Source organism: Lotus japonicus, chromosome 1 (assembly GCF_012489685.1).
Source record: "Lotus japonicus ecotype B-129 chromosome 1, LjGifu_v1.2".
Lineage (NCBI taxonomy): Eukaryota > Viridiplantae > Streptophyta > Magnoliopsida > Fabales > Fabaceae > Lotus > Lotus japonicus.
Genome location: NC_080041.1, coordinates 31,418,075 through 31,479,022, shown reverse-complemented (window position 1 = coordinate 31,479,022; position 60,948 = coordinate 31,418,075). Strand labels below are relative to the sequence as shown.

Genomic DNA, 60,948 nt, shown 5'->3' with positions numbered 1-60,948 from the left:
ATACATTCCAACTTCCAAGTATTAGAACACAGAAGTAGATGATTTGTGTTATGTATCAGTTTTATTTCTGGGAAACCTAAATGGCACCACATACCAGGTTTTCTGAACACAGTAGTTTACTCACATTTGGGTATTATAATATTTTACCGTGATAAAGTGTGGTGCCAAATTGGGTGGGTGGGATGTCAAATTTAACTCATAAAGTAAAATACTAGTCATACTAACTTATACGGAAATTATGTTTTGAATAATGATTTCAATAGGTTTTCTAGAGTGATTTTCTCCTTTCCATGCATCTATCATAGAGATCATTGTATAATATTGTTATGAGATTAGTAAATATATCTTTAACCCTAGTAATATGGTAAGTATTTTCAATTTTTGTAACAAATAAGATGATCTATAATTTGTATTTTTTAATAAAATTTTAAAGTTTTTTCTTATAGGCAAATATTAGTTGTTAGAAATGTTAGTAAATTAATCCCTCCTCCGAGTTCGAACTCGGGACCTTCACCCTTCATCTCCCCAACCCTTATGTCTCTAGCTCTTACTACTTGAGCTATCCTTCGGGGACATAAAATTTTAAAGTGATATATTATAAATATTATATTTCCTTTCAATCTGTATTTAATTATTATAATTGAAGTTACATTCACAATAATGAAAGATGGTATCTTTAGTCTTTATAAGCTTATAACTAAGCTATACATGCGAGGCTGAAGCAAAGGACATGTTGCAACGCAACATTTCGCGCTTCAATATAATAGGCAGATATGTTTAAAACAAAAAGACCAAGTTCAAGCATTGTCCAAGTTTGACACACCCTTTTTATTGTTACATACAACATGGTGTGTCACTTACAAAGCAAGTGGTATCATTCTCAACTCTCAAGTCAAGTTAAGAACCTTTCCAACAAGTTCCCAAAGAAGAAGCTTATTTTGGCCCATCCTCGTGTTTCAGCTGGTGCTTTGGCATTGGTTGGTACCCTCTTCACATTCACCATCACAGTCTGGCCAATTTCTTTACGCAGAGCTTCGATGATCTTCATGTCCACAGGGTTCCCATATGCATCTCTCACGTAGAACACATTGAGTCCCTTTTCTCCAACAGTGGACACACCAGCCCTACACACTGTCAAGCCATGCTCTCGTAGAATCCTAGTTACTTCAGACAACAAGCCAACTCTGTCCTTTGCACACAGCTCAAGGCTCACACCCTGTGTCCATCACCCAGAGGATCAATGGTAACACAACACTATGTATCATCTTCTGCATTTCTTGAAGATTAGTTAATTAATTATATGAAGAAATTAAATGTCAAATAGACAGAAGATGCTAGTTCAGGATATATATATCTGCCTGATAGTGACATTGTCACATGAACAATGAATTTGCATATGATAAACATAAATATTCCTTCTTAAGGGTAACTCTTTTCTTTTCTTTTCTTTTTTTGTTGTAGTTTTCAGGTTATAGGGATGCAGATGATATTACGTGGAGCTTATGGATTCTTAAGCTCTATTGAAGACAAAAGAGCATCACTGTCACCGATTCATAGCCCCAAGTATACCGTACCATTCGCAACAATACAAGTAGATAGCTGCAGGTGCAAAATGTATAACTCCGTTAAACTCAGAAGACTTTCTGCTGTAGAATCAATGCTCGGAAAGAAAGAGGGAAGGGAATTGAACAGAAAAGAATAGTAGATCGGTGACTTGAGAAGAAGACATGTGAGCTGGGGGGAAATCATGTCTAGAAAATTAATCATTGTTGGGAAACCATGGTTTGAAATTCCATTCCGAACTACAGTTACAGCCGCAAGATTTTTCTGAGTCCTTGAAATTGCACCGTTTCCGCAAATTATGGTCGCATTTGTCTTCAATTTCAAGGTTCACAATGCAACCGCAACTGCGGCCATAACTGCAATTTAAAACCATGTAGGAAACCATCTCAAGATATCATGTTCTATGATTGAGCATGAAAGACTTACTATGAGTTGAGAACCACAAGTTCATCCACGTCTTCTTTTAATGTGAGAGAGTTAAAGAAGCATACTGACACATTACCTCGCTTACTCTTCTTTGAATAGCAGCTTCAATGCATTTGGTGACCCTTTCTTTCTCCCCTTCAGTATCAAGTGTGCATCCATCCATGTGCCGGATGAAGTACTCCTGAAATTATCACATCAACACTTTTAGTCTAAAGTTCACAATTTGGTCATTCTAATTCAATTTTTCTCAATTAATTCCTTCTGTGAATTTTTCAGAAAGGTAATCTGTTATACCCTATATCTTCAAACACTGTGCGACAATAAAATTGAAGAAAATTTAGACATAGGATTCAATCCAGAAAATTAGCAGCAAAGAATGGATTATAGTCGATAAATCATGTGTACCTGGGATGCATAAGGCCCTTCAGACGAGATTGTAGCATGGAAAACAACATATTGCATGTCAGTGAGAGTGCAAACGATATCAAACATCAACTTGGCCCTATCTTTGCATTTCACACTAACAGCTGAGTAACCTTTTTCCCCGCATCGTTCAATTTCGATTTTCGGCCTGAAAGAGAGAGGACAATCAACATCCGGTGTTGTTGTTGTTACACTAGCCCTTTCATAGTCCCTATCAGCAAACAACATTTGATGGAGTCTCCTATCCATATGGGTGGAGCCCATGTAGAAATTGTTCTTGGCCTCTTTTTCATCCTCCTCCTCATCAGATACGCGTAGAATGTGGTTGAGCTGCTCCTCCATAATAGATAACTTTTTCTGGTCATCAATGGCTTGGTTTGTAGCATCATTGACATAAAGGACACAAGCTATTCGCCTGTTATGAGTCCAAACTTCAGCAGCAATCACATTAAATTGAAGGCTGGCAAGGACGGCGGATATCTCAGACAAGAGACCTGGGCGGTCCCTACCGATGAGCTCAACGGCTGTATGGTCACCAACCGAGTGCACGGCAACCCGTTTGCCCGGCCAACTTTTTACACCTTCTGTGCTCTTTCCCTTTGGTCCTAGAGCCTATTGTCATGTTCACAAGTAGTTATCAGTGTTTGACATGTGTAATACTCTTCTGTCAGTGCAAGGGTGCAATACTGCTGTGTGATTATGGAAATGGCAGGGAAGATCATCAACACACCAGGGATGTACATTTGTCACAATTTTTTTTTTGCAGTAATAGGTGAAATCTGGTTTTAAATATGGTGTGTGTATCTGGTGCCCACTTCATACTACCAATTCTTTTCAAATAATTTTGAGAAAGAAATGTAAACCACAAACTCTTTTGATCACACAGTATATGATTAGCCTCTATTTAAAAAGTCAATACACTTGCGTCATAAATTGATTGTCTTTTAACAAGTGTGTAGACTTCTTTAAAAAATTGGCGAATCACAGAGTGTTAAGTAAGAGAGTCTGTTAAGTAGAATATTCAAAAGACTATATTGCTAACATTGCACAATAAGAATTGGAATCATGGATGGTTTCTTTTCTAATATACAGCTAAAGCTTACTATTAAAAAACCCTCCATTTAAGGAACTCTTTAAAAGGTTAAACTATTTCATTCCGTTAAATCATAATTGAAATCCTTTTCTAGGATGGTTAGATTGCTGGCATATCCTTTATATGAGATAAATATATAGAATAGCATGTTTCGATTAGTTCTCTATTCTGGGAATAAATTCTGATGCTCAGAAGCACCTCACAGAAGCTTCGACCTATAATTGATTTTGACTCCAAAATTAATTCTAGAAGAATTTTCAAACATACATATAGAGGAGAAAGATGTTTACCTTTTCAATGACATCAATAGTTTTGCTGTCTGTTACCTTTTTTCCTTGCTGATCCGTGACATGAAATACTGTTAATAACATTAGTTAAGCATATTAGCTCCTTGTTTGAACAGTGTTTTGTTACATCTATGCATGGGAGTGTGTCAGCATATGAATAAGAGAGAGAATGTAGAAAAGGATTTGTCTATAAAGCCATCTCGCATTCATTTCTGAGACAATAATGTTTAAGTAACTATCTCCATAGGAACTACAAGTGTGCGGTTTTCTATCCAAGTGCTTTGTACAATAAACAATGACATTTCCATCTTGGTCTCAAAAGTATTTAAGTATAGCAGTTTTAGCATAGTAGCTTAGCTGATTAGAGTTAGTTAGCTTAGCATACTATTGTATTGGTTAGTTAACTATAACTACAATCAGTCATAGAATAGTAGTTAACCATGGTATATAACCGTGCAAACCAATGCTGTTAATTAGTTTCTAACATGTTATCAGAGTTTATCCTACATTTGTTTATCGGAGACTACTCACATATGGGCTACCTCCAAATGTTCATTCCTACAAATTCCACTCCAGATGTCTGGTCCTGGGTGAAAGGGTGTGTTGAGAAGTCTCACATTGACTAGAGATATGAGTATGACCAAATAAGCCTTTATATAGGGTAGAACAACCCGACTACTAAGCTAGCTTTTGGGAGAGAGTTAGACCTCTCAAATTCTAACCTCTTTCTAATATAAAGAGATACAAAGACACTTTTAAAAATACTCCAAGAGCATTCTTCCATGTATAGATTCAAATTCTTGATTGTAAGCAATGTTCTCAATGATTAACAATATTTGTTTAGGCTAATAACAAGCATGAGCAGGACATATCTGTGTGCTAACTGTCAATACACATTACAGATTACAGATTCAAGTTTGAATTTAATCTCAAACATACCATCCATAAACCATACACCATCAGAAGATACGTAAGCTTTGGTAATTATGAAGTCGAGATCTGTCAGGATTTGTACGACTTCCAGAAGAATTCCAGGTTTGTTAACACTATCAATCTGCATTATTTTTTAGCAAAAACGGAATGCATTAGTCATTGCATCAACTCATCTCCCTGTGAATGATTCCGGCAAGAACCATGGAAAAAGATGATCTCATAATGGCTACTTGGGGTAACATAACCTTTTGCATAACTTACTATGATAAAGAAATTAATTAGAAATTAACTGAATGAGGTTTTAGCAGGACTTCTACCTCTTCAACAAGGTTTCAGTTCAAATTTGCAACTTCTTTTCTCTATGAACTTTCAAGTTGGAAAATATTGCTAAAGATAAGTTTCTGCAAATGCAGATTAATCTTAGGAAATCTAGCAAAGGGTATAATGGGTTGGGTAGATTAAAAATGATCGTCTGATCAAATCAAATTTGGCTAAAGTTTTGACTTTTGGTCAGAGAATTTGGGGGCCAACTCAATCTAATTCATCGTATATAAAGTTAAATTGAATGAAGTTAGAAGAAAATAAAAGATTAAAGGTTCAATGAACTTCAAAAATTAAAATCCAGGTTTCCTAAGATATGCTAAACGGCCAAATCACACTCAACGAGACCATGAAAAGAGTTGATATCTAATTATTTTGAGAAATTATACCTTGATAACTGTACAATCATGGCAACTATCATTGTCCACAGAGACCCTGCGAAGCGGAAACAGAGTTCACCATAAACGAGTCACTTCTTATGGGTATTAGAATTTCTCATCGTAAACCCAATTCTACAAGGTGTTTAACCTCAGACTCCACTAGGGATTGAAATCATGACATCTTTCTTATAACAACAAGGACTAGCTAAGAATTAAAGAAGCATATGATCATGTTTTGATGGTTTATTTATTTATTTTATTTTCACGTTTTCACTTCTAAGACTATGTTAATGCACTTAGGCAACACTTGGGAAAATCTGAAAATGTTAAGAGATCCTTAATAAGGGCAACAAAGACATGTCTGGTGCTATAAGCTCACGCTGTGCGCGAGGTCCAAAGAGGACCAACTTTATGTATTTAATGTTGCCTAGCAGCTTCCTGTGAACATAAAGTCACGTGGCAGTAACCTTACTATAGCGCTAAGGTTCGCCCTCTCATATTCTCAATGCCAACATTAAAAAATCTGTATATTGTGATCACTTGGGAAAATATGAAAATGTTTAATGATCGTTAATACAAACACTAAAGTTCTTTATATTGTGATTTCATAATCTTTTTTTCTGCAGTGCTTTATCCTAAAGAGTATAAAATTTGAAGATAATTGAAAATTGGAAACAACAATTGCATTTGAAGGGAATATAAAAGTATACCTTGGAGGGTTGATTCTATAGCTGAAGTTCTCATACTCCGGATCAAAATATGGCCAGCAAACTTTTGCCATACAATTTAAGCCAACTTCTCCAGTCAACAGCTAGCTTTGTTTTTCCTATATCAAAGTGAAAAAGTCTAATTAGAAGGAGAAACAGAACTATTACTTTTCCTACCTCAATCTTCAGATTCCAAGCTGCATTACTGGAGTGAGATACAACAAGTACGTAGAGGAAAAAGTGCAAAAATGCAGTTTTTCAAGAGCTGGACAGGATACCATAGAGATCAATAAATTTTGGGTTTTTACCAGAATATCTCTTGGACTTAATAGTTTAACCCGACAGTTTTAAATTGCGGTTGCGGTCACAGTTGCGGTTGCAATCAAGTTGTGGCCTTTATATTGGCCGTCCGGTCGCCAATCTTGATTTAAACCCATGGTTTTACCATATGATTTAAGGTTTCGAGAGGGATTATAACCACCACAAAAGGTTATACCTATCAATATTTATTTGAGAAAGACGAAGGATACCATTTTCTCGTTCAAAGATGACCCCGGTTTATATCATAGAGACATAGACACAGTTTACCCCAATCCACCAAATCTTACTTAATGAATACACAGTGGAAAGTTGTATTTTGCACTGTATATACAGAATTATTCTAGACAAGTATTCACATAACAGAAATTGGCAAAATCCCTTGATCAATAATTTCAATTAAATACATTTCAAAAATAAAAATCAATTAAATAACTAAATGTATTGTTCACTTCCAAGGATTCCATCATGAATTGAACGAATGCTGAGTTATTGGTGATTAATTAATAGTTAATGGAGTATCTATTCCTAAGTGTGTGGATGTAAGTCATGATCATAAGTAGTGGTTCACAATTTTTTATATTTCTACACGAATTAAATGCAATTTAAAAGTTTGACATCATAGTTCAATAAAGTGCTTTAAGCACACACTTGACCATGCATTTTTCTTATGGAAAAGAATCCACATGGTTTCTCTCTTGACCTTTGATTCTTTGAACATGATTTGAAGAACAAAATTTTAGTGCTGAACGTTCCGTGACCAGTAGATTATCAAATGCCAAAAGAGAGAATAAAGAAGCTATCTGAAGAATCACGGCATTTCAGTAAAAGGAGACATTTTCGGTGCAAAACATGGATGAGTGCATAGTGCACTAAAAAGTAGCATTAAAAAATTAAAAATTCATAAAAAACTGTCATTTATGTACCATAAAAAATAAAAAATTAGGAAAATAATGGGAGTGGACACTAGGAAGCAGTTTCAAGCAACAACAAAACTCCAGGTGGACATGAAACATTCTCAGGCCATTGGAGTATCATGCCCAAAAGAATGACTTTGGAGAAGAACTTGTAAAAAATGTAAAGGTAGCAAAAAAGAATCTATAAAGCCCGACCGAAAAATAACTTGAAAGTGGCATCAATATTTGATTCCATCTGTAATGGGAATATTTAGGCCAATTTAATTACAGATTTTGAAATTAATTTTTAAAAACACTTTTAAAAATTTAAATATAAAGATTGTTTATTAATCTGATTTTTATATGAATACTTAAAAAAATTATGATCTGCTTCAAATAAATTAAAGCATGGAGTATTATTTAAGTTATATTAATGTGGTTGTTTTAGAGTTATTCAATAAATCAAATAGAATTTTAAAAAATTAGATATTTTATCTTGCTCAAGGTATCCCACATCCTGTTGCCTCCACGGTGGTGGAGGGCTGGCTAAGAAGTTCTGTACTTTTACAAAAGATGAGAGTCGAACATTCAACCATTTATTTAAGGGACGAAGTGCTGAATCGATTACTTTTTCTTCTGAAAATAAAAAACAAACCCTTCTAGAAAGATAAAATCGTTCCAATTTCTGATGGTATTGGGAGGAGACAAAGAAGCCATCGGATAAGAAACTTCACGACCACGTGGATAATATTCATTCATGTGTAAGTAACGTACATCAGAGTTGGATGCTAAACTTGGATTTAACGCGTGTATTGGAATTTATCATTCTAACCTTGGAATTAATCCAAACATCCAATTAACAACTATAATTCGGCTTTTTAATTTTATCATTCTGTGACGGTTAGTCAGTCCAATTTATGTCATGATTACTGACAACTAGGATACAAGGTTTTATGTATGATTTTTTCGACAAGATTCTTTGAAAGTGATTTGTCTTCATGGCGAACAAAAGTGCATGTTTTTGTTTTTTAACATGAAGAAACACAGCAACGCTACAATCTAAGAGTTACTAGAAGCTAAAATAAAAGGATATCTGAGATTGAAGAATCCACAGAGCAACAAACAAAATTAAGAGATTGAAGCCAGTTCTAAGGATTAAATTAGGATATGAGACTGAGAGAGAGAGATATTTCCCTTTCATGTCACTTGTCTGAATGAAGAAACCAAACACTTTCTTCAAATGGATAGTATTCATTGATTCAACGATGAATTTTTCTTAATAAATTCAACTAGTAATGAGAACTTGGTATAATTAACATAATTAATTCGAATTGATTTGCAGCATATAAGAAGTTACAGAGAAAATTAAGTACATACCTGATCTTGTACGAAAAAAGGAAGTTCCTGTAAAGATTCCAACACCAACACAAATTTAAAGCATTGTCAATTTCTCACATCCTTCACAGCGAAGTAAAGAGTGAAATTGATGCTGAGACTTAGAATAGAGAGAGATGAGAAAGAACAAAGAACATAGAGCACTTTGGGAGGAAACTGTGGCTCTGTTCTGGTGTCCACGTTGGAATAGCAAAGAGCACTATGAGCAGAGCAAGTGGAATGGAACACTAGCTAGGGGAGTGGATGGTCACGGGTGGTGGTGGCTTTGTAGGGAACCCATTAAGTATTAATAGGCACTCATTATTGCACTTGATCTATTATAGTATAGTCCTTCCCTCCCTTTTGTTGCAAGTTTTAGTAACTTCGTTTTGTTTTTTTATTGCCATTTCATAAAAATAAAAAAAGTTGCCAACTTGGGTCAGCAATGGTCATAAGTTCCGAGTTTAACTCCCACCTCGTGCCTCGTGGGTTGAGGGTTCAAATCCCCCTGCGTCCAGAAAAAATCTCACTTAGAGGGCAACCCTCCTTAAAGAGATTCGCTGACGCTCCTATCAAGGAGTAGGCCCTGCTGGTCTCCCCAACATGCCAAAAGACAGCATGGTGACGAATGTAACCACCTAGTGACATGCTCACGTGTTTTAATGAGGCTTACCTGATTTTTAAATAGTTTTGAATTTTCTCCACCTCACCAAAAAACTCATACCCCCTAAATTAACTAAACTTAATTTCAAGCCCTTATTAACTAAACCTAATATTTCCACTAAATTGACAAAACCTAATTGGCAAATTCTGTGATGCCTCCCTATTTTTAAGGGTGTGGTGCCTCCAACCCTTTTAGCAAATAATATGATGCCATGTGTATTAGTATTTTCAAATTTTCTTTTTCTGTTCAAATTTGAATTGTTTTTTAGAAAATCAAAAATGTTTTATATTTTATTTTTAGAGGGGCCTTTTAGCAATTGTTTGAAAGTTGTATATTATCTTTTAACCATCATTGAGAATTTTTACCAAGCTTATTCGTATTCTGAGTTCAACCCATTTTCTTCTTCTTCTTCCTTGAACCCTAATAGTATCAGCTTCTTCACCTTCCAGCTTCTTCATCGTTCGTTTTTCGCAGACGAGGACCATTGTCGTCATCAGCTTCTTCATTGTCGTTCGAGCTTCTTCACGTTCCAGCTTCTTCATCAAATAGCACGGTCCGTTTCTGAATCTGGGTTTAGTGTGTTTTGGTTCTAAAATCGCATTTTCCTAATCTATTATTCGTTGTTGTTGTTTGATTTCAAATTAAGGGGTTCTTATATTTGTGGGTTTTGAATCTGGGTTTATGGTTTAAATCGCATTTTGGGTATTGTGCTTTTGGGTTTAGGCTTTTGAATCGGTGGGTTTAGGGTTTAAAAAATCTGAATGAAATTTTTTTTGTTTAAGGTTTACCAAATTGATTTCGTTGTTTTCGAAAATCAGGTTTTGTTTACTTAAAATCTTTGTGTTGTACTTATTTATTGGTTTTGTTGCATAGGTTTGCTGCCATGGCAGATGTGAATGAATATTTCTCTATTGACTTGTCTAATGATGGAGGTATGAGTGAGGATGATGATTCTGTGGCAGTGGCTGATGATGGCAATGGCAATAATGAGAATTCTAATCCAGATCGTTGCAAATTAATCCCTGACTTGACAGCTGATGAGATAAGGGAGCTGGTGTTTTGTTCTGAGAAGGATGCTGTTGAATTTTACCAACACTATGCCCATTTCAAAGGTTTTGGTGCAAGGAAAGTTGATGTCCGTCGTGATCGAAAGGGTAATATTATTAGTCGTCAACTGGTGTGTAATAGGGAAGGTGAGAGACATGAGAAGCATTTGAATAAGGTTAGCCGAGTCAAAGAAGCAAAGCCTATTACCAGAGTGGCTTGCCCAGCAAAGTTCCGTGTCCGTTTTCATGCAGACTCAAGCAAGTGGAAGGTTGTGCTATTTGAACCAGAACACAATCATGGGTTGACACCTGCATCCCACGTTCATTTGATGCCCTCATTCAGGGGATTGACTGATGGTGACAAGGCTCAAGTAGACAGTCTAAAGCTGTATGGGGTGAGAAGTTGCAACATAATGGGGCTTTTGATGGGTCAGAAAGGTGGGCATGAATCGGTGGGTTTTCTGAAAAAGGACTTATATAATCATGTTGATAAGAAGAAAAGGATAAGTTTAGGTGCTGGAGATGCAGCCAGTGCATTGAGTTATTTGCAGCGTAAGGGGGAGAAGGATCCCATGTTTTTTTTCAAATTCACAAGATCAGGTGAAGAAAATCTTGAAAACTTGTTTTGGTGCGATGGAACAAGTCGCCTTGATTACCAAGCGTTTGGAGATGTCATTGTTTTTGACAGCACCTACAAGAAAAACAAGTACAACAAACCGGTTGTTATCTTTTCTGGCTACAATCATCACAAGGAGACTACAATTTTTGCATGTGCCTTGGTTTGTGATGAGACCATTGAGACTTACAAATGGGTCCTGAAAGCCTTGGATGAAGCTATGTTTGGAAAGCAACCCAAAGCTGTTGTGACTGATGGAGACAAATCTATGCGTGAAGCAGTGAAGGTTGTGTTTCCTAATGCTACTCATAGGCTTTGTGGATGGCATATTCAGCAAAACTGTCTTGAGAAAATTAAGATTCCAGATTTCTTGAATGAATTTAAGACTTTGATTTATGGGAATTTCACTCCAGAACGTTTTGAAACTAAATGGCTGCAAGTGATTGAAAAGTATGGTATTGGTGAGGAAAAATGGATTAAACAGACGTATGAAACTAGGCAGATGTGGGCAACTGCGTTTATGCGAGAGAAATTTTTTGCCGGTATCAGGACTACCTCTCTATGTGAAGGCATTAACTCATTTATTAAGAGGTATGTGCAGTGCAAAAATAGCATCCTTGATTTCATTTATAACTTTGAGAGAGCTGTGGAGGAGTATAGGCATAATGAGTTAGCCTCTGATTTCAAGTCAAGTTATGGTGAGCCTGTCTTGATTACTGCTTTGAGTCACATTGAACAAGGGGCAGCAAAGTTGTTGACATTGAATATGTTTAGGGAAGTGAGACATATGATTCAACGAGCACTTAACCTTAATCTTGTTGAACGATCAGAGATTGGTACCACAGTGATGATAAAGTTTAGCATTTGTCGTCATCCAAACACTCAGTTCTTGGTCATTTATGACAAGAATCAGAACATGTTTAATTGTGATTGTGGGTTTTCTGAATATGTTGGCATACCTTGTTCTCACATTATATGTGCAATGAGAACTGAGAACATGAATGAATTCCCTGCTAGTCTTGTTTCTAAAAGGTGGCTGAAGACTGCAAAGGCTGATTCATTACAATCTATCCCTGCTATGGAGGTTGATACTGATAGAATGAAAATGCTGCGTAGAGGTGCAATTTCTGCTGCATGCAACTTTCTGAGTGAATATGGTGCTGATGACTCTTCTGATTTCTCAAATGTTATCGAGGACATATACAAGCTTGTCATGAAATTTCAGAAACGTCGCCATCCCAATTCTGCTGCAACCAATTTATTTGTCATTGGTGACCCAGCTGTTGTCAAAACAAAGGGCGCTCCACGGAAGAAGAAGTATAAGAAGACGAAAAGGCTATGCTCTAATTGCAGAAAGGGTGGCCACACAATCAGGACATGTCCTACATTATTTGAGGGTAATGAAGTTGGAGAAAGTTTTGCAGATGCTGAAGAAGATGAAGATTCATCTGTTGAAATTGATGGTGATAACACTGCTGATACTGTAAGTTGTTTGTATAATTTTTCTATTGGATTATTTTGCAGCCAATTACCATGTGTATGACATTAATATTTTAAATTGTATACAGCCCGTGCCATCATTAGGAGGAGATAATGGAGGGCCCAGTTCAATGAGTACAGTCAAAGCCAAAAGAAAGTCATGTTATATGTCATATTTAATATGTTGTATAAATTTGAGTGGCATGTTCTGTTGTAAAATTGTTGTTTATGGTTTATATTTGGCTGTGAATTTTAGGTGGGAGATAGAAGAACCCAAAAGGATGTTAAACGCAACACTGGAAGTTCCCAAGCTATGGTGTCACCAACTATTGAGCAACCTCAAGCTGATATTGAAGCCCCTCCAATGAGTTTCCCAAGTGGGTTCAATTTGTTTCCCCAATTCCCTGCGAGCCAGATTTTACAATCTTTCCATCCTTTTGCTTCATACCAGCAATCGCCTTATGGCACTCAGTAGAAGACTGAATATTGGATGTGGCTCTGAATTTTGCTTGGAATTGCTATTGCATTGTGTTGCTTAAACCATTAATGGACCTGTTTTTTTTCATGTAATTTTTGCTGGGAACTAATATGGCTATGTTATTGAAGTCCTCGCTGATTTTGAAGTATTTTTTGTTTATGAAGTCTTGAAGTTATTATGATTGAATGTTGGACCAATGAATTTTATTGCTGAATTATTAATTCATAGTTTTTGAGTTCTTTCATCCAAATGCTTAGTTTAGAATATTTCAGGTACCATCTTTGTGCCATATTTATGCAATCCAGTACTTGTATAAAAAGAGACCAATGTTATAATCTGTACAAAATGGGTAAAAAAAAAGAAGAACATGAGATTTGAACCAGGGACATGTAGAACCAACAGGAGGATATTTACCACTGGGATACCACTCATTATTACTAACAAACAGTTAAATAATATATTTAATACGGATAAGCAAATAAAAAAATAATTAAAAACTGATTATAGGAGTATTCGAACCTAGGACATGTGGGAAATATAGGATGCTACTAACCACTAAGCTAGAAGTAACTATTGAAATGAAACTGTAAACATAAATATTTAATTGAGTTAATGCGAGTATTTAATTGAGTTAAGATTAATAAACTTAAACTTAAGGTCGTGCGAAGCTTCATATTAATAAACTTAGACTCTTTTTGCTCCGCCGCTCTCCATATTAGGTCAAACTTAAAGCTTAAGTAAGACCGAAGCTTCATATTAGGCCTTTATCCTTCTTAAGCTCTGCCGAGACTCTTGTTGCTCCGCCGCTCTCCATATTAGGTCAAACTTAAAGCTTAAGTAAGACCGAAGCTTCATATTAGGCCTTTATCCTTCTTAAGCTCTGCCGAGACTCTTGTTGCTCCGCCGTTCTCCATATTAGGCCAAACTTAAAGCTTAAGTTAGACCGAAGCTTCATATTAGGCCTTTATCCTTCTTAAGTTCTGCCGAGACTCTTGTTGCTCCGCCGCTCTCCATATTAGGTCAAACTTAAAGCTTAAGTAAGACCGAAGCTTCATATTAGGCCTTTATCCTTCTTAAGCTCTGCCGAGACTCTTGTTGCTCCGCCGCTCTCCATATTAGGCCAAACTTAAAGCTTAAGTAAGACCGAAGCTTCATATTAGGCCTTTATCCTTCTTAAGCTCTGCCGAGACTCTTGTTGCTCCGCCGCTCTCCATATTAGGTCAAACTTAAAGCTTAAGTAAGACCGAAGCTTCATATTAGGCCTTTATCCTTCTTAAGCTCTGCCGAGACTCTTGTTGCTCCGCCGCTCTCCATATTAGGTCAAACTTAAAGCTTAAGTAAGACCGAAGCTTCATATTAGGCCTTTATCCTTCTTAAGCTCTGCCGAGACTCTTGTTGCTCCGCCGCTCTCCATATTAGGCCAAACTTAAAGCTTAAGTAAGACCGAAGCTTCATATTAGGCCTTTATCCTTCTTAAGCTCTGCCGAGACTCTTGTTGCTCCGCCGCTCTCCATATTAGGTCAAACTTAAAGCTTAAGTAAGACCGAAGCTTCATATTAGGCCTTTATCCTTCTTAAGCTCTGCCGAGACTCTTGTTGCTCCGCCGTTCTCCATATTAGGCCAAACTTAAAGCTTAAGTTAGACCGAAGCTTCATATTAGGCCTTTATCCTTCTTAAGTTCTGTCGAGACTCTTGTTGCTCCGCCGCTCTCCATATTAGGTCAAACTTAAAGCTTAAGTAAGACCGAAGCTTCATATTAGGCCTTTATCCTTCTTAAGCTCTGCCGAGACTCTTGTTGCTCCGCCGCTCTCCATATTAGGCCATTAAATATTATTTATATAGTATTTATTAATAAATAATGTTAATAAATAATTTTTATACCTATTTATAAATATTATTTCTAAAATAAGTTAAATATAAAAAATTAAAAAACATTTAACTTCCAAACCATGGTGCCATAAAGCTTCGAAAATGGAAGGTGAGGAGATGGTGAAGTTAAGCACTTTCGGTGGCTCCAAAATTGGAATATGGAGAGGCCGCATGCTTGATAGGGTTATGAGAGGGGGAGTAATGAGGAAAATTGATTGCAGCTTTGTTGTTTGATCTTCCAGCCTCAAAACTCGTGAAGGGGTTTAGGGTTTCAATCAATTCCCCCTAGTACTATAAAATTGCTTCAATTATGAATGGGATTCAGAGTCTAACAAGGAGTGGAAGATTTACGGTCCAAAATCATCTGATTGATGTCTACCATGAAAACGAAAGGAGCCCCAGTTGTTCGACGAAGCCACCGGAAGCGAAATCGTCGAGAAGTGGATTGCATCTCCGTCAATTCGCCGGACTTGGATTTCACCGTCCCAAATCAGAACGCTAACCCTTCTTTGGTACTCATATCTTCGAGGTAATCAGTGTTACTCATCTAAAACTCTGTTTCTGTTCTGTCGTGTTTATGTATTAGGTTTCGTAGGTTTTTGACATTCATATCTTATTTGCAGTAATCAAGATTCTGGGCTGCAGCTGAACATGAATCTTCCATATTATGGTGATCAACAAGAAGATGACAAGAAAAAAAAGGTATGTTTTGAAGTAAAATGAATTACTTTTCACTTAAATAGCTTAAATTGCTTCAGTTGAATTTTCCGTATCTTATTCCCTTGCTTACCATAGTAGTATGCCAAATTAAACTTCATATAATGGATTCAAATTAGGAAACCTTGAATCCCTGCTTAAATTACAGCTGTGAAACCTATAGCCAAGGTTTAAATTTTTTTTTTATATTTTACAATGCAGGGAGTGGTTAATGAAGAGAAATTTAATACGTTGGAGGCAAACATGGAAGCTATTATGGCTAGTATTGGGTGGTTGACACAGACAATGATAAAGTCCAAATGTGTCCAGATTCTTCCCACAGAAGGAACACAGTTAGATCCATGTTCATCAGTTGAACCAATACCTGAAGCGATAGAGAAAATCATGCAAAAGTTTGTTGCACCAACGGTTGAACTCCCAACACCTATTGCTGACCTACCAACACCAAATACTGAAATCCAAACTGAAACCGTTGAGGTCGCACCAACATCTACAGAAAATCACAGTTCACTTGTTAGGAAGCTTTTCAGCCCACCTGTTACGTCACAGGACACAAATCCAGGAAACCAAATTACCAATGCTGACTTTCAATCCCCCAAAAACCTGAAAATAGTTACCCCTCATTATGTTCCACCGGTAAGTTTTAAAATTTTGACCCATTAATTAAGAACTTTACTTGTTAAATTGACTGTCATACATGTGTATCTTGTAGTTCCTGAACAAGATATTCAAGAATGAGAACACATTCCAACTATCTTATGCTGAGACGGCTGTGGCATCTTATATCTTTAAGAAGGCCAATAAAGATGACATGGCTTGGTAAAATGTCTGAGTTTTTATTTACGTAGTTAAATTATTTTTTGATACTCAGTAGAAGAGCTAATTTAATATGCATGTTATGTTCATGGCAGGAAAGAGGCCTTGGTGAAGCCTGAAATCCCTTTCTCGGATGGAACCCGTGGTGTGCTGCAGTGCCTGAAACCAAAAGGAGAGTTGGTGACGGATTTGCTTAACTTGCTATCTTGCTTGTTGACCAAGAAGGAGAGGTCTTTTAATCAAAATCCACCCATATGGTTTTTCCCAACAAATGTTTCGGTAATATCATCTGCTCATTCTTAATGGCAAGTTCTGTTTAATAGAAATGAAATATAAAGTTCACTGAAGCTGTTCTTTTCCACTGTAGCAAGCTATTTTGTCATGGACTACAAACCCTAATTCTATGAAGATTTTAATTAAGGCAAATTTCATGGGGAAAGTAGACCTTCTTGAAAAGGTAACTCAATAATTGTGTAACATATCATTTCATTCAAAATGTAGCTTGTTTGAGCTTTATCTACATGGTTGCTTTCTGCCAGATATTTATTCCTGTTAACGACGACTATAAGCACTGGTACCTTATAGTCCTGGACTTTAAGAATGAGCAAGTAGTGTATCTCGACAGCTATCCGGAAGAAGGCAGGATGCTTGCCAGAATTAGGCGTACCAAACTACTGGTATAACCTTATAATGAATTTACTTTTTTGATTACATGATTTGTGTTATTAATTTTGTTACTAAGAGAAAACTTGTTGCTCGTAGTGTATTTATTTGGAAGAACTTCTGCAAGACCAGTCATTTTATCTCATCGATGATAGCCCTAAGCCTATTGTGTCTGAATTCAAAATGGTTATCCCAGAAGGGCTTATGGTTCAAAAGAAAGATTCGTAAGTTACATATAACAATTTAATTCTTTTATACTTTTGAAACCATGTAACTTACTGATTGAAAATTGTTTTCTGTCATGCAGAAACGACTGTGGAGTTTTTGTTGCAACTTGGATGAACCAGATGGGGATAAATGGATACAAGATAGAGGTTGATAACTTCACAAGATTGAAACTTGCTGTGGACCTTGTTCTCCATTCACATAATTTGCTTCAAGGAGTTATGCTATCAAAATCATTGGTGTACTACAACAGGATATCAGAAGCTGGAAACAAGAAGAAAGGGGTGCCAAAGACTTGCTGATTTTGTAATCTTGGTTATTGTTAGACACAATCTATATTTTTTATTCCGTGCTTTATCTTTGTGTATGCGCAAGCGTGGACGCATTGAATCCTTTTTCAGGGCACTTGTAGTTGCCAAATTTTGTTCATCAGGTTAAGGCACTAGTTGCCAAAAAACCCTTTTATAAATTTTTATGCGTTGGTTGTCTTATATCATGTTTATTAGATCATGTTTTCTTCAAATGCAATAATAGCTATAGCTTAAACAAGAACACAAGAGCGCAACTTAGTTATATATTTGGACCATTTTCTATTGAAAATAGAAACATGATTCATAGCAATAGAAAGATCAACCTAACTTAGACAAGAGCAACCTTATTTGGACCCATTTTCACTTAAAAACAGTTGAAAACATGTTTCATAGCGATAGTAACATCTTTTGACATAGTAAATCATAGTCAAGTTTGACAAGAGCACTACTTACTCACTATTTTATTTGGACCAGTTTTCACTTAATATAGCAAATGTTCTTGGTTCTTTTGTATGCTCTTTTGTCATAGTTTTATTATAGTCATTTTTGGAGGTTTCTCATCATCTACTTACATAGTTTTATCATAGTCATCTTGGGAGGTTTCTCATCATCTACTTACACAGTTTCATTAAATTATTATGTATACTAAAAAATGTAAATTTAGATAAGTTTAAAAAGAGGACTCATGTGAGCACTTCTCATAAAAGAGTTAATAATTCAAAAAGAGTACACATACATGTGACCACTTCTCAAAAACAGTTTTACATATCCAAAGCTTGTGTAAATCACTTAAACAAAATAAGTAGCACAACAACTACCAAAGAGACAACAACAACAATGAAATACATTTGTTCCCTTCTCTTGTAGTCAGAGATCAAAGCTTCTGCCCTCTTTAATCCTTCAAAGCAATCATCAACTTGACCAGGAGTCACAGCAGCAGTCATGGGGGCTTCAACAACTTGCCCATGCACAGGGGGATCAAGCCAATCATAATACCCACAAGCCTGCGTATATTTAAGTTCATAAGTTATATATTCCTTGTTGTCAACTGAATACATAACAAAAACTCCCTGTTTACCTTCAAAGGACATTGAAAATATCTTCGTCCATAATTACTACTGGACCATGAAGTCTTTAGGGCTGGGGTAAGGCCGCAAGTACAGAGCCTTCCATCAGCAATCCCATTTCTTCTTTGTGTCGAAGAGAATGATTGAGATGCCATATATTATACACTACAGAAATATACTAATAAGTAAATAATTGAAACCTTAATAACATATAAAGTCATTGATTAACTAATATCCATAAAACACCAAGTTGCACAAAACATATCCAAAAAGGTCTAACAAGCCAGGGGCATCAAGCCAGTCCAAAAGTTGCACAAAACAAAGGCAAAACATACAAGGTCCAAACTGAAAACATTAATAGGAAATCAACAAAACATCAAACTCACTACGGCTGCCCACGGGTAATGGTAACATTAACCAAATTGTTGTGAGTGCTAACTGGCCGAAAGTGCACAACATCCCTATACTTCAACTCATGATCCTTCACATATTGATACCAATCCTTTGCAATGTGGATTGGAGTATCAATCTTCCTTGGATTCCTTCTTTTCAGCAGACAACTATAAGTTCTACCCCTAGGGGTTTGTAGAACGATATTCTCCCAGTTTGCCCTAATATGATTCACCACATACAACTTAGGCAATGCCTGAAAATAAAAAAATAAACATTGTATTAGATATCACATACAGCAAACGAAATTTTAAAAACAAGTAGCACTACAATTTAAAAACAAGTACTTACCATTGTCTGGCCTCCACCAGAATCAGAGCTGCTAATGACCTTATCAAAATTATGAATAACCCTCTCCACACCATCATCCTCCTCTCCATCACTCAATTGCATAATTCCATCATCCTCCTCCTCATCACTTAATTGCACAATTCCATCATCCTCCTCATCATCACTTGATATCATAATTACATCATTCTCTTCAATGTTATCCACATCCATAAACTGCCCACCAACATCAGCTAATGGTATCTCCCCACCAACATCAGCCACTGGAACTGGAACTTCCACACCATCTTCATCCTTATCACCAACATCAGCCACTGGAACTGAAACTTCCCCACCAACTTCAACCTTACCACCGACATCATCCACTGGAACTTCCCCACCAACTTCATCCTTATCACCAACATCAGACACAACCACCTCTTCACCATTCTTACCTGAACTCCCAACATCAGGTTGCCTTACAGAAGGGCCAGCACCATAGCTTATTTGATTCATCAGTCTATCAAATATCCTGATAGAAAACTTGTTCTTTCCACAATAGGAGAAATCTGCCCAATGATTTCTTTTCAAATCATACATTTTTACAAACTTGACCACAGCATCAATGAGCAAACCTCCATTATTACCCACAACCAACTGAAAGGTGAACTCCCCCCTACAGGATCCCTAACCACAACATGATTTCCCAGCATAGATTTGTATTGTGCAATAAACTCTACTGGAACTTCCACGTCATCCTAATGTTTTTCCAATAAAACTTATTAAAATTGATGTTTAAACCATATAACTATACCAACACAAATGGAAGGAGCTAAAAATTACCAGGTTTAACTTTATCACAGTATTGAAACCAGGTGTGTAAGGGCCATAAGCACTTGTTTGACTCATCTCTTCAAAAACACAAATAATCAGTTCAAAGCACAGATTAAGAATGTGAACCCAGACGTTTAAAATTCAATATCAACATAAAAATATGGTTCAATCCCACCAAAAAAAGAACACTCATGTGATAAACAAGGTTCCATAACAAATCTACAAACCATAAATAACATAAAAATCAAACCTTTAATGCAGACAAAGAAAGGGGAATGACATGCATGTGATATACAAGGTTGGTTTTCAAATCTACAGCCTATTCGGAATAATTGTAATTACAAGTTATGAAAAATAACCGTAAACATCAAAACATCAAAACTTTAACTCAGACAAAGATATGAGAACGATATCAGAACACAAACCCTGAGAAAAAAACCATTCTTTCATTAAGATCCAAACCCCAGAAGAGAATACTTGAAGATCAAAACTACGAAAAGAAAAGATGAAGAACATATCGTAGGTCGCTGGCGCCTTCTTCTCTCACGTCGTCGCGTTCCACCGTCGGTCCTCGTCGTCGCGTTCCACCGCCGTTCCACCGTCGATCACTCTCGTCGTCTCCGCCACTCAGTCTCTCACACTTCTCTTTCTCTGGAATGTTCTGCTTTGGGAAGGATGAAGATGGTGTTGAGAAATGATGAAAATATTGAAGTGTATTAGTTATCAAAACAGAGGGAACATCAATAGTCACATCAATTCAAATGAGGGTATTACTTTTACTGTGGTAACTAATTAACTGAGGGACCTGTTAGCAAATTAATAAATATTTTATTTTTATAAAACCATATTTTATGAAAATCATTTCCTATTATTTTAATTCATTTCAGAAAAAAAGAAAAGTCAACTCATTTAATACATGCCACATTCTTACTGGTCCAAATAGGCAGAGGCACCATACCTGCGCCTGGGAGGAGGCACCACAGAAGGGACCAACCTAATTTTCCCCTTCATCCCTCCATGTTCTAATTCAAAATAAAAGTTCAAAGCTTAAGAGAGTCCCTATTTTTGGGCATTGAACTCCATTGATGTTACTAACAAAATCTGAAGCATTTCCCTGTTGTTCCACCAAGTGTGAAGCTTCATTGTGGTGCTGAACCCTGACTCGCCACTTGTTCTTCATTTTTAAAGGTCATTGGCAGTTTTGTAGCAGGTACACGTCCTCTCCCCTTCTAATCTTTTTTTTTTATCATTAAGTGTTTTGGTTTACTTTTGTTCAAATTACAAGGTTATATTTTGTGGGAATTGTATGTTTAAGGCATGTCATAATATTTTTTACATCGTCATTGCAGGATGAATAATTCTACGGCAGTGAATCACTTGGGCTCATATTTGTGAATGGGCCCGGTATGCATTACATGGGAGGTGAGGTTCATGCATTTCATGGGTTGGACATGGATTTTTTTTTAAGATGTTGATTTGGTGAAAGACATAATTTATGAGGGAAAGTTCAAATTATGGTGGAGAACAAAACTGAGGATTCGTCTAAGAAGTAAGAACTAGTACACCGAGGTTTTTTAATGATTATGATGCTTTGGACTTGGCTACATATGACATTGCTAACCGTTCTGAAGTATCTATATTTGTTGAGCATGAAGTTGAAGCATAACCAAATCATATATCTATATCTACATTTTATATGTCTAGTGCTCTAGTCTTTGCAATCGCGTCTCACTACGCTCCTCAGCAGCGGTGATGTCTACATGAATATCCCCCATCCATATGTCCAACCAAGTGACAAGTGAAGCAGTGTCACTAGGCTGGGAAGTGGGAGAGTGTGCTCAGCATGCCGCACGTCCAACTCAACATCTACCCTCTGATCTTGTTGGGCTGGTGCCAATGCCACAGAGGTGACTTCCCCCCTACTTAATCACCCCTGTGTTTATGGAATTTCTCAACAAAAAAATAATTTGAGCACAGTTCTTACCAGTCCTTGGAAGAAGCATGTTGGCGAACCTGGGGCAAAGATGCTCTTGTCCCTGCTGCTGGGTTCGCTGCTGTTTTCTTGGTCCCTGTTGTCAGGGGTGTAGACAGGAATTTCATAAGGGGACTAAGATCTAAAGGAATATAATTTGTAGGAAAATTTCAACTCTTATCAAATAATGAATGTGCCAAAAACAACATAGGTATTTTGGTGAGAACAAAAAATTAGTTTTAGTGCAAAAGATATTTTATATAAGATTAGTTTGAGTGCAAGAGATACTAACCGACTCATAAGTATTTTGGTGAGAACAAAAAATCATAATCAACCAAAAGACTACAGCTGTGTGTGCCCTCTCGAAAAGAAAAAGTAGGACACCGTAAGAACCACAAACTATCTCCTCCGCACCAAAAAATTATCAGCACAAAAGTTCATCTATCTTGTAGATAAAGATGAAACCTGCAAAGTATAAACAATTTATTAAGATACATTCATAGTTAATATTGTCAAACATATACCTTCACACTTGAAGGCTCAAGTTGTGCTCGTCGTTGTTTCATAGAGTAAAAATCATCATTTATCATATCACTGGTATATTTTTCAGCAATTTCCTTTTCAATATAAACAAGCATGTAATAAGTGAGAAAACATCTTTCATCTTGTTGTGCAACCTTGTTTTTATAACTTTAATAGCTGAAAAAGCACGTTCAGTGGTTGCTGTTGATACAGGAAGAGTCAATACAAGTCGTAACAATCTATCAAGTAAAGGATAGACAATTGATTTTTCAATCAACTAATTTTTGACACAATTCACTAATAGTGGACAAATTCTGAAAGTTGACATCTTTGAGCACATCAAATTCGTAATGTTATCATATTCTAATTGAATATTTTCTTGGCCAGAAAAATCCGAAGAATACAATTTCTCAATAAGACTGCAGATATGTCCAACTTTAAATTTGTGCTCAATTTAAGAAGCTTAGTCGCTTGCGAAAATAGGATTTTCAAAAACCTTATTTTCGCAAGCAATAAATTGAACACAGCTTTAAATCCAAAGGATTCATTCAAATCATTTAATGTTGGGCATATTTGCAGTCTTATTGAGAAATTCTATCCTTTGGATTTTTCTGGCCAAGAAAAGATTCAAGTAGAATATGAATGGCAACATTATGAATTTGATGTGCTCAAAGATGTCAACTTTCAGAATTTGTCCACTATTGGTGAATTGTGTCAAAAGTTAGTTCAGACTCAAAAATCAATTGTCTATTCTTTAATTGTTAAGACTTGTTTTGATTCTTCCTCTATCAACAGCAACCACTGAACGTGCATTTTCAACTATGAAAGTTATAAAAAAAAAGGTTGCGCAACAAGATGAAAGATAATTTTCTCACTGATTACATGCTTGTTTATATTGAAAAGGAAATTGCTGAAAAATATACCAGTGATATGATAATTGATGATTTTTACTCTATGAAACAACGACGAGCACAACTTGAGTCTTCAAGTGTGAAGGTATATGTTTGATTTTACTATATGTTTGACAATATTAACTATGAATGTATCTTAATAAATTGTTTACACTTTGCAGGTTTCATCTTTCTCTACAAGATAGAGAGACTTTTGTGCTAATAATCTTTTGGTGCGGAAGAGATATTTTGAAGTTCTTATGGTGTGCTACTTTTTCTACTTTCTAATTTTGAGAGGGGACACGCAGCTGTAGTCTTTTTGTTGATTATGATTTTTTGTTCTCACCAAATACTTATGAGTCGGTTGGATCTTTTGCACTCAAACTAATCTTATATTTCTTATGCTTACATAAAATATCTCTTGCACTCAAACTAATTTTTTGTTCTCACCAAAATACCTATGTTTTTTTTGACACATTTTTTATTTGATAAGAATTGAAATTTTCCTACAAATTATATTCCTTTAGATCTTAGTCCCCTTTCTGAAATTCATGCCTCCACCCCTGGCTGGTGCCTCCTACACCACCTACTCTATGTGGCTACTATAAGCACTACTACAGAAAAGGCTTTTCGTCACGGTTCCGCACGCCATTTAGCCACGGTTTAACCGTGGCGATAGCGAGCGTGGCAATTGATCTATTGCCACAGGTCATCAAGTGTAACCGTGGCAATAGAGTCCACATATGGCCACGGTTACGTACTTAACCGTGGCAGTAGGGTACACATATGGCCACGGCTACGCGCTTAACCGTGGCAATAGAGACCTTATTGCCACAGTCCAGTGCCTAACCGTGGCAATATGTAGACTCTATTGCCACGGTTATAATCGTGGCAATATGTGGTTCACCTGGTCTGGGAAATTGCAACATCCAGATTTTTTTTTAATTTGACCTGTTCTATGCATAAATTGCAGTACATTTTTTAAGAAATAAATTACATAAAATCTCATGTTCAAAATAACATTAACATATTCTAGAAGATAATTACTCAAATGTGCCAACAACAAAACAATACTAAACCCATGTCACTTAACAAATTTGTCTAAAAATACTAATTGTTGTTGAGAACACACTCTCTCAAGAACTTAAACCAAATAAGCTACATGAGTTAAAAGAATGACAAAACATGCAGCTGGAACAACAACAAACAACAATGAGGTTGACTCATCATCAGCCTCTTTTATTGATGAAAAAACAGCAGCTTGACAAACCCCCGGCCACTACTTGAAATCACCAAAGCTTGGCGGTCCACACTAGGCAAAATTCTTTAACACATAAGTAGCCCACTCTTCTTCAATTTCATTTAGTTGATACTCATCGTAGAAGCCAAATTGACAATCAGAGAAGTACTGCAAAATGATGGTAAAAGTAAAAAAATTTAGAGTCACACTAAAAAATAGGAAAAATCAAGAAAGTTAGTCAAAGTTCCATACCGCTTGTGGAATTGTAGATTTTTTGTGCGCAATTATCTCCTTTAGAAAGCTTAGTACATAGTACCCACAATCTATTTCATTAGTTTGAGCAGGGCACTACAAAAAACAAACATAAATTTATATGAGTTAACTGCTAAAAAAAGTAGGGTGTAGAGGAAAGAGTGAAACCTGGATATTTAGAATCAGATTGGTCCTCTAAGTCAGTGGAAACCAGTTTGGCTCTTCAATCTACAACTTTGAATAAATCTATTCAACAGAGCCAAAAGCAATAATCAAGGCACAGAGCAGCACAAAATAACACATCAGCAACATCAAAATAAGGTCATCAGCAACATCAAAATAATGCCAGCAGCAACATAAAACTGGGAAAAAACAGCCTATTGCCACGGTCTGTTTCGGTCTGTTTTTGCTAAATATACTAAAACTACAACTTAGATTGGCCAAGGGGTAATACATCACCAAGTAAAGGACACAAGCTGCCTCATCAGTTTACAGAACCAATATTTATAGTAACTTACCGTGCGAAATAACACTCTAGAAGGGCCAAAACATCAAATATACGAGAATCAAGGTTAGCATCTGCTCTCAATGTCGGTAGAATACAGCATTTAGATACCCATACCCCCATTAAACAAAAGATTGACTAAAAAAATTACCTTTATTTATCAAATGTATAGGAAAGAAAAAACCCACTTATGCTCCAAATTAACTAACTCAACGGCTAAAATGACAATCTGACCACATAAAGATTAATATGATGTAGAAAATTTAGAGAAGTTCAAATCCAAATAGTATATCAGGTTAATGCTGACACTAAATGAAACAAAGAAAAATTCAGTTGAAGGGGCTACATGGCAAACTTGTAGATCAATTATACCAGAAATTCTTGACTGGATAATGCTAAAATGAATTGAGACAGTCTCCCAAGAAGAGATATACTTGGTTCCCAGTCTCCTCTGCCTACATAAAGATCTAGTCAGCTTCTGCTGAAAAGGTCTTTGAAGTTATACATGTTCTAAAAAAAATCCATGATAGTTAAAGTAAAGAGAGAAAAAACCAATTCAACAACATTACCCTTGGATGACAAAATGAAGTGAATATAAGCATTGTATATTCACTTCACTTGTACATCTCCTCTGAATCAAACATCTCCCCCCTAATGAACTAATGATAATAATAGCTAATTAAAACATAAAGAGAAAATAACCTGAACACCTAAAAAAAAAACTAATTTTAACATGAGTTCATGAACTTTAAAGAAGTTGAAGCTTGTCCAAATATATAACTCAGCTATCTATATTTATGAATGAATTCTCAGCTATAACAAGATAACAACTCATCTCAGTACTCATTAAAATGGATTGCACCAACTTTCCACACAAGGTTATCAATGTTAATAAGGAACCATTGCTGTAAGCAAAAGAAGAAAGAAGATTTTATCAAGAAAGAAAATATGAATGTCTTATTAATAAGGCAATGAGGAACCACTGCTGTAAGCAAAGGAAGAAAAATTTCAACGCCAACAGCAGCAAAAAATTTCACGCCAGAGCCAAGCCAGAAAGAAGAACAGAACAACAACACTTATCAGCAAAAACAACACCTCCAGCTGAATCAAATTTATGGCAAGATGGCGACTGAAATTCTGATATTTGATGGCAATTACTTCAGTAGATGTCAATAAAAAAAATAGAGAATCTGGTGGTATAAATCTCCAACCATATTAGTGAATTTAGCTAAATCAGGTGTAAATGAGTAAACATGGATTGATGGAAGTATGATAAATGCATGCATTAAAGAAGGGCGCATTTGCTTAGATTTATGGATCTAAGTTGAGGAGTAGAGGAAACTAGTGAACGCAATCCTCTATCTGTAAGACGGCATGCACCACTGAAGGATAGACTAATTAATCTAGGCAAATACCTTGGTGATTTTGCCAAAGTAGCAGGTAATGCATAATCAGATATACATCGTCCACACTGGTCAAGTTGTAGCACCTATTCCACAAGCAAATGTATAACCTGAATTCAGATTGTGAAGTATTTTAAAACTAAAACGTGGAAAGAAGCTTCTAAGCAAGTATTCAAAAAACAAACAAAGCACACAAATTGATCTTTTCCAAGGCAACAAAAAACAACTAGTAATTAACAGAATCCCCAGCCCTATTCTCACTTTCCTTTTGCTTCTACATCCATGTCAAACTTGCTCACATTGCAAACATAATGTAAATGGAAAAAAAGCAACATGAAATTCAGATGCTACAAGAAATTCAACATTCAACATTCAACACAAAAAAAGTCCACTGATCCATGCAATAAAAAAATGAATAAGGATAAATGGTAGAAATCCAATTGAACCAAAATGACAAGAAACACCAGCAGCAGGCAGCAGCTATCAAATAATTGAAAGAACAAAACACAGTCACACACCTCCAAATGGCCAAGGTCACAAGATTGAAAACATTTTGTGAATTCCTCCTCTGACAACCACGAGCAATCTCGAATGCGAATCTCCGAGGGAGACCCCCTAACAAGAAGCTAAACAGGGGAAGATTAGAAAAACGAAAGACAGAGTCAGCAAGACAAAGAACTCAATCGGTACCAACAAAACAGACAGAGTAAATTGTCACGGCTCACGGACAAATTGGAGTGAGAACTGAGAACGAGATGAGTAGAGCCAGTGAGTAGAGCCAGGAGGAAGAAAAATAGTAAAAAAATTGGAGTGGGAACTCACCCGAGAGCTTGAATGGAACTGAGCGTGGCGGAACGGAGACGGCGTGACGGAACGGAGATGGCGTGACGGCGTGGCGGCGAACGGCGAAGCGAGAGGGAGAAGAGGACTAGCTACTTGGAGTGAGAACGAGATGGAGAGGAAGAGAGGGAATAGATGAGGGTTAGGGTTCCTCAGAAAAAATTTGGAGTGTGTGGGAGGGAAAAAAATTGAAGAGTACGAGCCAGATTGTGGTGTTTCCATATCAAAATTCCTATTGTCACGGTTGCACTAAAAATATAATAAAATATTATCTCTTTTAGCCACGGTTCCGTGTTTAACCGTGGTAACTGACCTTTTGCCACGGTTCCGCCTATAACCGTGGCAATTGAGGCGTGGCAAAAGGTCAATTCTGTAGTAGTGAAGCATACTCTTACACTACAACATTTTAGTTCTACAACGATGCCTTATCGTTCTGCAACGCTTTGGTATGTATGGTATTATAAGGCCTACTATTTTGGGCAATAAAAGGCAACAATAATACTGTAGCTCGTGCTTACAATGTGCAACGGTTTTTGTATGCTCTATGCACACAATTATCTAGTCGTTGCCATATATGACAAGGAGAAATCGTAGTCTAATCAACTTAAAGGAAACACTTAAAAAACGTTCTCTTAGACATTACATAAAGCAAACAAGGATTTATGAGATTATTTCTTTAACTGTTCTCTTTGGCTTTCCTTTTCCTGAAGAGAACAATTGTGGAACCATAGTCTAATATTTTTAAACAATTCTCTTAGGTTTTCCTAAAGGACCCATAAGGAACCGTTGCCTAAGGACAGTTTTGATCAGTGTCCTCTTAGTCTTAGGTATTACCCAATGGCAATGATACATAATAGCAATAACTACACATTTTTGTTATCATATCAACCTGTTTCTTACATGCTTTCAGACCAGAGAGAATCAAAGAATATCAATAGAAAATACTTTTAAGTACTCTTTACCTAGCAGTATCACATCCAATTTCATTTATATGTTTCGGCACATGCTCACCATGAGTTAGGTTCTTCATTTGGACTTTTTTACCTTGCTGGTATAAATTTAAAATTTATTTACCAATCTAGTGCAACTTTTAAAATATTTACACAACTAGTGTAAATCGCCACTAGCATCGGCGATATATATATATATATTTTTTCATGTTTTAAAGAAATCGCCAACAGTCGTGGCGATATATATATTTTTCTAGTATCGCCATAGTCATTGGCGTTAACCATATATTATATATTTAAAACTTTTGAGTATCGCCACTAACATTGGCGATTTTGATTTTTTGAGTATCTTCATTCCTAATGGCGATGTCCTTTTTTCTTTTTTTAACACTTGTACTGCTTATTGAATTGAGTCCAACATTATATCCATAAACAGACCAGTTGCTCAAGAAGTACGTGACAATCTTATTTACAATTACAGTCCCACTTATTGCGGGAAGGCTGGGAAAGGATATGATGAAGTTTATATATTTGCACCCGTCTAAATGCTGGAGAAATCAGCCAATAATAATAACATACATGTATGTATGATGCTTATTATGATGTAATGTTGTGTGAGTAATTATCATTGTTGTTATTGCTATGCACAAAAATGAAAATAAGATACCATTGTTCCAAAAAAAAAAACAAGTGTTAAAAAAAGAAAAAAGGACATCGCCATTAGGAATGGCGATACTCAAAAAGTTAAAAATCGTCAATGATAGTGGCGATACTCAAAAGTTTTAAATATATAATATTTGGTTAACGCCAATGACGATGACGATACTAGAAAAATATATATATCGCCACGACTGTTGGCGATTTCTTTAAAACATGAAAAAAAATATATATATATCGCCGATGCTAGTGGCGATTTACACTAGTTGTGTAAATATTTTAAAAGTTGCACCAAATTGGTAAATAAATTTTAAATTTATACCAGCAAGGTAAAAAAGTCCTTCATTTGTACATTACCTTTCTTTTCCTAATAATTTCCCTACACACTTACCCTGAATCTAAGATGGAGAACATCCAGCACAGTCATGTGGAAGTGAAGAGACTGAAGCTCCATGTAGATTACGTACAAGGAAAGAACTCTCCTCCAAGGATATTGCCTTCAAAAAGGGTTTCCTCTTTCACAAAACTATTCAATTTTCTGCATTTCCTATTTTCTCTCCTGATTCTCCTTTTCTCCATCTAATTGATACCCCCTCTATCTAACTAACTTGTCTATTTGTTCCTAACTTATATCTGAACTAACTAAATTCTCTAGCAGTTCCCTTCCCACTCCTAACATACAGCAAGATATAAACAAAATAATTTCATGTATAACATATTGACATAACTGTTTCAACCTCCAGAGGTGAATATGCCTATGGAACGAGGACTTGGAGATTAATTCTTCATATCAGAACCATGAGCAAGCCATTTGTATGACTGAGATATTAGATATTAATTCTATCAGATTATCAAAAGGGAGAGTAAAGTCTGTACCACTTCTCAAAATGATGTTTTAAACTGATACTAGAAAGCTGGAGAAATGCACTGCACAAGCTCAGTAAGAGACAAACTTGGAGGTAACCCACAAAACTAAACTAACCTGTTGTTCCAGGACGCTTGCACAAACTTGGCAAACTGTAGCTCCAGGAATTAGTCATCCACTTTCACTTGAGGGAACTAAGCAAGAGCGACTGCTATGCCCTGCAAGAGAAGCAAATTATCTCTCTGACCTATTGGATCTAGAACCACACCCGCTGCCCGCTGATTCAAAGTCTCAAAACTCTGCATGACAATAAACACGAGTAAATTACTTATACTAAACAGCAGCCTCATCCTAATAATTGATAATAACCAAAATAATAATGAACTGCATTCAGTTCTGATTCCAAGGACTGGATGAAACTTTCAATAACCAACAATTCAACTTTCAAGTTTATGAAATAGGAAATATTTGGTACTTGGGAGTGATTCCATGACGAAATTTTCAATTAGCAAGAAAATGGTTTGCTTCCACTTATAACTTGAAACTTTTTATATCAAGTTGAAGAACGCTTATTCAGGGACATTCCCAGGAACATCACAAACAAGTTTAATGTTTTCTTTTTTAAATGAACCACATATCTCTTCTTAAAAAAACTGAAGAATAAAATGGCAATATAATTATCAACCCAGAAAATATGTCTAGCTGGAAATTTAGTCTCTGATTTACTTGTGGATGATTAAGTCATTAAATTATTCAAACACGTTTGAGGAGTGCTAACAACAAATTCTTTTGAACACACTCTCTATGATTGGTCTATTTACAAAATAGTCAAGATATTTCTTTCTCTTATTAAAAAATGTGTTCAGTTTTTAAAAATTAAACCAATCACGTTAAAGTGTGTTCAAAAGAGTGTGTTGCTAGCATTTCTCAACTCGTTTTTACATCAGTTTCTCTGCTTAAGTAGCATAGAGAATACTTTTCATGCCATGATGTTCTAGCGGAAGCAAAGCACATAGATAGGCATCAGTTGTATAGACCATAAACCAGTACACTAAAGCCACCTTAGCCATTTTAATAAGATTGATGATAGGATCATATATCACAGATATTACAATCTGAGGTTAGTATAGTGGGTTGGCTAAGTTGGATGCTATGCGGTTCTAGTTTTCTTTCTTTTTTAAAATATCAGTGGGGTCCATAGAATATTGTCCTTTCCTTTCCATGGTACTCTTCCAAAAGAAAGATTGAGTTAGCAACTAAAAAGAGTGTTCAATTAAATTGTAGGAAACTTGAAGAAAAAACAAACAGTGAGAAATGTATTCACAACAAGACCTTCATTTGAAGCTGCCCATGAAAGTAAAGCATCCAAATCCAGTCCACATTGTCAAACATTGGAAAACAAATTCTTAAATCTAAAAACGAACTAGGATCATCAAACACAGAAATCCATTGGATTGGGTAGGGCATACAATTTTGCTTTTTAAAAAGAACTTGGATGATCATAGCTTCTAATACTGGTATTCTACAACACATGGGAATGCAAAGTTGTACAGATATACTTACTTTTGTCTCTTCTTTCACTTCTCTAATAGCTGCTGTGAAAGTCTCCTCACACTCCAAGTACAAAGCCATGTTCTGTGTTTCTAACCAAATTATAATTTTTTTTGGAGATAAGATGTCTTTGATCTTATTTAACTTCAAACCTCTTTCTTATCATTTAAGACAATAGCAGCAACTGTTACACGATGAGAAGCATTTGAAGGAATTGTGCAGCCTGTTTTAGGAATCCAGTAAACTAGCATTACATAACTTGGCTCAGAATGGTGGTACCAGAAACTATCCTGCCAGAAGCAACAAAACAAGCTGGCATATTATGCCCAGACAAGTCATGAGAGGAAAGTCATAAAATAAGCTATAGACAATATTTTACAATTACAAGTATATATTTATAATGCTACACAGCTTCCATTATAGGAAATAAGAGAAGCAGTTAAAGGAACTTGCTTAAAATGAAAATGGCAACTTAAAAACATAATTTCCTTCTCCATATTGCATTTCTCCCAATAAACATGGGCCTCCAGTCAGAAAGTTGTGGAGAGAATACACAAACATTATAAGCACAAAGCATAAGAACAAAATCACGTACCAGAACTTGCAAGTGGATGCAATGACTTGTAGAATCTGTTTAACTTCCTCCTCAACAAATCAGGTTTTTGTGCAGTGTCTCTACAAAAAAAAATCTATTTAGGAAAAACAATAGTGGTTTTGCAAACAGAAAAGAACTGAATTCTTGTTGGAGAAACCGGGGAAGCCCATGAACCAAGGAAACAAGACACCAAGAGAACCCGACGTCACAACGGTACCCAAAACCTTAAAGCTTGGTATATGGGTCACATCTCTTATAAAACATTCACTAACTCATTTTTAACCAATGTGAGACTCTAACACACACTTGAATTTCGTTCACTTCACCGTGCCAACGAGACATGTTGTTCGCCACACTACTAGGAAGACTTTCAATACAAGGAGCCATCATCACGGTCAAACCAATCATCAGCTCTGGTACCACTTATTGTGGGAGATAGGGGAGCCCATGAGTTAAGGAAACAAGACACATAGAACTCGACGCCACATCTTTACTCAAATGGGTGGTGTATGGGCCACATCTCTTTTATAAGGTCTTCACAATACTCATCCTTAACCGATGCGAGACTACAATTCACACTTGAATTCGTGAATTCAAAACTATAAGGACAAACAACAATCCTATTCAGAAATAGAAAACAATGGAATTTGAGCTTTCGTTAAGAGGCTTTAGAAACCTAAGCGATAGCCTGAGACAGACACATTTGAGTCCTGTAAAACAAGCTACACCCTGGAACAACTTGCATGCACCACTTGCAGCGCAATAATCCCGAATCCACCGCCAAACGACGACGTCCCAGACTCCCAAGGAACGCGCCGCTGAATTTGGCGCTGGACAGGGTGGACCCTTCTTAAGCGAGCATGCTTCACCGATTAGGAGCTCACAAACAGTAAAATCCACATACCTTAACAATGTGCGGTGGCTGGAGAAAACAGAACTCAGCTTTTCGTGAAACCCAGAGGAAGAGCTTGGAAGAGCTAGACTCCTCAAACCTAAAAACCCAGTGAAGAGCGCGCGGGAGAATGAAAGTAAGTGCTGAAATTGTTTCTTAATGAATTAGAATAGAGAACGTTTATGCTTTGTTTGGTAGAGTAGAGAGAGATAGAGAAGAGAGAGTAGAGAAGAGAGAAGTTGAGTAGAGAGAAATAGGTGAGAAATAGAGTAGATTTAGAGATTGTTTGGTATGACAAAAAGATAAATGAGAGATAAATGATAAATGTGATATATGATGTAATGTGGTTGGAAGAATGAGATATAAAGAGAAAAAAAGTCCCAAGATGTCTATGCCTCGACACTATTTGTTGGTCTATGAATCATTGTTGACCCTTAAGGCCTTGTTTGGTAGGAGAGAGTTAGGGTAGAGTGAGATGAGAGGAAGAGAGATAGAGGGAGGATGGGGGAAGTTACCTTGTTTGATGGAAGAGAGATTGAGGTGAGAGAGAGATTGAGGGTGGGAAAAACCCACTTTTTTATCTCTTCGCGTTTTGCGAAGAGACTCTGGCGGAGGTGCTTTTTTTTTTTTATTCCAGTGCATTTAGTGGCGGTTTTGAACCGCCACTGTAATTTTTTTTGTCCTTTTCCTAGCATTTAGTGCGGTTTTGAACCGCCACTATATGCATTCTGACACCTTTTTGTAAAAAAATATTTTTTTAATTAAATGTTATATTTTCTCTTTCTTCCATCTCATTATTTCACATCTCTCTCTCTCATTTATCTCTACCCTACCAAACAACCTCTAAATTTACTCTATTTCTCACCTATTTCTCTCTACTCAACTTCTCTCTTCTCTACTCTCTCTTCTCTATCTCTCTCTACTCTACCAAACAAAGCATAAGGGTTTGAGAGGGTAAAAGGTGAGGACTAACATTTTAACATTACTGACAACTAACATTTGTCTATCAAAAATAAAAAATTATCTCTCATATTTGTTTTATCTCTCTCTAGTGGTCTACACGCTTTGTGTGTACACCAATCTTTATTTTATCTCTAATAAGTGTAGGTAAGCGACAAAAAAGAGATTGGGAAACTATTTTTAAAATTTATAGACTACCTTATGAGTTTTCAGCTTTTAATTTTCAAATGAAATTTGAAAACAAAAATGTTTTCTTCGAATTTTGGAGGTAGGTTGGAATACTTAATTCGTAATGAGTGAAGATGCCCTAGAAGTTAGGTTAGAGCCCTCTATAAAGGCTCACCTTGCCGCTTGGTTTATTGGGGTTTCAAGTGATGATTTCATGGCGCAATAATGATGTTATTAAGTGTTATTATCAGCTTTATGAATAAGGTGGCATCATTAACGCATGTGGAAGTTTACAGCTGCCTTCATAAGCAGTGGCGGATCCAGGACCCTGAGGTCAGGGGGTTCAAAATTTTCAAATGAACACATCGGTAAAAATATAATTAAAAACAATTTTAATATGTTTATACATGAAAAATTATGCAAGTCATAGTTGTGCAAATAGGTGGATTTTTGGGGCAAATAGGTGCAAAACTTAGTCTACTAGTATAATTTAAAAATTTTAGGGGATTAAAAAAAATTATATAGGAAATTATGTGCAATTTTTTTTGTTCAGGGGGTTCATCTGAACCAACCCCCTCACCTACACATAGCTCCGCCCCTGTTCATAAGTAGGAGATTATGGTTACGTTTTAATGCTAGGGGTGGAAGCTTGCGTTCAGTACTGTTTAATATAAATTTAAATATACATAGAAATGGTGTTTCTTTCACAAATAGTAGTTAGTTTTCTTAAAACAAAATTGGTGGGGTGGTGGTCTGATATGGGCTTATTGATTAGTTGGGCTTATCAGCCTAATGTAAATATGGGTCACGCAACCCATGGTCCGGGCGGACCGAAACTCAATCTATAAATATCAGACACCACCCAAGCGGTGGGGATCTAATTTTTCAGGCATTTTTCTAGTTTCGTTCATTCTCTATCGCTCTCAAACTGGTTAGCCCTTGCTCGATAGTTCCATACCGGAACATTGGCGCCGTCTGTGGGGACTCTGTAAAACAAATCCCCACTACCACGAACAAGAGGCTATGTGATTTCTACTCCTGAGAGAGGAGGGCGAACGAAATTGAAGGGGAAGCCATGCAATCAATTTATGTAAAAATGTCAGTTTCAAAAGATGGTTGCATAGAACATCAGAAACAGATTGAGGAAACGTGAAGAAGCAGAGAAGAGAAAACGGCGACAAGGGAGAAAAGTTTCGGATCGATGCCAGGACGTGAACGGAGGCGGCGAAACTCCTTGGTGCTCGCGGGCGATGCGTTTTGTGGGCGGTGGAAGGGATGAACAAAGTGGTTCGCCTTTACCATCGTCCATGCTCTTTTTCTTTCAATCCTTTTTCAATGTTGCAGTTCCCAAACTTCACAAAGGACAGAGGTCAAGTGGATTGAAGGTTGGAGGATCACAATTTGGGCTTGAAAATCAAGATGGAGAACGCCCCTGTTTCCGGACCTGATTCAAAACCGTCAACAAATCCCAATTCATACGATTTTGGAAATGCACAACCGCCACGTAGAAGATTGAAGCCATCATTTTGAGTTGCAACCGTCCATTCAATTTCAACTGTCACGCCCAGAATTTAAATGCTCATTTTGTCTCAACTGCAAGGGGAGTTTGCAACCGCTCATGCTTTCTCAACCGCCACTCTGGGTCGAAATCGTCCATGTTCGCCCATGAGTTCAATCAAACCAAATTGATTCAGGACCATTCAAGCACAATCCTTGTTCCTTCAAATATTTCTTCTACTTTCTGTTTCAGTTTTGTTTCCATTAGATTTGTGCTCCGATTATCAATGGTTTGAAATTAATTCCATCATTCTTTTCTTTGTGTTTGATACGAGAAAGAGAGGAGCATGGTGGATTAAGAAGAAGGAGCATATAAGTTGGAACACACCAACTGTTCGACGAAATGCTTCAGCAAAACTTTGCATCTTCGAATGCCATAATGTGCTTGTCAACTCCGTCATCATGTACCAGGATTTCAACATTGCACACAAAGTGTTTGATCAAATGCCACAATGAGATGTTGTTTCATTGGTGAGGATGAACTATGCAATTTGGTGCATAGGAGCAAGTCTTAAGGGCTGGAGTGAGAGGGCAGTACAATTTCCATTCTACTAGTTGATTTTTTAATTTTACCTCTTACTTTCTTATCATGTGGTTCTTCGTTCATAAGCATGCCTGCATTCTGTTTGATGAAGTGCTTAACTGACATTCATTTTACCTTCAATTCATCACATGAGAGTTCTGATCTGGGATATGATTTTCTCGATTTTAATTTGTTTTAATCCTTTAACTACTACATGGGAATTTAAACGCTCTTGAGTTTTATGGTGACTGTTTAACGTTCGTAACTCCTTGCCTTGCCTGCAATCTGGTTTATCCCTCGCTCATTTGATTAGTTTAGATTTGAACCTGCACTTATTTGCATCTGAACATGAAACTTGGTAGTTAATTTCCTAATTAAAGGTGTTTGATTGTATAACTGTTCTTTCTCATGTGATTTGGTTATTACGAAGGATAAGGTGTTGAGTTTTGAAATGTGTATCAAGTATAACCATATGTTCTGGTGCTGGTTCTCAATTTCCTTGATGTGGCTCTATACGTGTTGTCACTTATCATATTCCAAATGCTGGTTTTTATCATAGTGATTTGGTGCACGCTTGCACCTGAGGTAATTTGTTAATGATCTCTTGTCTAAAACATGTGGACCATCATACAACTCTGGAATTTAGTTTACTGCAACTAATTAATTTATCTAGCTCCTCTTGTCTGTATCATTTTTATGTTCATTTTCCCCAAAGCATATGTTGATTTGGTGATGAACTACTTGTTTGTATAAATCTGTATGTTAGAACAAAGGGGACAGCCCTGCATTATAAATAATGAAACGAAACTGTCTTTCTAAAAGAGTAAATGTGTTTTGCCCCACTGTGCTTTGTAAATTATTTTATAAAACAGATATTTAGTATTCAAACCAAGGGTAGGGAAATGGATACCTTCTGTTTTTTCACATGTACGTAATAATTCTGGTTTGAGTCTTGTTTTATGTTATCATAAGTTTCTAGTTTATTCTGACTAAGCCTTGCCATCTGTTCTTAATTCTCACCACTTTCATCAGTTTAATTATGTATACTTGGATACCTTAGTCAATTAACTGTCTTCATGATCATATTCAAATCTCTGCATAATTACTTTAATTTGTAATGCACATGCAATTCCTTAGCTGAAAATGTGAAAAGCTACAGTAGGCGGTCTCGTGTGAGACTCAACTTTAGGGATGCACATTTTGATATACATGCTCATTCTTGGTATATATATATATTTTCTCATTTCATCAACATGCCTTTTACACCTTCTATTGTATAAAGTTTAAAGTTCAGGAAAGGTATGTGCACATGGCCAACTCACTGGAAAGGGAAGTGACGGTGAAGAGGATGGTAAAGAAAAAGTAAAAGGCACTGGGAGAGTGTTTAGAGTCTGAAGATGAAGAACCAATTTTCCGCCACACCAATTATTTGATGGAATGGAGGATGATGAAGATGCATCCTAGGAGAGGGCATGCGAACAAAAAATGGCTGGTCTTGAATAGCACAAAATCTGGAACTGAGACAAAATTCTGGTTTGACAAATCTTTCTTTTAATTCTATTTAATATCCTATCTGCATAATCTGCATGCTGCCTGCACAAAGAATAGTGATTTTCTTTGATAACTATTCGAACTCCAGTGGAATATACTCTTGCATAGTTAATTCTTAATTTGTTTTGATGGTAAATCCTTAATTGATTATTTGAGAAACAGTCTCCTAGCTTTAATAAGAAGTACCTTTGGAAAGTGTCTAATTGCAGTGGATGTTTTATATCACTATATGAATTTGAACTGTTTGAGCTATAAAATAATGAGCTTTAATTTTGATGAATGGATGCTCTTTACTTGAATTCAAAGTTGATTCTAAAGTTAATGCTTTCTATGTTATTAAGTATCAATTTGTCTTTGTTGTGAGTTGCTCTGCTATATTCTTGAATTAAACATGAAGAATTGGTCCTTCAAATTGAGATTTTGCCTGCTAATCCTGAAAGCTTGATTACTTGAACTTGTGATGCAAGAGATTGAAATTTATGTTGAAAATCAATCTATACTCGGTTACTTCCACATTGATGTTGGATCTGATTGCATTTTGGGGTCCATGAGTTTCAATTTGTACTTTGAAGAGATCTCCAAATGCCTACCATATATTTGATAAATTCTCTATGTGAGTTCAAAAGAAGTTCAAGAAAGTATAACGTTGCTGTTTGGAAAAAAGTTACCCTGAGTTCTTGACTTTGTGTTGGTTATCAAGTGTTTCTGATGCTATGCCTTATATTATTTGGCCAACTTTCATTTTAAACTGCCATTTTACTTAGAAAACCTTAGGTTTGGGTGTTGTGTGCTTGAGTTATCATAAGCTATAAAATTTCTCCTACAATTAAACGCTGTTTTGATGATAATTTGCTTGCTTACCAGACTATATGTATGTAATGATGTGGAACTTTAATCATACTATTTTCATAGAAAATAAGCATTTGGTTATTACATGATTCTTAAATGGAATTAAGGTTTTTCTTTTAAAGTCAGAGTGCAGTATGGTTAATAGGCTTGCATATACATTTTGGAAGAGTCTTCATCATATGTCTTGTGAAGTATCTATAACTATCAAATTTTATGTGCTTAATAGGTTCAAGGGTACCAGAAATTGGGTATTGGCTAACAAATATGATAAGATTTCACTTTTTTTTTTTTTTGCCTCATTGTATCTATATAAGATTTCACTTTTTAGTTATCCTGTCATGATTTTTGCTTAAAGCAACATGGATTTTGGTTTTGGTTTTGTGAAGCTTGAAGCTTTGAACCTTGGATGAATGTTCATTGAATTGATGGTGGAATGATTCTGATTTAGATAAACTAGCTTAGGCTGATCATAAGAAGTGTTCCATTGTGTTTTTGCTGCTTAGTTTAGTAATTGAGAAGACTCATTCATAATACTGAGAAAACTCATTTCTTTAAGGTTTTGGATTTTGAATATTGTTCCTGTACAATTTGCATGTTTGTGCGCTTCTTACATATTTTGATTTTGTCAATGTTATATTATATTTTATCTCATGCTAACAAGGTGATGAGTTGACAGGTGATGAGTTGACTTAAAACAGTCAAAGCATAAAACATTAAGTACAAAAAAAGAAAGGAGCAACAGGTATGCACTCTTTTCTCTACCCCAGGCGGGAGAGTTTTTAACGAGGCATAACCTTTTAAAAATGTTCAAGGGCGTATGCACTCTTTTCTCTACCCCAGGCGGGAGAGTTTTAACGAGGCATAACCTTTTTAAAGTGATCAAGGGCGTATCATTTTACTTATTTCTTTTACCCATAGCGGAAACTTATCAACTAAGGTCTATCAATTGGGCGACGTCAGACAATTGAGAAAAGAGTAAGTCTCTTAAAACAAGAGCATTCGACCACGAATTCATAAGCACAGTCTTAAATTGGATTTAAGCTTGTCCAAACTAAGCACAAGTCTCCACGCGAGCATACTAATGAAATCAAATATCGTGACTTTGATTTCCATGAATAACTATGTCAAAAATGAAAATTTGACTAAGTTATATACACGAAGGCCTTATGATTCCAAAGTAGTTGATTAAGTTTAAACTTTATAAAATTTTGAGATTCACTCAAGAGTATTTTACTATATACAGTAAAATAAGAAAGCGATGTGCTTGAATAATGATGAAGGCGGATCAATTCCGATGAAAAGTAAAGAAACACATAATGATTCTGATGGAAAGTTCATCTTACAAAGAATACACTACACTGAGCATAGATGAATGTGCAAGCGATATGAAGTAAGTGTGTTCCATGTTATTGATTTACATTTAAGTCTTCAACTTTTATTTTGTTCAAGTTTCAAATTATTGTGCATTATTACTTGTGGTATTATGAGAGCAGGTTGTAATCATGGTTTAGGGGAAGAGAAAATTATTCATGATAATGACAGTGAGGCTGTGATTGATGCGAAGATGTGATTTTGGTCAACTTGCACACGCTACACAAAGATCAAGAAGTAACAGCAAAAGTTGAAATGACAAAGGAATGACTACTTAGCTTTTATGCCTTTTAAATTTTGATTTTGGAGCCTGTGTGCCCATTATTTCCTTTGCACATTTTGGGCGTGTCAATTACTTGTTAGTCTTTGTGTAGTGTTGGGTGAGTTGATTACTTGTGGGCTCGAAAAAAGACACACTTCGTCTTAAAGCTTTTAAGACTCGGTGTCTTGTGGGCTTGTGGTCTGATATGGGCTTATTGATTAGTTGGGCTTATCAGCCTAATGTAAATATGGGTCACGCAACCCATGGTCCGGGCGGACCGAAACTCAATCTATAAATATCAGACACCACCCAAGCGGTGGGGATCTAATTTTTCAGGCATTTTTCTAGTTTCGTTCATTCTCTATCGCTCTCAAACTGGTTAGCCCTTGCTCGATAGTTCCATACCGGAACAGGTGGTGTTCTTCATGACCATGTTGGACGATGATTATCTGAGTTTCTAGCCTCTTTTAGGGATGGGAGGGGGATGTTTTTCATGCAGAGCTTGCAGTTTACACAAGCCTTTGTCATGTTTGAGAGATGTTATGTTACTCAAATTGTTTGAAAGTTGTAGAAATCCTTCTGCATAATAGCAGGGGCGGACCCACTCCGAAGCTAGGTGTGGCTATAGCCATACCAGTTTCTTTTTTTTTAAAAAAAATATTATATGCTTAACAAAGCAGTAACATTGTAATGTATGTATGAAAAATATGCATCTTATATCAAATAACTCGCTGGGCACAAGTGGTTAGTGTTATTCCTTTCAATGCTAGGTGTCAGGTTTGATTCCTATCATGTTACTTTTATTTTTCATTATTAAAGTTTTAACCAGCCTATATATATATATATATATATATATATATATATATATATATATATTGGTTACAAGGAGGGGAAGACCCCAAGCAAAAACTAACACAAACTAGCAGCAGTACTAGAACTAGTGTCAGACTCTCTAGCTAGAATAGAGTGGCACTTCCCAAAGGGGCTATCAAAACTATGAGTACCATAATGGAGCCCCAAGCCAACCTTGGCTAAGTAATCTACCAAAGAATTTGCAAACCTCTCCGTGTGCTGAAAGACCAAGCTGCCATGGGCTGACTGGAGATGAAGGATGTCCGCAGCCACCTGCTCGTACCTGTGAGAGCGAATATCCCGGGAAAGGAGAAGGTTAATTATTTCCAGGGAGTCCGACTCCACGATCACCTGATCAAGATCAAGAGCCATCACCATCTCGGTCGCCGTCGCCACGGCCAGAAGTTCCGTAAGAAAGACGTTGGCCGAGGACATTGTGCCAAGGTTTCTGCTGAAACCTTTAACCCAAATATCATCTGCCCCGCGAATCACACCTCCACAGCTTGCGACGAGACCCGCGCTCATCACACCGTTGACATTCACCTTAAACCAACCTGCATCAGGCGGTATCCACCTCACAGACCGCTGGACAGAGGGACACACATCAAAAGTTCCTCGTTCAACCAGCCTATATATTAACCATTGTAGTATATGACAAGAGCCTTGTTTTATTTAGTTTTTTTTAAGTATTTATTTAGAATTTCATTTATATCTTTTTACTTATCCTTATTCCGATTATAATTTTTATACTATTAGTTTTTAGTACATCTATCATACCAATTTAAAATTAATTGCATTGACATTTTTTTCTTTTCATAAAAAATTTAAGAGTTTGAAATATTCCAATTTTAGAATTAAAAATTATATATAAATGCAATATGTTTAATTTTTACCAAAGAATAAATCATCAGAAGTAAAAGAATAATTTTAAAAAAAAAAGTAAAAGAATTTTTTTTTTTAAAAAGTCTTGTCAAGATAATAAAAAATGATGTTTAAAGGTAAAAAAGAATATGGAGAATACATTTTTTTTTTAAGATTACAACATTTGAATGTGATAAATTTCTCTGAAAATTTAATAACTACGAGTAAACAATTATATTCTTTTTTAAATAAAAGACTTGTGAGAAAAATTATTAAAAATGTTATTTAAAGGTACAAGAATATTAAAAGAATCAAACAATTTAAAAAAGGAAATGTAAAATTTGAAGATTATTATTCTAACTTATAATAAATTCTCACTATTTTTCAACGAAAAAAGTCTCAATATTCACGTATATTAATTAGTTTAATCTTTAATTTTATGATATATATACATGAATTGAAATCTTATTTATTTTGGCCCCCTCAATTCTTATATTCTAGTTCCGCCACTGCTTGCCGGTAGCAACTGCAAGCGTGGAACGTGTTTTTTCTTCTATGAAGTTTGTGAAGAGTCAGTTATGTGACAAAATGAGTGATCAATGGTTAAATGATCTTTTTGTAACTTTTATAGAAAGAGATGTTCTTGGAACAATTAACAATGATGTTATTTTAGTTCATTTTAAAAAATTGGATAGTAGACGATTTTCATTGTAAATACGCTTCATTATATTTTCAATATATTTTTAGTCTATAATTTCTTTTATATTTAGCCACACTGATATATAAGGTTTGGATCCGCCCCTATAGAGATATTCAAATATTATATTGGTTGTCAGGCCTATTACCTAAGGTTAAAGAGTTTGAGTTGGGATTACACTCTATCGATCTTCCATATTCTTAAATAGCGTGATGCGGTAACTGATGCTTTAGCAAACTTTTAGGAGGATATTCTCTTATGTGTTTTGAAATTTCCTCTTCTAAAGCGGTTCATCTTCTTTTACAAAATTTAGTTTCACAGTTTATGCAATTTAAAATATTATTAAATTTAAAATGAATTATAAGCTAATAAAATGGAAGATGTGATTAAATGATTGTGTAAAATTTATTTATACTTTCAATGCATAAAAATTAATCTCATGCGAGATTAGGTATGTGTCAAATATTTGTAACTCGTAGGGGCTTAGGTTGATAAGATTAGAGGTAGAAGATATATGTAAATTTTTTAGGAGATTATCAAAAGTATCTCATAAATATTAGTTGTGAGATTAATTTATCATCTACTATCTATTGTGCAATAAGCGAATAAGCGGTAGAAGTCTAACTAATAATTTTTTTTCCATTCATGCAAATCGAAACTCCAAATACTTATCAATTATCAAATGAGATGATATATTAATAATGTAATATAAAATGTAAAATATCAACCACTACAATAGAGAAAGGTGTTCTAATATCAAATTCTTTCGCTTTCAAGGAAAAGAAATGGCTTCCATCAAATAGAAAAAAGGAAGAGAAATGGCAACCCACTCAACGACCCAAGAAACTGGCAATATATATAATTGACATATGGCACAAATTATCAACCTAGGCTTGGGCTAGAAGCAATATCCACATGATATCTCAAATTATCAACGTAATTGAAATTAATTCCATGCATTGCCTTGTCCTTCTATTCTATCCACTCATTTCTCTGTTCTGCTTGTGACAAAACAACACGTAGCATCGGTTTCCAACATTTGTTGAGCTCTATTTTCAACTTTTTTTCTTTCAGATTTGCAATATAAAAGAGAGTAGCTCTCTCATCAACTATTTAATTTAAGGGCTTGTGCTTAATCACTAAAATATAAAGTTAAAAACTCATTATTATTTTTTATGACATAAAGTTTATTACACTACTAAGCTATTATTTAGTAATCAATTAGTTAGAATGAAGTGAATACTAAAAGAAGTGTTTGGTTTAATATTAATTAGTAGTTAGGAATTAGGGATCAACACACAAATTAAAGTATATAAATGATTTGTTAGATGAGAAAAAAAATCACATTGACTTATTAGAAATTTTACATTGGTTAAAGATATGACATAGCTTATAATCTATAAATGTCTTGGTAATCATGCTTAGACAAATTATCATCTATGTGGATCTTCTCTAGCTGCAATATAACATCCTTCATAGCTTCTATAATCCAATGATAGCGCATGTCAATCTGCTTTGAACGAGTATGAAAAGTAGGACTCTTTTTTTTTTTGATTGTCAACTTCTGTTTCTCATTCAAGAAAGAGCAGATGAAACTGCTAGTGATACATCATCATGAATTAGAGTGGATGCCCCAGGGGGATCTTCCTCAATCCAACAAAAATCAAAAGACCTACAGGTTAGATTAGCAAGGAAATCAGCTACTTTGTTGCCCGATCTCTTGACATGAGAAACAGAAAAACAGGAAAAACCTAGAGATAGGTTCTTGCATAGACTAATTACATCATGCAAATACGAGTCCCCCAAGCTGGAACGTCGCCATTGTTGAACCAGGATTAGAGAATCAGTCTCCAGGGAAATTTGGAAAAAACCTATCTGTCTTGCCCATTCCAGTGCCCACTTCACTGCTAATGCTTCTGTCGTCGTAGGATCTTCTTGCGCTCTGGCCTTTCTTGTGGCAGCAGCCATTGCTTGTCCTTTGTCGTTCCTGATAATTGCGCCAAAGCTCATGCCATCAGGTTTCAGTGCAGCATCCACGTTCAGCTTGTACATACCTGGTGCCGGTGGGAGCCAAGTCGTGGGGGAGAGTTTCAGGGAGAAATCATCATTTTTCTTCTCATGTCTGATACAAATTTTTGCAGCCTTAGACATTGTCTGTTCCGCATCCCACATCTGTCCTTCGAAAACCCAAGTATTCCTTCTCTTCCACATTGTCCGAGCCAAGTTGAACACGTCTGCCATGATCCCTGCGTTGGGATGCATCAGGGTCTGCTCCAGCCAGCCTTTGAAGTTGTCAATCATGCTTGCTGGTAAATGGATGTTGAGGTGGGAACCAAACCAAAGCCTGCAAGTTCTGCTACAGGTAAGGATCGCGTGGGTTGTGGTCTCTTCTTCTTCTCCACAACACGGGCACATGGGGTCAAGGTTGATACCTCGCTTCTTCAGGTTCGCATAAACTGGTAACACATTTCTGCACGCTCGCCAGATGAATTCTTTGCAGCTTGGCAAGACATCAACCGCCCAGATTTTTTTCCATAGTAGGGGATCTCGCGAGCTTGATGGGCCTGCTTCCTCTCTTCTTAGGCCTGGCCCTCTAAGAATTTTGTAGCCTCCTTTGACAGTGTATTGCCCATTTGTGCTATCCTTCCAGATCAGTTTGTTCGTTGACCCTCTTTCTGGTAGTTGAATTTGCAGGATTCTTGTTACATCCATAGGGAGGAAAGTGGCCCTAATCAGTTCTTCCTTCCAGGTTCTGGCCTCCTCGTTAATCAGCATGTTGACAGTGGAGACTTCACATCCCTCTCTTCTCCTGGTTGCAATTTTTCCACTATGAGAACTTGGCACCCAAGGGTCAGTCCAGATATTGATGGCCTGTCCCGATCCTATTTTCCACATGCTGCCTTGGCTAATCATCTCCCTCGCGGCAAAGAGACTCTTCCACAGAAAACTGGAGTTTGTTCCTCTTCTGGCTTCCCCTAAAATGTCCTTTGGATAGTATCTTGCCTTGATTACTGTAACACCCCGATTTCGGTGGCGTCACTTTAGTAACCAAAATAAACTTAATGCGGAAAAACGTGAATATTTTTTTTTCCGATAATAATAACTAAGACAAGACTGAATTAAATAAAACCCAAAAGCGAAAAGCAATCGAACTAATATACAATATATAAACAGCCCCCGCTGTAGTAGCAACCTCGTCACGAGTAACCTCCAGTGACGGAAAGAAAAGTGCAACGCCCGTAGGCAATATATACAAACCCAATGAAAAGGTGAAGTGCCCGCAACACTATCCCTCAAAACTGAGAATCAGCTGACCCAATGGCCTGAAAATAAGACTTCCTAAGTCCAACCAACTCTCTGTGATTCCCGTAAGGAAACCACACAAAAAGCTATAGGCGGATCTACCCTGTCCCCTAAGTAACAAATGAAGCAAGACTGTCAGAGCTAAAACTCTACTCCTACACTAATCCTAACTCGAGGAGCTCATACCAACACTCAAAACTATGTGCTAGCATGATCGTCGTCTGAATCAGAATCCAGAACGACCAAGTCTACTAACCCTATCCGTCCTCCCCTCGCAACCGCAGTGCGCTCCGATGCTGGACTCACGGGCTTAGGGCCCGAACCCTGATCATCGATGATCGCAACGGTGGGTGCACTAGACCCTGCCGAAGGCACTCCCACTGGAATCTCCTCTGAGGGATCCTCCTCGTCTGAAGACAATGGTGGTGGTGGTGGTCCTCCAAGTCCTGGTCCACAGTGAACGCCCGGTGGCAAGTTGAAGCTGATAGAGCAACGCCTCAACACTCCTGACCTCAGAAGTCCTCCGCTATCCACGTGATCCTCCATGATGCGCCCCGAATACGTCGCTCGATGGCTCGCGGGGTCAACCACCCACGACCCGGGGTCGTCCTGATCGATCATCTCATACCTAATCCCCCCCGAAGGGTGGACCATGGTGTACCAATCCGCAATATTCATCTGACAAAAGGCGTTGTCCGCCAAAACACACACAGAAGACGCGAGGGTCAACTCTAAAGAACTATGTAGATAATAAACCCAATAGGTACAAGTAATAGATAGCCACTTAGGCTTATAGCTAGAGATGTCATTCCTAGGGTTGCATGTTCCACAATAACATAAACGCAATAATAGCAATTAGCATGTTCCAAATAGGTTTAACAATTACCAATCACACTCAACAACTAAATTAGTATGCATGTTGCATGATATGTATGCAGGTTAACCCAGTCAACCAATATGCAATCCGGAACGGATGGACATCAACGGATCAGCCCTTCACCAGCCACGGTGGTGCCCTTTCGGCCCGCGTGCCTCTTACTCCAACAACAACGGTAGTCAGATCAGCCGTAACCCGTAGGTCTGCCATTTCGGTCTGCTACAAGAGACGTTTACAAACGCTCTTTCACGGAAATCCGGGTCTTATGACCATTTTGGAATCCGACGAGGTCCAGAGTACGTCCTGTGTTAATACCCCATTAATGTTGCATGAATGCAGGATGATTAGTCAACCAACGTCTCCGATCTCACTCGACACGTCGCCACGTGTTCTAGGTAAATTAAAGTTTCTAAAAGCTTACCCTAAGGTAAAGTCGATTCTGCGACAAAAGACACACTTCACGCCAACACATAACCCACGATGATCTCCAAATCATCCGACTCATCTCACTCCGATGGTCACAACTGCTCAGCGAGCATAGAGTATCATACTCTCGGAAACTAACGGTTTCCCGGACTTATCCCCAGGATAGCCCAACAACATCGCTGCTCCAACAGCACAACAACCAACGCTGCTCCAACAGCACAACAACAAACGCTGCTCCAACAGCACATCAACAACAGACTCAACACTTGGATCCGACGACACTTCTCGTTTTCCAAAACTATGATTTGCATCCAAAGCCTCCTTTCGAGATTTATACCATTACTTAAAGATTTAGAGGTTGTTTAATGTCTTATGAGTTTTCTTTACAAAATAATTATCCCTTTAGTCTTATCGCGAATCCTATAAGTTCTCGGGATCTCCGAATCCCCAAATGACTCCAGAGAATGTCTCGATCCATAAACCCTATACAAGGCCCGAATCTCATTCGTCCTATCAAACTTTCTCAAAACTCTCAAAATAAAATCGGCATGACCTGCCCGCTATTCTCACCATTCAGAATCTCAGATTTCCAGTGTAAAGCATATTTAAATCATCACAATCAACAACATGTCATATATCAAGAAATCTCAACATTAACACTTAGCACTTAGCATATAAAGCATGCACCACACATCCTAGATTACCCACATAGCACATAGCATGTAAGTCAATCTAAAAAACATTCAGTAGATGAATCATCTACATTGTCAGCCGAAGCCTCAGAAAACATTTTCCAATCACACACCATTCCAGTGCATAAACAGTAAACAATGTCGAAACATCGACCCTAAGCATTAACTAGAGATTCAGTGAGAAGCCCTCACCTGAAAGTTCTCCAGAATGATCAACTAGTGCTTCCTCGCACTCAAAGTGTTGGTCCTCGGGGAAATCCTCAAAAGCACCTTTATAATAAAATCACAGAATACTGTCAGAATCTATCGGAAACTAAGCTATCGATACTTACTAAGGTTACTCGAAGTAATCTATACCCTAAGGTACGATAAACTAGCGCGAAAGGACAAGTTTTCGGAAAAGGAAATTTCCTCCTCCTCCTCTAATAGGCTCGGCCACTTTTCACAATTAAGGGGCTCAATTTTTCTTCGATCAAACTTGGTTCCTATGCTTTCATAAGCCGTAACTAAGGGTATTCTGAACTCGGAAAAATTATCGGATCAAAAACTGTCGCAGGGGTATTTTGGTCATGATTTTTAACTTAGGATTTTCAAAACTGAAATCCCAAAAATAAAATTTTGCAGGGACGTCACCAACGACGTTTATGACAACTAATCCTACTAGCACTAAGCTAAGGCGATAGTTTTCAGCCTAAAGGTTGAAGCTTTACTCCAAAAGTTCCAAAAAATGGGTATTTTAGGTTCAAATTGATTCCGGCGGAATTCCGGCGACATAACGGAAAATCTAACCCGGCAGAAGTGATCTTGGGCACATATAGAAGAGGTTTAGAATCAGAAATGAAAGATTCAGGATAGTTTTGCAAAAACCCATAAACTATCCGCTCAGAAAACTCTACAGAAAAGCTATGGAAAAAGCGATCGGAGGTAAGGATTAGCGACTATACCTCGAAGCCTTGAAGTAGCAACTGATTGATCGACGATCAAGCAAACGATGAAGAAAATCTTCTCTTCCTTCTTCCTCTTTGTGGCCGCGGGTTTGGGTGGGGAAATGGGTAGTTTTTTGGTTTTTTCTTCCTTTCTTTGCTATATATAGAAGGTGGAAATTCGCGGGAAAATGAAAGTTTCGCAAATCTGATTTTTCCGGCATCATTCTCCATGAATTATTAGATATGTTTTGGCAAAAGAATTCCAAAACTATAAAGAGGTCTCCTTGTATTTTTGGCAACTAATGCATAGTCGGTATAAAACTATTTTACCCGATAAGTTGCTTTTTGCATCGAATGTCGGAATAGAAAACTTCCTTCGGAAGAAAGATTTAAATCATCAAGAGAAATGGGTGTACGCGTGTAGAATATTCATTTGAAGCTCTGAATAGATAAAGTCCCCATAGTCGGGTGATTCTAGGGTTTTGAAATACCAGGGATTCGGTTTCGGCAAACTTCCGATGATTGGAATCGGACGTTCGTAGATCCTAGAGTTTCGCCTCGAAACGATTGTGATATATGGAAAAAGAGAAGTTCTAACATTTCTATGAAGATTTTTGGAATTAACTGCCATCGTGCCTAAAAGTGAAAATTAGCTATATACTAGGGTTTCTGACCTAGGTTTAAGCGTAAAACGTTCGTGCTATAACTTTTATCGATCATAATGCAATCCTTGAACTTTTCCTGAACTTTCTCCTTCATAAATATATTTCATTTAATAAACTTTCGTTCAGGTTTCCCTTCATATTACATCAACCTTAATCGTGAATAAGAAGTTTATTCACTTAGCATGAACTTAAAAACTCGGGCCTTACAATTACCCTTGCCATGAGCGAGTCCCCTTTGTTCTGTAGTCTCCACCACTGTTTCCCCAACATGGCCACGTTGAAGTCATGGAAGGACCTAAATCCCAAACCTCCAAAGCTTTTTGGGGTTGCAAGTGAGCCCATTTGATCCAATTCATTTTCCTAGCTTCAGAACTGCCCCCCCCCCAGTAAAAATTATTAATCATTCTCTCAATATCATTGCAAAGGGTAGTGGGAAGGAGAAAGAGTCCTATAACAAAAGAAGGGATTGCTTGAGCCACATACTTGATGAGGACACCTCTACCCGCTCTTGAAAGCGCCTTTTCCTTCCATCCTTTGAGCTTTTTCCAAATCCTATCTCGGACAAAGTTGAATACTTGGATTTTTTATCTCCCCACACTGGTGGGTAAACCCAAGTATTTCTCATGTCTTTCCACCGCCTTCACACCAAGGAGCCGTTCTAGCTCGATTAATCGGGTACTAGGCACGTTTCGGCTTAGGGAAAGTTCCGACTTGTCGAAGTTGATTCTTTGGCCGGAGAAAGTCTCATAGTCTTGGAGGATGCCTTTCAGAATTGTTGCTTCCTCTATTGTAGCTCTTGCAAGGAGAATGTTATCATCCGCAAAGAGGAGATGGGAAATGGATGGAGCCGATGGTGTGATTTTTATTCCATGAAGACTACCATCCGCAACCTTTGCTCTAATCATGGCTGAGAGGACTTCGGAGCAAAGTATGAAGAGGTAAGGAGACAAAGGGTCACCTTGTCTAAGGCCCCTTTCCGGTTTAAAGCTCTTACAAGGTTGGCCATTGAGCATAACTTGGAAAGAAACTGTGGAGACACATCCCATAATCAAGTTTGTCCACTTAATGGAGAAACCCATTTGCTCAAGAGTACTCTTCAGAAAAGACCATTCCACTCTATCATAGGCCTTAGACATGTCTGTCTTGAGAGCCATGACACCCTTCACTCCCCTTGTTTTTCTCCTCATATAGTGGAAGCACTCGTGGGCTACAATGGCATTGTCCGTGATGAGCCTTCCGGGCACGAAAGCACTCTGGGTCTCCTCCACAATCTCATGAAGAATGCCTTTCAAGCGGTTAGCTATAGTCTTGGTAACTAGCTTGAATATCACATTGCATAGACTTATCGGTCTGAAATCTTTGGCATGTTCAGGCTTCTTTACTTTGGGGATGAGGGCAATGAGTGTTTGGTTTATCTGACTTGGATCCATGCCATCATTGAGAATCCTGAGAACATAGCTGCAAACCTCATGCTGAATTGATGGCCAGAATTTTTGATAAAACAACGCGGGTGTTCCATCTATTCCTGGGGATTTTGTAGGGTGCATTTGTTTCAAAGCCATTCTAACCTCTTCTTCAATGAAAGGAGTGTCCAGCCAAGTTCTATACTCCTCTGTAACTCTATTCCCCACCAAGAGAGTTAGAGCCTCACAATTTTGTGGATTTGTTGACGTGAACAGCCCTTGAAAATAGTTGGTGAGAACGTTTTCTATGTCGTCCTCTTCTCTCTATACTACCCCTTGATCATCTTTGAGTCTTTCGATCTGATTTCTTGATTGCCTTTGTGATGCTTTCCTGTGGAAAAACTTTGTGTTGCAGTCTCCATGGGCCAGCCATGTAGCACGAGACCTTTGGCTCCACATAACTTCTTCCATTCTCAACAATTCCTCCAGCTCTTTTTCCTTGTCTAGGGTCATTTTCCTCACGTTCTCGGTCTGGGTAGTAGCTTGGAGTTTTTTCAGGTCCGCAAGAAGGCCTTTGATTCTTTTTGGTATGCTGCCTATAGAGATGTCTGCCCACTCAGTCAGGTTCGCTGCCACACACCCTAGTTTTGTTGTTATGTCCCCACCACTCCCCGGCCATGAATGCTTCACAATCTGTTCGCAGTCTTCACTTCTGAGCCAAGACTCTTCGAACCTGTAGAGCCTCACTTTCTTTTTCTTTTGTTTTTTTCGCTTAGAGATGGAGATGGCAATTGGGTTATGGTCAGACCTGAAACGGGGTAAGTGGTTTACCTCTGAGGATGTCCAGATTTGCTTCCATTTGTCATTTGCGGTTGCTCTATCCAGCCTTTCTTCAATGGTATCTGGAGCTCTTCTTCTATTGGACCAGGTGTATTTATATCCAAAGAAGCCTAAGTCTGTGAGCCCGCAGTCGTCCAGGGTCTCTTGGAAAGCTTTAGCTCCGTCAAAATTGAAGTTGTTACCCCCCCTCTTCTCTCCTGCGCTTAAGATCTCGTTGAAATCCCCAAAGCATAGCCAAGGGGTCTCAGGTGGTGGGGTTAGAGAGCGAATAAGCTCCCACGTTTTCCTTTTGTTGCTGGTTTATGGATGCCCGTATATACCTGTTACCCACATGTTTTCCTCCTCATACACATGTTTTATCTCCAACATCATATGGTTCATAGACATTGATGCCAAGCTGACTTCAACAGTTGATCCCCATATGCATGCTAAGCCCCACCTCTCGATCTTCCTTCTCCTGTACAGTCTACAGCTACCACATGTTCCATACCACCAATGTTACGAAGTCTTTGCATTTCACCGGCTTTTTTCCTTGTTTCTGTTAAGAAGACAAGGTCAGGGCGGGCGTTCGAGTTTTATGAGCTTTCGCAAAGCTCTAACTGCACGTGGTGCCCAAGACCACGACAGTTCCAGCTAATGATTTTCATGGCTCTCGGCGGGACTGCTCCACAGTCCTCGCCGCTTCCATCCTCTGCTTCTGATACACAAGGTATAGGTCTGTTTCCATATCGGTAACCAAGTCGTTCTCCAAGTCCTTCCTTTTGATTGTCTCCACATATTGTGGTTTGTCTCCAGTGGGGGGGCTTCGGGACAATCTTTTCCACTTTTTGGGGTTGCTCCCCTGTTTGTCAACTGTAACCTCTCAACTATTTTCTTTTTCAGATTGAGGTATCAACTTTTGTGTAGCTCCAAGGGAACAGGGGAGGACCAAATTGTGGAATCTCTCGGAAAGTAGGACTCTCAGCTAGATGAATGACACTTTAATTATCACAATGCACACCATATTTGTCCTAACTCACACAAAAAAATATTCACCCTCAAAATTATTCATGCCAAAAGACTTGCTCAGAGCCATGAAAGCATTGTGATGTCATAATGGGAGTCAGTTAATATAAACAAGAAAATCTTTTTACAAGGTTATACACCACCCTAGTGTGACCCCTAACCTTTAGGTAACACTAAGTTGTGCACCTCGTGTCACAAACAGTCTCGTGCTATATAATATAGCACCATTAATCACATATTCCAATTACTATAGAGATCAAATTTTATCATCAATTTGATGTGAAAATTAAATAATGATAAATGAACACAGATTAGTATAGGATAAGTGGCCATGGTTGTCTATTAAGGGCAATGAAAGAAAGACAACATTATTACGATGATTGGGCTTTATGTTCCACTCCACATCTGAGTGCATCTCCTGATGTGGGACTTAGATGCCATTGCAATAATTCTTTGGGACCCCTTCCATTCCCCAAGGTTTGACACTAAATATGCAAGCAAGTAATTCCAAGAACCCGATCCTCATAGGGGTAGCTTTCCTCCAATCTCCTCATAACAGCTCACATGAATAAAAGGAAAATACATGGAAAGGCCAAATGGGAGAAGGTACATGACAAAGTCCCTACAAAACGTAACTCAAAAGCCTTGAATAGGCTTTAAATATGGCTATAATATATGCCGTCCTGCCCAATGCACATATATAAAATTAAATAAAAAAATTATAAACATTTTTTTATAAGTTGATTGAAATTTTGAATATTGATAATTGACTATTTTTTTTTATCATTGTAATTAAAATTTCGTATTTGAATAATTAATTAAAACTGATTTATTTAATATATGACTTATATTATAATATATAAAAATATGTGGCTTAATGAAAAAATTACAAGTTAAATTAGTGAAAAGAGAATATAAATTTCAAATATAAATCATCCTAATATAACTTCTGTTAATTGATTGGATGTAGGACACTTGTGAGGTTATTAGCAAACTCAGGCAAAGGTACTATAGCGTGTTAGCTAAACAAAGCTAAAGATGAAACTTTATCCAATTGAGTATTGGGAGGAGTTCTGTTTTCTTGTCACTTTGCTTTTTCACCCAAAACAAAAAGAATTAAGTCAATTAACTAAATTGAAAATAAATGTCTGAGAGTGTGAGCTAGCCAAAAACATGGCATGGGACTCAACGGATGTCGTCACAAGTTGTTTAAACTCATATGTTAAAGAGTTTGATTTTTAGGAGTTGTAGAGAAACATTTGATTTATTACCACACTAAATTAGAATTGTGAGATTTTTTTTTGGTAAGTCAAAAAATTAACGATAAAACTAAACGATAACCTAGTCTGTCGACTGGAGAGGCAGGACCGCCTGAGGAAGAAACTCCAACTCAGTTACATCACATTGTAATCTAGCTCCAATACCCGCAAGCCCATCCGCTCTACCATTGCCTTCCATGAACACAAAAATTAAAAAAATGTCATGGTCACCGCGTTTTCCTTCCACAAATTTTAAAGAGAAAGAAAAAAACAAGGAAAAGACAAAGCAATCCTCATAGAGAAAGACAGAGACAGAGACAGGTGAATTAAATTGAGGAAGGGTACAAAACCTACGCGTGGTAACAAAAAACAAACACATCTAGAATCCCTTGACTTTAATGACGCTCTCTCTCTTTCACTCTTTGAAATCAATCAAACCCTCTTTAAAAAAAATCTTAGTCACCAAGCAATTAAATAGCACCATCATCATTCATCACCCTTTGAAGCTAACGGCATCATAATAGTTGTTGTACTTGCACCCTGCACCCTCCCCTGCTTTCAAAACCAACCACACACACACACACCAAACCAAACACATTTAACATTTTCACCTCCAATTTCAATTTCAATTTCTCTACCAATTTCAAATCCCAAAAAAATGGTTGATCAAAATTCTGATCAACCCACAATTTCTTTTCCAATTTCTGATGGAACAGGACAACAAAAACCTCAAAAGATGCAAACATTCGGAGCTACCAACATTGGTGTTTTGGGTTCAAACAAAATCCCGACAACCTACGAGAACATTCTCAGCATGAACGATGTGGGACTAGGAGTGCAATTCAGACCAGAATCGAAGGCGGTGGGAGATGAATCTGGTATCTGTTCACCTCCTCTATGGTCCAGAACTCCACCAAGGAGTCCCAATCATGGGAAACACTACTATCGAAGCCTTTCCCCTGCGTCCAAGACACAAGCCATTGAAAGGGGACAGAGAGAGCTCATGGAAATGGTTCGGGGCATGCCTGAGTCGAATTACGAGCTTACTCTGAAAGATCTTGTGGAGCATCAAAGGGTTGTTGCTGGTGGTGGTGTTGGGGAATCAGAAGGTAGCAAATTGGGGGAGAAAAAATTGAGCAGCAACAAAAATGTGCAGAAGAAGGAAAAGGGTAGTAGCAGAAAAGTTGATAGCAACAAGGGGCAGCAGGTGAAGAGAAGTGGGAATATTGATAGTGGAGGGTTCTATCTGAAAATGGCGTTTCCAATTTCTTTGGGATCTAAGCTGAAAAAGAATAAGAAGATGGAGCAATTGGCAAATAGTAATAGTTCAAGGGTGTCTCCTAGAACATCGGTTTCTGATAAGGATTGGTGGAAGAAGAGCCTCTCAGCTTCTGGTGGAGAGAGTGAGAGTGGTGTGTCTAGTGTCAATAGTGGTAGCTTGAAAAGTTCTGGTAGCAGCAATAGCACTTGCACTAGCAGCAGCAGCAGAAGTAATAGCAGGTATGTTCCTCTTAGCTATATGATAAGATGGAAATACTTTGAATTAATTATTGGCATGCTCTTGCTGTAATGTTCTGATGATCTGATTAACTAGGTTTTAATGTTTGGGTAGCAGTAGATTTACAGATTTTGAAATTGATTAAAGTTCTGGATTTGAATATAAATTCTATGGAGATTGTTGAACTGGCTTTCCTTTTCACAATTGGTGGCATGTTTTGCTGAGAGGTAGCAATTAGAGATACTAATAATATGCTCATAATCTAGTGTTTGATTGGGCGTACTAGCGTAGTGTAATCAATATAGTCCGACATCACTTAATGGAAAACGACTTTTATTGGTGTTGATGTTGTACCAATTAGAAATAAAATAAGTCATTATAAAAGTGTAGCGTTTTTCACTTTTAAGCTAATATTTTAACTAGAATTAGATTTAGCCCGAAATTAAGATGTTATCATAGCTTCATTATAAAATAAATCTTGCAAACTCCATGCTTTAAATGTTTGGCCTTGAGTGTGAGGTGTGCTCCGAGATCTTACATTGATTAAAGATTTGATTAAATAAGTTGTTATAAATAGTATCTACACCACAATCTATATATAGGTCAATTTTTTTTCTAATCTTTAATTTCATATCATATATATCATGGCTCCTTTTCAAAAAACTTTAGACAATTTTTAATTTCATATCATATAAACAACCTATGGAGTAACTTAGACAATTTTTTTCCTTCATATAGCACCTAAAGTTTTATAATATGTTGATCCTTGCTGAATTTGTTCCTTTGCTTCTATGGTTCTAATCAGAACACTCAATCAATGCATGTTTCTTGGGAAATATGTGCTTGAATTATGCTTCTTGGGTCTCTAGTAACAAGTTAGTGACAAAATCAATGATAGTGGTGACATTATGCACGGGTTGTCGGGTAGATTGGCCTTGCTTTTAACATGGTAGTCCTATGCACGGGTTAAAGGGGCGAATGAACCTCCTCCAATTTAGTAATCTTTAAATTCATAAAGATTTATGGCGTTCCTTTTAAGGGCTTTAAGTCAAATCAAATGTTCAAGGTGTACAGTTTTTATTGGTAGATAAAGAAAAAAAGGAGCTACTGCAAAGTCTTGTTTGTTTAGGTGCATTTTCTGCTGGACCCCAATTTGATTAGCCATAAAACTGTTGATTAGTTGTATGATAACTGTGTCTGTTACCCTAAATGCACAAGAAAAAGCCTAACATATGAGTATGATTGATTACCGTTTCTGTTTTATGAATTTAAAAACTGTTTTCAGAAACAATTAATATTTAAAGCCCAATAACAGTTGCATAATTTAACGGGTGCGACGGGTACTGTTCGCACCGGTAAAAAGTAGCTGTTTAAACCTCTAAGTTGATTGACCAAAAATAAAAACCTCTAAGTTGAGTGTTCGACTCCTAAGGTTCACACTCTTCCAGAGATTTTTAATCTTCACCACACCTCAATCAATCGAAATTTGTGAAAACAGGTCTCCATAACAGTTTTTTTTTTGCGGAAAAAACTTCAGGACCTGCATGTTCAGTTTAAATAATACTAGTATATGCTTATCATAATTATCTGTTAATAATAATAATTATACATTTTTCTTATGGAATGCAGGCATGAAATGAGTGCTAGTAGTTGCTGGCCTTTCATTCGAAGACCGGAAAGCCTTTCACAAAAATAAGTGTTGCCATTGATGATCCAGAGTACTGTACTATCAAATACATATCTATGTATTTATAGTTTTCTAGCTAGGTTTTTATACATGACGAGGAAGATAAAAGCAAGTATTGCAAGTGGAGATTTTGTTTGTGAATTACCTGGAGAAATTTGACAATGTACTTTCTATTTTTTGCTCCCTGTATTGAAAGATGAATATACATTTGAATCGGATAACATTCTCTGGTGAGTTGGATCGTAGAATGCAATACAAGTTGCTAAGTGTTCTCTAAAGCTCTAGAGGGGTTGGCACCAAAGAAATCTTAGGTTGGAAGTTTAAGCAAAGATAGCGGTCGATGTGAAAATAGTCAAATTTTACTTGTGCATAGTTACACAAGTAACTTTTTACCTGTTAGTGTAGGTTTTCCGGTTTTTTTATAAAAAAATAATTCAAAAAACTTATTTTATTAATTAATCAATTATCCTTTAATCACACACCCTTTCTCTCACACACATTTCATCTTCTCTCTCATCTTCAACTTCACCACCGTCACCCTTCAAATTCAAATCTGGGGTCATCCTTTCCCTTCCACCACCCTTCAAATCTTGTTCTCATGTCCTTTAATATTTTCTCTCTGGTCATCCTTTCCCATCTTTGATCATCCTTTCTCTTCCACACCTTCAAATCTGCTTCCAAAAATCCCACAACTTCAACTTCAGATCTGGGGGTTGGGTGACGACGGCGGAGCAGAGCGGCGGGTTGGGTTTCAGATCTGGGGTGGGGGTCGATTTGCACTGTGGGTTGCGCTGGGGATGGGGTGAGGTTGGGTGTGGGTGGGTTCTGGGTTCGAGTGGGTTGTGGTTTGCTGGTCTGGGTTGCGGTGGGGGTGGTTATGGGGTGAGGTTGGTTGTGGGTTTGGTGGGGTTGGGGGTTTGCGACCTTCCCTTCCACAATCTCCTTCTCTACCCCTCTATCTCTTTCCCTGCCATACCGTGCAGCACCCCTCCCACCCCGAACCTCAATCGATCCGCCCCAGATTTGGAAGCTTCGCTGTTGATCTTCAACCTCACGACCTGCCCAGCGGCGGAGATGACCCAGCCATGGTCCGAGTCTTCTCCTTCCTCCTGAAAACACACAGGAAAACAAACAGGAAAAAAAAAATGGTCGGAGTCTTCTCCTTCCAGTTGTTCGTGAACCTCCCCTGGGTTCTTGTCTTTTTTTTTTTTTTTCTTTTTCCAAGTTGTACAGAAAACGTGAACCTTACCATCCTCCTCTGTTCTTGTTTTTTTTTATTGATTGTAATGTGTTGTTGAATCTGGAATTATGTGGATGATAATAAATAATTTGTTTTTTTCAGTTTTTGTTGTTGTTGGGGAATAAAAGTTATGCAAGAATGATAAAATTGATGTGAATAAATTTAGTTTCCTGAATTTTTTTTGATGTTAGATGATGAAGATATATGATGAAAGAAGGTTGAAGATGGTGATGAGATTAACCTAAATCCTGAATTAACTAATTCACTAATACACTAATAAATATGTTTTTGAATTATTTTTTTTTTAAAAAATCTGAAAACCTGCTATGATAGGTAAAAAGTGGCTTGTGCAACTCTACACAAGTTTTTACTTGTGTAGGTTAAAGAAATCCAAATCTAAAAGACTAAGAATGAAATACTAATTTTTAGTGATTATTCATTATTTAGGCAAATGAAAGATTTGGTGAAAAGTGGGTTTTAAGCAAAAGACAATACCTAAAAGAATAGAGGACCACAAAAGTAATAGGACCAATTGGATCCAAAGAAGCTTAAAGTTTTGACCAATTATAGAATTGGATTCATAGCACCTTAAAATTGTGACCAATGATAGGATTTTAATCTTGATTCATGAGTATAGGAGAAACGACAGCAAGATTAATTAAGAATATGACGAAAAAGAAGAAGGAAATGAGTTTTTATGTCTGCAATTTTATGATTGAGGATTAAGAACAAGAGGTGGTGTTTCCTCTAGGTTTTTACAAAAAGATGAAAAAGAAATCTTGGCATATGAGATCACGTGAGAGGTTGAGAGGTTTTTAAGTTTTAATCTCAACCTTTATTTTTTAATAAAATCAAGAGCCAAAATTTGAAGAGTAAATGGAGCCCTCCTCAAAAGGATAAGGAAAACAATTGAAATAGAGAGTAAGTTAGAGATTAGAGCCTCAACATTACGACGGTAATTGATCCTGATTTCCCAATGTTATTCTAGTTAACGAATCTTTATCATTATCAGTTCTACTTTTCAAGTTGTTAATTAGTTTATTATGTAAGTTAACAATCTCCTCAAAAACTTGGTCATATAGAAGTGTTAAAATTGAGAAAACATGAAACATTGAGAAGCTAGTTAATAAACTATGGAAACCTATTTTTCCTCAAAATTTCCTTATATTCAATTATTCCTTAGATTTGTTAATTAACACCTCAAAATGCTAATTGATGAGAGTTTATTTTGTAGATTTCATGTGTTTTCTTCTATAAATGGTGTAGGTTTGTTACACTTTCTTTGTAGAACTCATATGTTTCATTATAAATGTGTGATAGACATGTCATAGATGGAAAAAGTGAAAAGGAGACGAAAATCAGGGCAAAAACAAGTATTTGGTGAATTCTACAAGAAAAACATTGATTATCGATGACCAAAACCCGTCGGTTACGGTGAAAATTCATCGTTAATGCTAATTTACTGACATACAAAAAGTCTAAGGTATTCGGTAATTATTACCACGACTCTCTAAAAGTTGTAGGTAGCTTTTCGACGGGCCCTTTTCTCTGGACTTCATGGCCATGCTTTCTCTTCATCACACAATTCTTCACTTTTTCCTCTTTTTACCTGCCTATTGCAAGCACATTAGAAAAACACACGAGTTTTGTATAGATAATGCAATAACAAGGTGCAGAACCAAGTGAAAAATATATCAATTATCATGCATTTTAGACGCGCATCAATCCTCACTCTCAATCGGAGAAAGTTTCCACCTTGAGCAACACGCCGAAAATGAATGCTATTCCTAGACAGATCACAACTCACATGAGGTTATTCCCTTTCTCTTTTGAGGGACAAGGCCAAGCCTTGGCTTTCATCACTACCTCAACGGAGCATTATAGCACTTGGGAGTATTTGGCTACAAAATTTGTGACACCAAAAAGAACTTGATCATGCTCGAGGTTGACAAGGATAAGGAGTGACACCAAATCTTTCACACAACTTGAATCAGAATATTCAAATAATGATGTGTGGGAGAGGTTCATATATCTTTTGAGGAAGTGTCGCCATCACCGGACTAGATGCAAGTCTAAATTGAGGGAACCTGATATCCTGGGTGGTTTTGATGGTATTGCA

At 37.1% G+C, this 60,948-nt stretch overlaps 4 protein-coding genes and 1 long non-coding RNA gene across 18 annotated transcripts; 2 read left to right on the top strand and 3 right to left on the bottom strand.

Moving 5' to 3' along the window:
- Positions 1 to 658: 658 nt before the first annotated feature.
- Positions 659 to 9,019, bottom strand: LOC130734396 (ACT domain-containing protein ACR3-like). 7 transcript variants are annotated; one of them, XR_009017934.1, is made up of 9 exons: positions 8,725 to 9,019; positions 6,137 to 6,252; positions 5,436 to 5,481; positions 4,732 to 4,846; positions 3,796 to 3,863; positions 2,395 to 3,024; positions 2,066 to 2,170; positions 1,494 to 1,599; positions 1,076 to 1,216 (listed from the first exon to the last, which is right to left on the bottom strand). XR_009017934.1 is itself a non-coding variant. In XM_057586766.1 (8 exons), the coding sequence occupies exons 2-8, from the start codon at positions 6,205 to 6,207 to the stop codon at positions 893 to 895; spliced, it is 1,359 nt and encodes a 452-aa protein (XP_057442749.1). In that variant the 5' UTR covers positions 6,208 to 6,252; positions 8,725 to 9,018; the 3' UTR covers positions 659 to 892. The 7 variants fall into 7 exon arrangements, 6 of the variants coding, with proteins under 6 accessions (XP_057442749.1, XP_057442750.1, XP_057442751.1 ...); XM_057586766.1 differs by lacking the exon at positions 1,494 to 1,599 and having other exon boundaries at positions 659 to 1,216; positions 8,725 to 9,018; XM_057586767.1 differs by lacking the exons at positions 1,494 to 1,599; positions 8,725 to 9,019 and adding an exon at positions 6,442 to 6,702 and having other exon boundaries at positions 659 to 1,216.
- A 1,249-nt stretch (positions 9,020 to 10,268) lies between these two features.
- Positions 10,269 to 13,001, top strand: LOC130732809 (protein FAR1-RELATED SEQUENCE 5-like). Its single transcript, XM_057584795.1, has 3 exons — positions 10,269 to 12,530; positions 12,616 to 12,666; positions 12,783 to 13,001. Exons 1-3 carry the CDS (start codon positions 10,269 to 10,271, stop codon positions 12,999 to 13,001), a joined length of 2,532 nt encoding a protein of 843 aa, XP_057440778.1.
- Positions 13,002 to 18,424: 5,423 nt separating this feature from the next.
- On the bottom strand, positions 18,425 to 21,213 carry LOC130734395 (uncharacterized). Of its 3 annotated transcripts, XM_057586763.1 has the most exons (6): positions 21,182 to 21,213; positions 20,233 to 20,884; positions 19,414 to 20,147; positions 19,059 to 19,318; positions 18,684 to 18,837; positions 18,425 to 18,609 (listed from the first exon to the last, which is right to left on the bottom strand). In XM_057586763.1, the coding sequence occupies exons 3-5, from the start codon at positions 19,987 to 19,989 to the stop codon at positions 18,831 to 18,833; spliced, it is 843 nt and encodes a 280-aa protein (XP_057442746.1). In that variant the 5' UTR covers positions 19,990 to 20,147; positions 20,233 to 20,884; positions 21,182 to 21,213; the 3' UTR covers positions 18,425 to 18,609; positions 18,684 to 18,830. The 3 variants fall into 3 exon arrangements, with proteins under 3 accessions (XP_057442746.1, XP_057442745.1, XP_057442748.1); XM_057586762.1 differs by lacking the exon at positions 21,182 to 21,213 and having other exon boundaries at positions 20,233 to 20,945; XM_057586765.1 differs by lacking the exons at positions 20,233 to 20,884; positions 21,182 to 21,213 and having other exon boundaries at positions 19,414 to 20,226.
- A 3,437-nt stretch (positions 21,214 to 24,650) lies between these two features.
- On the bottom strand, positions 24,651 to 33,523 carry LOC130734393 (uncharacterized). Of its 6 annotated transcripts, none has more exons than XR_009017929.1 (7): positions 33,370 to 33,523; positions 32,466 to 32,545; positions 31,883 to 32,182; positions 30,437 to 30,618; positions 27,526 to 27,633; positions 25,100 to 27,117; positions 24,651 to 25,015 (listed from the first exon to the last, which is right to left on the bottom strand). It is a non-coding gene; the product is annotated as an uncharacterized LOC130734393 (long non-coding RNA). The 6 variants fall into 6 exon arrangements; XR_009017930.1 differs by having other exon boundaries at positions 25,100 to 27,093; XR_009017932.1 differs by lacking the exon at positions 27,526 to 27,633 and having other exon boundaries at positions 25,100 to 25,195; positions 25,268 to 27,117; positions 33,370 to 33,522.
- Positions 33,524 to 54,815: 21,292 nt separating this feature from the next.
- On the top strand, positions 54,816 to 58,930 carry LOC130734392 (uncharacterized). The gene is made up of 2 exons (XM_057586761.1): positions 54,816 to 55,904; positions 57,532 to 58,930. Exons 1-2 carry the CDS (start codon positions 55,063 to 55,065, stop codon positions 57,596 to 57,598), a joined length of 909 nt encoding a protein of 302 aa, XP_057442744.1. The 5' UTR covers positions 54,816 to 55,062; the 3' UTR covers positions 57,599 to 58,930.
- The last annotated feature ends 2,018 nt before the right edge of the window (positions 58,931 to 60,948 follow it).

Bases quoted from the DNA above. Each gene is read 5' to 3' on its own strand.
- LOC130734396 (XM_057586766.1), bottom strand. From the start codon at position 6,207: ATGGCAAAAGTTTGCTGGCCATATTTTGATCCGGAGTATGAGAACTTC. The intron at 4,847-5,435 runs GTATAATTTCTC...AAAATAATGCAG, and splicing joins ATGATTGTACAGTTATCAAG to ATTGATAGTGTTAACAAACC. The intron at 1,217-2,065 runs GTAATGTGTCAG...TGATGGACACAG, and splicing joins TTCAAAGAAGAGTAAGCGAG to GGTGTGAGCCTTGAGCTGTG.
- LOC130732809 (XM_057584795.1), top strand. From the start codon at position 10,269: ATGGCAGATGTGAATGAATATTTCTCTATTGACTTGTCTAATGATGGA. The intron at 12,531-12,615 runs GTAAGTTGTTTG...AATTGTATACAG, and splicing joins GTGATAACACTGCTGATACT to CCCGTGCCATCATTAGGAGG. The intron at 12,667-12,782 runs GTCAAAGCCAAA...TGTGAATTTTAG, and splicing joins GGCCCAGTTCAATGAGTACA to GTGGGAGATAGAAGAACCCA.
- LOC130734395 (XM_057586763.1), bottom strand. From the start codon at position 19,989: ATGTATGATTTGAAAAGAAATCATTGGGCAGATTTCTCCTATTGTGGA. The intron at 19,319-19,413 runs GTAAGTACTTGT...TTTTATTTTCAG, and splicing joins CTGGTGGAGGCCAGACAATG to GCATTGCCTAAGTTGTATGT.
- LOC130734392 (XM_057586761.1), top strand. From the start codon at position 55,063: ATGGTTGATCAAAATTCTGATCAACCCACAATTTCTTTTCCAATTTCT. The intron at 55,905-57,531 runs GTATGTTCCTCT...TATGGAATGCAG, and splicing joins AGCAGCAGAAGTAATAGCAG to GCATGAAATGAGTGCTAGTA.